The 72,089-nt window shown below is 40.2% G+C and overlaps 1 protein-coding gene across 1 annotated transcript; it reads right to left on the reverse strand.

The window, feature by feature from the left end:
- Positions 1-41,042: 41,042 nt before the first annotated feature.
- On the reverse strand, positions 41,043-41,941 carry LOC131684989 (fibrinogen-like protein A). Its single transcript, XM_058968303.1, has 2 exons — positions 41,198-41,941; positions 41,043-41,128 (listed from the first exon to the last, which is right to left on the reverse strand). The coding sequence occupies exons 1-2, from the start codon at positions 41,929-41,931 to the stop codon at positions 41,122-41,124; spliced, it is 741 nt and encodes a 246-aa protein (XP_058824286.1). The 5' UTR covers positions 41,932-41,941; the 3' UTR covers positions 41,043-41,121.
- Positions 41,942-72,089: the final 30,148 nt, after the last annotated feature.

The following is a 72,089-nucleotide window of genomic DNA, read 5'->3' on the forward strand; positions in this document are numbered from 1 at the left end:
GGTTTATCATGTTTCTATATTGTAGAGTAATAAAAAACTCGAACGTTCTGACAGAGAGATGTTTCTAATAATGACATTGCTAAGCATTCGTTCAGAAAATAAATCTTGTTGCGTCCTTCTCAAATGCCAAAAGTTATAGTTTTAATTCAATTTTTAATGCAGACTGCAGACTTTATCAATTATTTTTTGAAGTGCGGTTGCGGTAATACCGCGCGGTAAAAGCTCATTTCCCGCACCGCATCCGCGGGAAAAAGTGTCTCACCGCACCGCAGTTTTTGCGGTGCGGGTGCGGTAAATACCGCGCGGTTGCGGTAATTACCGCAACCGCGACGAACCCTAATGGCAGGTTCTGAGAACAATATAGCACAAACCACATGTGAAAGTTTCTTCAGTTTTTTGACAGTTCTTACACAGACACAACGGGCGGGAGCTAGTTGCGAAAACCAAAACGTCGCCATCGCGAGGGATGCTCCGCTTGTAGGTTCAGGCTTCTTGCTCTTCTTAATTTTCGCGACTAGGCCCTGCCGTAAATCTAAAGACAACAAGCGTTCATCGTTGCCAGATACCTTTTGTATGCTTTTCACAATTGCTGAAAATAATTTTACCTCAACCACGAATTTATAATGCTAGCTGCATTTAAGAATTAAATAAATGTTTTATTTATGTCTCTCATAACAATACACGTAGTTATATCGTTATTCAGGACTTTTATTAAATTTGCATGAAAGGTTGATGTGTATGAAACGTAGCAAGAATAGATTCAGCACCACTGTTTTCTATCCCGTTTGTAAATATAATGAACGCTCATGACTGGCAAAACGACCAATCAGAAGCTGGGTCAATATTGAGGTTAGGACTGGATAAAATAGTGCGAAATTGCATGAAAATGTATACCCTCACTTTCCTGACAGTTCAGAGAGCTTGTTTAGATGGAAATTTTTGATTCAACCCAGTACGAAGCTTAGTTTGAATTGCATTTAAATTCTAAGACCATGTAAACAAGCTCGCTGAACTGTCATTTTTTCGTGCATTTTCACTCATATGACGTCATCTTGCAATATCCCATTAGCTACGCGATTGTCTTCTCTTCTGTTAAATCGCGATAACAGCTTCAGTATATTGACGGCTGCACATAATTTTATTGCATGCTTTGGCTACTATTTGAATAAAATGTGTCTCATGTAAATAGTTTCACAGTAAAGCACACTTCGTTTAACGAATTCTATTGTATTGGAAATACTGTATGCATTAACTTCAGGTCGTCTATGAAGTGCATTATTTAAAAATTACAAAAAATGCCCATCGCAGAGTCGACCACCGAACTAAACCAGATAGTTGCGATATTTTTTACAAACGTTCCACAAACCAACACCAACCGGAAAACCCCACACACTGCAACTGGCACTGTAACCGATTTCGTTCAAGAGAGCGAAAGTGAGATTGGCTTAGGTGAAATGTTTAGGAAATGTTGCACAATTCGGTAGCTAACTACTTCCGCTGATGAGATTCAAGTGACATTTGAAGTTCATTTTTTACCGTTTATTACGAAACAACGAGTGAAGATCGTGCTTTCATTTCGGCATCCCATTTGTTGAATTTGTATAGGACGGATAAAAGGATGATATAATTCCAAACAATCCCATTTCTTCCACCGTTTGCTAATTAAATTAGGAATTTAAAACTGACATATCAAGATAATCTTGTTTGTCAACCCACGAAGAGTGATGGTGATGGGAGCAATTAAATTTTGATTAAGCCGCACTGCTCCACGCCAACATGTGGGATTCTGCCTATCTCTTCAACACAGCTTCTGCGGAACGGCATCGTGTGCAGTGAACGTCACACGCACTTAATTTCCAGCTGCACTCCAAGCTTGGTGTCACAGTGACTGCTTTTTTATCTCCACTTCAGGTGGATGACAGGCGCGCAGTTATGCACCGTCGTATGTCAGTTCAATTTCGAAAGAAAGTGAAAAGATCTGGTTTCGCTTTTTTCGCTTCTGCAATCAGTACCGGGTAAAAGAAGCAGGTGCTGTTTGAAAAGTGCTTTCCTTCTATAATACTATACATACCTACCTATAAACCGTACGGGAAGAACGTGTTGCACGCGAATTGGATCGAGCTTTGCATCAAGTTCAATACCTCCCTCTCTCGCTCTCGTTGCAAAGCGTCTTTGGGAACGGGCGCGGGAAATGTGGATCAATAGACATATTAATTGACAGTATCAATAAAACCACCGACGCGAAAAGTGGAGAAAGTGTCTCGAACTGTTATATGTTGTTGGTTCGTTCATGCAGCACCGCAGAGAGCGAGCGGACCGCTTTGGGTCGTGCGCGTGATCCAGCCGTCTAGCTTGTAAGACATGTTACTTACAGAGGTTCCGATCATCATGGGATTGGTTAGTCGAATTGTCTTGAGGTGCGGATCGAATACGAAAGAGGATAGATACATTTGTCGTAGGTTCGACCACGGTCAAGGTAATGTTGCGATACCCAACAGTTCATTGATTGCTTGCTCACTGTAGTTTGGGTTGAGAGAACGAATATGCAACCATGCTCGGTGAACACCGGTTAGTCGGATCAATTTTCAGGTCCACATGCCTAAGAAACGATATCGTTGACATAACGTGGAAAGGGTTTGTTTCTCATCGATACAGCTGAAGCGTCTAGCATTTGGAAAGTACATTTGCTCATTTAACATTATAACTAAAATGAGCCTAAAAGGAAAGGAACTCTTTTTGAAGACATTGACCGTTTTTGAGCGTCGTGAAAATTCCGCGAAACAGTGCGCTACGAATCATCCTGTAGACCTAAACAGAAGGTTTTCTCCAAACACAATAATGATTACGGTCGGAAGTTTACGCTTGTTTATTTAAGTATTCTCCGGTGGTCATCGCGCGTCTGTTTGTTTGGTTGATTGAATTTTCTCTTTTCAGTTCGTTAGTAACACCAAGATTGGTTGCACCGATCGGCACAGCCGCAGCGCGAATGCATCAGAACATGGTTGCACATTTGGCTTAGTTTTCTCGAGATTTCCTTTCGCTTCGGTGCATGTGAGATTACGCTTCCATCAGGCGGGTGTGTGTGTGTGTTTGTTGGAATTGGCCCAAATGGTGCATGCGATCATCAACCACGGAAGCGACAGCTTCATTTCTCCAAATCCAAATAGCTCCGATAAGACATGTGCATCGCATTCAAACGAGGGAAGCTAATGTGAGGAAAAGTATAACAATATACAATCAGTACAACCAGATGGAGTCGCGTCACGAGCGCCACCTGTGCTGCGGCACTTCAGCGTAAAACCCACGGGTGGCTGCGGCAATGACAGTGGAGGGGACGTGTTTACTGCCCCTGGCGGATACGGATTGACGGTGGCGTCACACGCGTGTGCTTTTTAGCTGACAAATTTTTCGCTTTCTTTTGGAAATTTTCGGAATCTGATAATTATTGTTGTTTGGTTTTTTTTTGTTGTCTGGACGTGACAGAAAGTGAAAGTTGGCTCAGATAAATAGACTAATTATTACAACAAAAGCAGACCTAGGCGCTATATTGATTGGAAAAATGCCATTCCACAAATTTGTAACTAATAAGCTTCGTGGCTTGCCAGCGTTGAAGTTCTTTGATCATACTTTTACGTATTGGAAGATGGGAATAACACCCCGTTTTCGGTTATCGGAATGCGAATATTTATGTTGATGATGATATGATAAGATGATATAGGAATCGGCGTTCAGTGTGTGGATTACTCCGGTAGCTGAGATGCTTTTAACTGAAAAACCTTCCAACGATGCGTTACAGTTATTAAAATGACGCAATTTTCAGCACTTATAAGGCACTGCCTGATGATTTGTGTAAGAATGACATGTCAAATTTATCACCGCTGGTCAACTTTAGCAATAACATACTGATATCGAAAAATTGTGTGATCAGTGGGAGTCTTCTATCTTGTGACTGAAAGCTGGCGACCCACAACCAGGGCCTAAAATTCTCATACCCATTCAATGAACGATGAAATTCACTGAATTCACCTTCGTCTTTTCGCTGCCTCCTTCGTTACTAAATTCACACAAAGCGAAACAATAAAGACAACGCCCCTTCTTCTTTCGATTCTATGGATGCGAGTAGCAGAAGTAGTGACTTTCGTTTTCCTATGACAATACGAAAATTCAATCTCGTTTTAATTTCAAATCAGTAATTTTGATTTTTATTTTAATTTTCATTAAATTAAATTATTGCAATGTGCATCATAAAATGCAACTAGAACGCCGCAAACACAGGAAATACGCACACCACTGCCCCTTCAGTCGTCCAATATCATCGCTAGCTTGTTATTCTCCCAAATCGAACAACGACAAATAAATATCGTTACTAGTTTCTTTTCGTTTGGCCAGCGCTATGTGCAATATCGAAGAGACTAATGTCGTTCTCAATTTCGAAGCGAAAACGAATGTGTAGAGGAAATAATGAAATTGAATTTACCCGCATGCTTTGTCGTGGGCCGTTGTCTCATTTTCGGTTTCATAATGTTGTAGTGGTTTAGAAAGTAGCATCGCTCGCTCGTCATTTTCGTCGGATTTTGGTAAACGAAAAAAACATTTTTCGACTCTGCCCACAACATCTAGTCCAAGTTAAAACTTGAATGATAACACGGTGCTACAGTGGTTTTTTTACTTTTCAAGTGACCTAGTATACACATAGGTTGTAGATCTCACCATATGCAACACAAAACGATGTGTGAAAAATGCTGTATGCGCTTAAAATCTTGGTTTATGGCAAAAAAAACCATTTTGCGGGACTTTCGGCACTAAAAGAAATTTCTACTCGGTCATTTTTTTTATTTCGATTATAGGTCATTCGCCTCTTCAGGTTAGAAAAATCTCTTATGAAAAATTTCGAACCCTATGTGCGGGGTCGGGACTCGAACTCAGGTGCGCTGTGTACAAGGCAATCGATTTATCAACTGCGCTACGCCCACCCCCTACTCGGTCATTTTTCAACCGATTTAAATTTTAAAATGACCTTTTCAACCGTATGCTATGTTCTTTTGTCAAAAATAGTTTACGGTTTTGGGACAACAGTACGAAAACAACCAAATTTTGCAATTTTTTCATGAAAATTGCTCACCATTTGTCTAAAGAAGCGTCTATGTTTTAATTGAATTTCAATTTCGCATCTAATGATCATCAAAATCGGTCGAAAAATGGCAGAGTTCTCAATTTTTTTTTCCAAATTAGAAGCATGCTTGTATGAACTCTTAAGGGGTTAGTGAGGAATTGTCCCGCACTATAACATTCTATAATTATATCTTCCGTTATTTTTGTTCCAATTTCAAGTTCAAACGTCACACATATACTTTTGAATGTAGACGTAATCGAGCAAAAAATAATTATTTTTTGAAAATTTTATGTGAGACCGTCCCCTTAAAAGTTCATGCGTCAAATTTTTAATTTGCCATATTTCATCCGATTTTGATCATAAGTAGGATGCGGAATTAAATGTTCTCTCTAATGTTCTATTTAAACAAAGACTCTTCCTAATTAAAATGCAGAGCAATTTTCATATTTTTAATGGAAAAATCGCAAAATAATGGTTACTTTCATATTGTTGTCCCAAAACCCGCATATTACTATTAACAAAAGAACATCCAAACTTTAAAAATAAGGTTCCATTTTTGCCACGGTTCCGGTTTTGGTAACTGAAAAAAATAAAATTGTTGCCAAAAACGGAATCCTACTGTATATAGGAAATTCCATAGAACATGGTTACTTTTGCGTGCAGGGGCAGTATTGTGCTTCTACAGAAAAAGGAAAACCCGAAATCATATGGTTCGTATTAGAACAAGGAGATAAAGAGCGTGGTAATATGATAGAGAGTTAGTATTGCGCAATCTTTGCGTGACGTAATTTATGAATGGTGCACAATACCATTTTAAACTCATGGTTTATAGCCCATTTTAAATTATCGACAACACTACCGACAGCCGTCTGTCCGGAGCTCAAGTTATTTTCGATGAAACGAACTCACGATAAACGGTTACCTAGAATTTAAACGCCCTAAGAGTCTCGGACGGAATTCTCGTTTGGATTTGGAATTCTCGAGTCTCGGACGGAATTCTCGTTTGGATTGGATCAATTGTTATTCCCAAACAATGTTCCTCAAGTAGTCTGGGTGGAAATGAGAGTCATCAGTCTGCAATCTACGAAGTATACCGTGCTTACGCAACGCAACGCAACTTTCATAACTAATTAATTACAATGTAGTTTATATATGTTCTATTCTAACCCTTACACAGCCAGTATTGAAAAGCATCCTGGAAAACACTACAGTTATTCTATAGTGTTTTTATTGTCAATATTAATATTTGAAGCATATTTTCATATGTCGCAAATATTAAAACGGCCAGGCCTACTGTGCAGAGTTGGGTTTAAAGATGTTTCAAAATTAAACGGCAATCAAATTATTCAATTAATGAATAATTTGATTAACGAATCATTTCGAACCTTAAAGGAGGAAGAAACGAGGACAACCGTACCAACCGTTTCCGTTTAAAGGAAATATGATGAATCGTTGGGAGTGACATTGCTAAGAAGGTTAATGTCACTCCTTTGGTCCTTTGGGATGGGACAAAGGTATTTACACCTTGCCCTGGCTAAAAAGCCTAGGATAAAGCGCCTTTGCTCGCTCATTACACTTTTATCTTAAAATTCTCGACAAACATGATTAGGTTTAAGATTAGAAATCAACTGTCAAAACTCACTTTGGGGGACAATTCCGGACGAACCGCCAATCGCCCAACACAGAGAGCAAACGAAAGAAAAAAGTTTTCTCTTTGGTTGACTGTTATGCACCGTGCTTGGGTACTGGCGGTTCCCTCAGAACTTCCCCTGAAAGTGAATTCCGACATCCGGCCCCTAAGCCCCAATCAGATATTTGTCGAGAATTGAATTAAATTATTTTTATATTATTGATAAAACAAGAAAAAACTAATAAAACGAAGAGAACACTAGACAAATGAAAATAAACCCTACTTAAGTCGCATTACTGAGAGGCTCTAGCAAAGCCTCCTAGAGCTTCATGCGGTCCAAACGCAGACAATGACGCGACTACCGGAGGACCAAAAGTACCATTCAACGATTTAATTAAAATTTAAACGATCTCACCGGTATGTCCGTCCAGTCGTGCCGAAATACTCTGTTGCTGAACACATCAATCTGCAGACTTCGGGCCACTTCCTAACCATCCGTGGCAGCTCACTCAGCTTATATTGTATCAGTGGCGTTGCTTGAATTAATCCGCTCTTCACTTCTGGAGGTACTTCAATGGCAGGGCATGTATAACTTTCAGCTGAATCCGGTTTCTGCTGCCGCCAACACCACTTCCGGTGAATTCAGTGCATCCAGTCTATCAACTCGATTGCTTTCTTTCTTCACCACACACTCCAACCGATCCATATTCCAGAAATCACGACAAATGCTTCCACACTGAGATTTGTATAACATTAAATATCCCACCTCTTAACGTATTTATTCCTGTTCGCAGAGCCACAATGTAGTTTATATATGTTCAATGTAAAACCTCAGCCATTTCCTTACGAAGGATGGTTTGAATTTTTTATCTTGGAAAATCCTAGTAACCTCGATCCCAGTAAACTTAGACGTGGTTCAACATTACATCGATGGACTTCAAAAGTGGCAAGATTCGGCAAAGTGGAATGTTCGTTGGAAGAGAATATGGGGCTTTCTCCGAAATTGGATGTCGACTCCGGCCAGTTTTATCACATCAGGAATGGTATACTGCTCACAATCAAGAAATTTTAAACAAATGTAAACAACTCATTGCTTACTCCTGTAAGTCCGGTAGACTGAAAAGTAGTTAACTATACTTGACATTGAAATTTATTGTTTGCATTTTTGGACTTAATGTCTATATTGTGATCAAGATGGCCATCATACGCTGATCAGAAGAATTCCACACATTAAACCCAACTTATCATGCACGGTAAAATAATGTACCTGACCACTATTCCTTGGCAAATGCATTTCCAATTTCAGTTTCCTCAGTTCAATAAACACAGCATTTCTTGCTGATTGGACATTCTTTAGCCTTAGAACTATTAAAAGAGAACTCCGAAACCTGCCCCACTTCAGCATTCGCCCTTGGCTAAGACACTCTTCATCCTCAAACAACGTTATACAACTATGAATGTCAAATCACCATATGTTAATTCTGTCACACGGTGTTCCTAAAACCGTTATTAACAAAAAATTACCATAAATTGTCATACGGCATTCGAAAGATACAGTATCCAAGCATCTTCTCAGTGATGTGATCAGTGATCACACTCTGATCAGTGATCAGTGATTTCAAAATGATCCATCGAGGCATTCGAGAGAAATTGCAATTTGAAGTTTTCACACACGTTTCATAAGGTTACCAGCAAACACCCACGGGTTTGGTCATATCTCTACAAACAATTTTTTTTGTCTATTTATTAAGTACATGGCATTCGAAAGATATAGTAATCAAGTATATCCCCTGCAAGTTTAAAAATATTTCATTGACGGAATCGAAATTTATAACGGTTTGGATGTGGTATGCGGTCATAGATGGGTTTTCTACCAGAGTTCAAACGTGAATCCATGTTTGTCCATTGACTATTTAGATCGTTTATACGTGTCGCGGTTTTTAAATGAAAATCTTACCATTTAATTACATAAGTATAATGTACAAAAGATGTTATTTATATGGTGCACTGAAAAAATATGAAAATAGGGTTGTCTACCAAACGTTAAATATAATGTGAAAACTAAAAAAATGAATAAAAGTTGGAATGTTTACTTCAAAAGGCCATATCTCAATGGTTTGTTGACCGATTCTAATTATTTTTTCATAATTGAACAGGTAAACGTTTCATTGTTAATATACATTAAGAAGAATATAAAACAGAGTCATCTACATCAATAAATAGGCGATATAGTTGATCTCAACTACATGTATTATCATTATTTAGTAAATATTTTTGTTTTAAAAATAGCTTCCTATCCATTTTTATCTACTAGTTTATTACAATTGCTGTATAAACATCTGAATGTCAAATTCTCATGATAAGTTCAATTTGACAATAAAACTGACAATAGTTAGAGATATGAGCAGATGAACTTGTACTAACATCCCCTTTGACCAGTTTTAACATCTGTCAACCCAACCAGCGATTGTACAAAATTTCCAACAAAAACCGTGTCATAACATAAATTGATCTGAATCAGTAAATACCTTCATATTTTTTAAATTTTGGTTTTATTTTTCCATCATTTGTAGTTTGCGTTCGTTGCATTCAACTAATGTATAGGTCATCGTTTTGAATACAAAGATATTCACTAAATAGTGATAATACATATAATTGAGGATTATTATGTTGTCTATTGTTTGAAGTAGGCAACTCTATTTTATATTATTCTTAATGAAAATTAACGATGTAACGTCTACTTGTTCAATAATGAAAAAATAATTAGAATCGGTCAACAAACCATTGAAATATGGCCTTTTGAAGTAAACATTCCGACTTTTATCCATTTTTTTTTAATTTACACATTATATTTAACGTTTGGTAGACAACCCTATTTTCATATTTTATTGACCAGCGCTTCATTCAAAAGTGCCCAGGGGCTCCGAGTAGACCCTGCATGAATACAATGTACAATTTATGAACGCTGGTGGCGTGCAATCTGGACCTGACCCTTGCAACTGGTCATCGCTAGACAGGGCGCTAATTACATAGGCGTCATTCACTTAAAACCCGGGGAAGCAGATACTACACATTGGCAATGTGTCAAAGCACTGTTGTGATGGATAGACAGGAGGGCTGATAAATACATCTCGGAAGTGAACCGCAAAAATATCCACCGATTCGTCGGCGGACTGTGAATATTTGTGTCAAAGCTAGACATTCTGAAATATCCCCGGAACGTTTTCTATTCTTTATAAACTTCCAGAATGTTCTGTGACGTAAGCTCGTAAAAACCGCAAGATATGCATTAAAGGAGCACCCTAATTTACATTTAAGAACATGTAAAAATAAGTGTAGTACTCAATTCTCTAGCTTATTCAGTATAACTGAACGTTTGAAAGACATAATATTTTGTTTTACATATCAAAATATGTAATCCCTATCTATTTTCAGATAGAAAAGTACATTGTTGTGTTAAATTAGTTATGGAATTTGTGTTTTGACTCCCTCTCATTAGAATCCGACACTAACTTAGTGACAGGACTAAGCTAACGTCGTTGTGTTGTTCACGTAAAATATAATTTTCTAAGTGTGCACAAAAAACATCGGTTTGAGATGTTTATAATAATAATTTGCCATGATATTTGAATTTGCCTATTACAGCCAGTGCACAGTGATCCAGAATGTGAATTTAGTAGGAATTTTGACTTTTTGCTAAAATTAAATGACTTAGCCTTTCAATATATTTGGCAAAGTTGTTGCAAGGCCCTTCTTTATATTTACAACTGAAGCTTCGATGGTTCTAATTTTAGCCATATTTAAAATTGAACATTTTAACGATTTGAGATAGAGCTTGACTGTTAATGTTTATGTTTATCTTCACCAACAGGCCCCTTGGCCCCAATGGTGGTTGCTTAAACTAATTACAATTCAAAATTGCCAACATTTTCGCTTTTATCACATTCCGCGTCCTGTTGAAGTCAAAGGCCGTCGCCACACTGTTAAAAATTTGTTGGAGTCCGATAACAGCGCTCTGGCAACCATAGTTGGTGCTCCTGAACGGAACTCGCAGAAGAGAGTAATTGCGTATAGCTCGAACGCGGGCTTAAAGATCCAGACGTCCGAGGATTGTAGGGCAATCCACTCTGGCAGAGAGTAAGTCCGAGACGAACAGGACTTGAGAGCAGTCCCTCCGAATGCTGAGTGTATCGAGGTGTATTAGCTGGCAACGGTTTTCATAGCTCGGCAGCTGAAATCTGTTTCGTCATGGGAGATGCCGAAGGGCGAAGCGTATGAACAGCCTCGATTCTGTCAATCCCATTCTGATAGTACGGATTCCAAACACCAGAACAATATTCTAACGTTGAGCGGACTAATGCGCAGTAAAGCGATTTAAGATAATATACGTCCCTGAAGTTTTTCGCTATTCGGAAGATGAACCCAAGCTTTCGTAATGCCTTATCCACGATGTATGAAGTATGTGGTTTAAACGTTAGTGCCGAATCCATGATGACTCCGAGATCTTTGATGTGAGAGTGTCTTGGAATGCTCGAGCCGAAGAAATGGTAGTTAAACTGAGTCGGATGACGTTTCCGCATGAACGTAACGATGGAGCATTTGCTCGGGTTTAAAACCATTCTGTTTAGATCACACCACGTACTAAAGCTGTCCAGTTCCCTCTGAAGAAGCTCGGCATCGGTTTTATCCCGTATTTGTCGAAAAAATTTCATGTCGTCGGCAAAAGAAAGGCGGGGTCCTTGTAATGTGATATTGAAATCATTAAAGTACAGGAGGAATATTACTGGATCGAGATGGCTTCCTTGTGGTATGCCGGATGTAGCGAAGAATGGTGCAGATAGACTGCCTTCAATGAAGTTGTAGAGCATCACATTTTAGACAAATTTGCTGAAGACACACAAGCTCTAGCTTTTATATTTTTCATTGCACGAGAAATCCAAATGTAAGTTTTAGGGTGCTCCTTAAAAAATCGGTTTTATTTCTAAAACTTTTGTCGGGGGATCAAGAAAGGGTATGTAATGTGGGGGAAAGGGCAACACTTCACTGCATACCACTAGCTACGCCCCTGTCAAAATACAGAAAACATATATAGACCGGGAATAGGTTGATGATTTACATTTCTATATAAGAAAGGCAAAAATTTGCCAAAGTCCAAAAAAGTCAATTTTAGTGAATAAAATTTTTTTCGAGATTGCATAAAATCTCGACGTTTCAGCCATCTCTGAGAAACAGAGATGACATTTTTTTCCACATGCACACATACACACACATACATAAACACAAACATTTTCCGATCTCGACGAACTGAGTCGAATGGTATATGACACACATCTGTGAAATGCTATAGTAATGAGACGGATTTCGTCAACAAGCTTACCGAACTACCAGCAATTCTACCTAATTCAAATTTCGGCTGTAGTATTTACAGCGGAATTTGAAGAAAATTGGAAAAGACAACTTATGACGCTCAATACAGGAAGAAAATGGCTACTGATATTCATCAGTGCAGTGTGCTGCAGATAATGACAGGAATTCCAAAGAAAGTCCGCAAGTTCATGCTATCGCCATCTTGTCATTTTGCATTTTTTGGTAAGAGGGTACAAGAAAACACCTTAACTTTTACTAAATTTCGTTCAAATGAATTCTGAGATACTCCTCCCAAGTAACAATTCTGGTTTTATAGCACACTACAAGTGCATTCTAGGTTTTAAGAGGGGCTCCAAGAGTACTGAAACCTCAATTGTTACTAGGGCTGGTTTATGTGCCAGCCAACTGACATCCCTATCTCTACATACAGAGTTTGACAATAGGCAACATGATTTTCCTTCCAATCGATTGAGGTTGCTTTGACAGTTTTACGTTATCGAAATGACCACAAATTTTAGAAAATTTATTGCATAATAAAATTAAAGGTGGGATCCGAATTGCCTGTAATTGATTTTAGCTGCCCTGATTTCATTAGTCCAAAAACGTTTGCCTTAGGGGTTCAGTTAATTAACCTACACTAGTTATTAAGGTTAGCTACAATAGAATGATTTATGGCGTTTTTGCTTGTTCCCGAAACTGAGTCAGGTTCTAACCCCAGCCACTGTCAGTTCACACATTTTGACAGCAGTTGGAGTTAGAACCTGACTCAGTTTCGCTTCAAGCAAAAACGACAAAAATGTCTCCCTCGTCCTTCAACACGAGACTTTTCAGAAGATACAAGGAAGAAGTTAATAAGTCGTCGTACGGAATGCATGACTGCACGGCCTAATAATTATCAGCTAGTGGAATTTAAATGAAGTTTTTACTTTTATTTCCGATCATTTTCAGCATTCCACTGAGTCGCTCTGCAAGAGGGAAAGCTATTCCAATAAAAATAACAATGTTATAAGTAACCACATCAGTGCATGTCACCGTTCGAATAAAAAACGTTGTGTAACTCTCGTCATGCATTTAGCGATCATTAACAGCACATACGCGTATATTACTGCACAGATCCGGGGGCATGTCTAATCACTGTTTTCTAATATCGACCAACCCGGTAGGGGTTAACGTATCGCAGCGCATGTCGCCGCACTGCACGGTGCAGATGAAATCGGCCATGAAATCGAAATTTTGTACAGGTTGATACGCGCTTACGTGCAGATGAAAAGCGAAACTGTAATTAATTTTTCGGGCGGTCTAATCAACTTCCACACCGAACGTAAACCCGGCAAGTCATCAATCAATGAGCGGCACGGCACGACTGTCGATCGTCATGACGGGACGAGGATGGATGATATTTACCAGACCACCAGCAGTAACAGCAACAAAAAATAACCATAGTAGTGGCAGCGACCGCGAAAAACAAAATACGACGAAGAGAGTTTCGTAATTTTCGATAAACAGAGGAGAAATTTTTAAGTTGCAATTGGTTGCGCGCGCAGATGGTGATCTCCCCGCAGTCAAAAGGCCTCAACGGAGAAGGTACCGATTATAACATTGTCGGTTTGCTGTCGATTACGTGAAAAAAAGTTTCGAGGGACTGGAGTAGATTTATCTGGGCGGAGATCACGTCTTAATTTGAGCGTTTGTTGATGTAACTGGTTAGATGAGTTATTTTCATCAAAATTGCGTCAAATTGGCTTTCTTTGTTGTAAATGTCATGTTGATAGTTGTGAAAAGACTAGTTACGGAGTGATTGTATAGACTGTCTCACATGAGCGCTGAAAGTAAAAATCGAAAGGGCCGATGCTGCTTCGTAATGCCCCTTCAATTCATAAGTAAGTGAACTGATATCGCTGCTTCGACCCAACACCGCGCTTGTTGACTTGAGATTTTGTTCTACACGACCGATTCTCCGGGAGGTGGAACATTTTCTGAAGGTAAACATGAACCTTAGACTTAAGGATGTCACCTATCTTCAGTATTATCGCCTGCGCAGTGTAGTATTGATATCATTCATCACATTTTAGGTTATTCTGTTATTCCCTTTACAGAATAACCTAAAACACATGATTCAAATTGACAATGGTGAAATGAGGATTTCAATGTACATAGAAAACGACTACATAGATGTTAGGCTACATGATTTATCACCGCGTACTCCCCGTGAATCAATTACATAATACATATCGCAATTCGGAGAAGTGGAATCCGTTACACCTGATGCTTGGAGATGTTTCTTCCCGGGTACTCTTAAAGGCGTTCTTGTGGTGAGGATGCGGGTGGAAACACCTGTTCCCCCACTTGACTATACAATTCAAATAACAGAACTAGCATAAAACAGCCCACGTGATGCACCCACGAAGAGCAGACTTCTACGTGCAAGTACTGCAACCAGACGGTGCGAAAGATGCTAAAGTGAATGCATCACAACCAATTGCGCACACATATTCGGAAAACCAATCCAAAACACAGTCTTAAATACCATTACCAGACCCACAAACGGTTGCTAATTTTGTGGCAGCGGTTCAGGCTATAATAATAACTGTAAAAGCAGCATCCAATGCTTCAGAATCAACTGTGTAAAGATGCGTGTTGCGTCTCGCAACTGACCAGACCGTCATTTCTAATTCTATTATACTGTTTCGTAATAGAACATTTATTTAAAACAAACGTTATAAAATTCCTGGAAATTAATCTACATTAGCTTACATGTTATTAATCACATTCTAAGCTTACATTTAGTGCAAATCCGTCCCGGCCAATGCTGTCTACGATCTAACGGAAATTTGACAGCGTAGACCTGCTGAAAGATTAGAGCAAGATCAAGATTAGTGAACCAAGAGGTGCGCGCATTATGCGCAACAATGCGCCTGCGATGGCCACTGGCTCTTCTGTATCAGTAAGAAAGATTCACGCTAGTAAAGCTATAATCTGTTTTATCCTAAGGTCTATTGGCATCAAAGGTATCACTCAAATTACCCTAGTTCAAATATTATTGGAAGTCACATCACCGAAATTTTCATTGATATCTAACTACTGACTACTATAAAACTCCGCCGGGTCTTGGCCGGGCGAAGTACTAATTGCCGACTGCCTATTTTTAATTCATCACAATAGTCTGTTGTCACTTAGCTGTGTAGAATTCTAGGCTGTACGCTCAGAGAACACCAGCGCTTAAAACTAAATATTATACTTAATATTTAATGAATTCTCTCGAGAGTAAGAGCCCCCGCTGGATAAAACAGTAGTTCATATACGATTCATACTCGGAAGTCTTTTTTTCGCTCGCACAGAGTCATGCTATCACAGCTGACAAAACTGTGTAGCTTTCATGTGGCACCACTTAGTGAAATTTACCAGAGTTTACTCAGGCAGAAAACTATGGGCGCTGCATGTCCCCTTACTTACTGAGTTTGGTAGTGCCTCGGAGAGACGCATCATCAAAACGACTGAGTGGGTAATATGAAAAAATAAGTGTAAAAAGTCTGTTATGTCCAATTACAAATATGTTCGTACTGTTGTCAAAAACAAAATGTTTACAATTCTCTATCAACGTTGTTCTATTTTTTAACATTCTTCTAACACTCTAGCTTTACGATGGTCCTAGTGTGTACCCCTACTGTCCTTCCTCGTGGCCCGTCCATGCTTTCACCGGTGTTTCCACCAATGTCTTCACCAGTGAGCTGCCATTCTGCTTCCTATGTTTCAGAAACAGGGACGAGAATCTCTTATTGATGGAACCTCTTTCTTAAACACACTGTTCAGTCACTAGTTAATGCTCAACTAGCACAACATAATAAAATACGTAGTTTTTGAAGAAATCCAATCCACGCGTACCACATCATCAAACACCTAAAAGTAGTTTAGATGCATGTAATATCTATTTCTCTCTGTAGTTAATATATTTTTATTTACAGTATTGGCGATTCTACGTTGAAACCGCTCGCAGATAGCGCTGGAAGGAAAGTGTTGCTGATTTTATTCTGTTCTGTCATAGTGCATATATTTTCTGTAAACATTGGTAAAAAATGACTTTTAAACACCAAATTACCGATCAATTTGTTGATAATTGTTTATGAAAATGGAGGAAAATCATCATTTTATCAGATGATGAGTAAACATCTTGCGAAAAGAGTGTAAAACATAGTGGTTTCTAATATTATTCGCAGAGCTATATGCGCGCTGTTTCGAAATGTAATTTGTTGAGCACCGTAGCCGCCGCAACAGCATTTCCCGTTCGTCCTAAGTTAAGCTAAACCTTCATGAGATGGTGTAAATTCATGAAACTCTCCACATCACGCGAGGAAAGAATATATCCGGGTAATAGGAAAGTGTCAGCTTTGTATCATGCACAGCCGATCCTTCTCTCCGATAGTCTTCACTGAATCTCCTACGTAGTTCAAAATATGAAGGAGTTCGACATTGGTACTGATTGGGTCTCCGTTTCGAGTTGGAACTTTATTTATGGAACGATTTTTTATAACCACAATAATACCCCGATTACATTTCGAAGAAATATATGAGTGAAATAGTTGCAAATGGCTGTACTTTCAGAATAATTGCAAATAAAACTAAATTTCTTACTCGTTTCATTCATATTTTGGCAGTGGTTAGCTTTTTCCGAGAAGATAATGAAGATTTTGTTGTAAGCTACGACTCACTTACGGGTGAAAAAAAGCAAATTGTATCACTTTGCCAGTTCATGAGCTGAATCATAGGTGTCGCATGACTAATTTTGGTTTTGCCGCAAATCGCCAATAGAACATCTTTATGTTTTCCACTGTATAGATCAATTTACTCTGTCTTAACATTATCCATGCATGCTTAAAATAATCTATATTTGTGTTCTAACTTCATCCTTCTTTGCTTAACCTATTTTTCCTTTTATTACTATATCTTGAATCAGATTCATACTAACTCACAAACACAATAAATTGCATATTCTCTCCCATTCTAAACGTAAAATCTCGCAATCTCTCCCACGTATGTTTACAAACGCTCGTGGCCATCGCAATAGCACAAACCTGGTCACAATTACGAACAGGTAATTGCAATCATCCACACATACTTACACTTCAAACAACCCGGTAATTAAGTGAATGTTTTAGCATTTATAACATTACAAACGCGGTCTCAAGTATTAACCCACCGCTCGCACGATCATGAATCTGTCCCGTCCGGATGTCTCTATTCTCGATCCTAGCAGCCTAGTCTCAAGCCTTCAGTTGGACCAATAAAAATGACGCTCATATACACTAGATAATACGTTCCATGGCGACATGACCGGGAACTCTAGTGATATGAAAGAACTCACTCTTTTCTAGCATCGGAGCCGTACACTGAAAATTATGTATAAGATTCACGGTCCGCGCGTGATCATCTAAAAACACGCGTGAATATGTGAATGGACACACGGTTATAAAATCGAATTTAGACACGCGAAGTCACATAAACGCGATAAACACGTTAACATACAAACGCTTGAGCCCTTCACGATATCTGTAATATCTACGCAACCAACACCCGCGATCTCGCCAACATGATAATATCCCGGCGATAAGTAAAACGTCTCAGCACTTTTTCTTTTTAAATGCAGTCAAGCGTGAGCCTACAAACTCACGCGCTCGCACGATTATGAATACTTCCGGAAGTCTATCCTCGGTACCACCAATCTAGGCCCATGCCTTCAATTGGACCAATTAAAAAAGAAAGCTCACATATCCACTGGACAACAGCTTCCATGGCTACATGACCGGAAGCTCTAGTTATATGGGGTGACTCAAAACATGTCAGAATGTGTTCCGTACACCGAAAACTAAATATCAGAATGACGGCCCGCGTGACAATCTTAGAACACACGCGAATATGTGAATTACCACACGGTTACAAAATCTAATTTATACACGCGAGGTCACATACACGAGAGCACACGCGACAAACACGTTAACATACGAACGCTTAAGCCTTTCGCGATCATACATGTACACAAATGTTTGCCCGCGATCGCGCGCACTTGATAACTGCCCGGTAATAAGGTGAATGTTTTAGTACTTACGAAGTTGATAACGCTGTCTTAAACCACAAACGTTCGCGCGATCATGAATCGGTCACGTCCGGAAATCTTTACCCTCCATCCTAGCAACATAGATCCATACAGTCAGTTGGACAGGTCAAAAATAACGTTCATATCCACTAGGCAACACGTTTCATGGCGACATGATCGGGAACTCCAGTGATATGGAAGAACTCACTTTCATTTAGCACCAGAACCATTCACCGAAAATTAAGTATCAGATTCACGGTCCGCGCGCGATCATCCAAAAATACGCTACTACGCGAAAGGCTCACGGTTATACCATAAAATGTATGCACGCGAAATTACATACACGTTAGCGCACGCGACATACAAACCCACACGCGATCGAACACGTTAGCGTACTAATGCTCGAGTCCGTCGCGATTATACACGCGATCGCGAAGTCCATACGCCCGCACATATCTGAACCGTACAATGAATATCACATTCAGAATCACGCCCCGACATTACCTGCCTCGTCTGCAATTGTAGTGTGTGATTATGATGGGGAGCCCTTCCGAGAACCTAGCTCTACAGCACGAGTAGGACATCTCTCGAAATAAAAAAATTTCCAATGGATTTGAGAAGATTGGAGTAAGAACTGCTGAGGTTGTCGTTGTCTGTGCGCTATATCTCCAAAATGGTCAGATTCCTGAGTTTTTTTTTTTTTTCAACCAGAGCTGTCAGATGATTTGGATGAAAATCTGTAGCGTCCCAATAAAAAATCTGTAATCTGTATTCAACAAATAATTGAGATTTTAGGAACGTTTAAGAGTTTGAGGTATCGTCCACTATATAAAATAAAAAAGAAATTCCATATAAGAACTTTAAAATAAGCTGCACATTTAACGGCTGAATCCATTTTTGAATATAAATAAATATAAAGAGTGTTTTGGTTCGTTTAACAATAATTTGTTGATGAAATGGCCACTTTCGGCTGTGGGTAGGGCTCGAAACAATGTTTTAAATTGTAAATTCATTTTAATCTGTATTATGTAATGAAATCTGTATTATGTATCAGATTTGCATCTACGTTTAAAAATCTGTATAATGCAGATGAGTCTGTATAAATGGCAGCTCTGATTATAAGCAGCGTTACCAAAAGTAAATCTTTATTTTTGTCCACAAAAATTTTTTCATCTGCATTTACTTTTCAAAAATCTGCGTCGATATCTGTATCGACACAGATTTTTTTGAAAAGCAGCAGAAAGTTGAACTTTATCGATGTGCACAAAGGAAAAATATTTTTTTTCTCATTTAATGACTTTTGTTGATATGTGTAATATTATATACATTAAGTCAACCAATGTAGATGACGCTTTTTCGTACAAAACATTAAGAATTAACAAAGTCACAATTAACGTTTCTTGGAGTAGAATTCAGTCAGGCGTTTGCTGGGTGCCAACCTGAGAGTATTACAAACCTTCATCTTTCAGAGTGAGTGACCGCTCTAAAAAAAAGAAGAGACTTTAATACAGTGGGCTAAGCTGAGAGAGACAGAGGAGAAGTATTACTGAAACTGGAAATAATATTTCTAACATGAGTTTTTCTAACATCATTCCTTTAAAATCTCTATATCTGTCCTTAGACACAAAAATCTGCATATCTGTACATACAGATTCTTGGTCTGAAAATGGCTGAAAAATCTGCATAAATGCTGATTATTCTGTACTTTTGGTAACCCTGTTTGTAAGTACTGTCGATGGTCTTAGAGTTACTCAGGAAAAAGCGGTGTTGTAGCGGTTGCGAACTGCAATGTTCCATGAGGACAGGTTTCACTTATGTCGTTTTCGATTGAGAACCTAGAAACCAATTCAGGTTAGTTGCTTCAAACAAACGTTTTTAATGAAACTGGGTTGGGTTCTCGCAAAACAGAGGAGGCGTGAGCGAACCCGAAATATAATACAGATTAGAACCCAACCCGGCTTTCAGCGGTTTCAAACAAGCAGTTTGACAGCGAATTCCACGAAGATCCGTCCGAAAATCTCTAAAACCTCTAAACTAACCTTAGATTCCGATAAAACTTTACAGGTTTAACCGGCATGGAAGACTAAACATTTTCCACAGTCAGTAAGATTATTTTGACTCAAGCGCAATTTTTCAAAAGGGCGTAGACGTTTCTACGCGCAATAATTTCAAAATTTTGTTGTTCGGTTACACCATTTTATACAGTAAAACAATCTGAGAACGAGTTACAGGAAATGAATACTTCTGCACGAAAAATATACACTAAAAAAATTTTGCGTCATTTTTCACAAAAACAAAAATTCATGATAAAATTTCAATTTGCAAAAAAACCATTTTTTCGTTTTTTTTTTATATTTTGTCAAAAAAAACCTAAAGAGAAAAGAAATATTTTGGATGTGATTTCATGATGGAGAAATTATCACCAAAAAAGTTTTTCTAACAATAACTATATACATGTTTTTAAATTTCATACTAATTGACATACAAAACTGTAATTTTATTACAGAATATAATTCTAAATATCATTTTAAATCAAAATGCAATTAACAAATATCTTGCAAAATGCGATAGTTTTCGAGATATTTGGAATTTAGCTCCAACAAGAACAATTAATTGATGCAATTAAGTCCTTTTCAAAAGTTATTCGCGTTACCCCATCATAAATTGTCAAAAGTCTAATGTTTATCGTTTTACAAACATAAAAGAGGCTTTTTCAGTGTATTTGGATCATGGAAAAGCTTTAAATAAAAAAGTTTTCCTAACAACAACTTTTGACACAATTTCCTTAATTCATACTATTTGCAGTCAAAAGTAGAATTTTATTTATCCCTCCTCAGTTTAGGTCCGAAACTGTTAGTTTCTGCCTCAAGCGAAAACGACATTAGAGATTCTGTACAGCGCTATCATCATAATTGTAACCATCTCTGGAGGGGGATATATTAGTGTTGGTAACAATGATCTGATAATGTATTAGTTGCTTGGTACTATTTTCAGGTTATGTGTTTTGTGGTGTACTATTTTAGAAAGGGACTGGGTGAGTCTACTAATGAATGGTATAGATTTGTGTACAAGTGGTCACTGGTCACTGGTCAAGGATGTTTGTCGGCATCTTTTTTGGTTGTCGAAGCATGCGGTCGGTATTTGTACAAAACCTCTTCCCGAGATGAAGAAAAACAAAGTCATATATAAGATAGCATGCTCCAGATGCGTCCACTGCTCTGTGGGGATCACGACTAATCAACTGATGCTTCGCAGGTACGTTCACATTCATTGGCTAACAAACTAGATAATAGACTAGCATTTAATAAAATAGGCCCTGAAGAGGATCCAAGCTAGTGAGCGTTCGAAACGCTGGCAAAGATGAAAACCAATCGGAGCAATTCGCTTGTGGCTGCAGTGCCGAAACATAACCTAGATTCCACATTATTAAGTTTTGCCTTTCTGTGCATACTTAAGAAATTCTTTAGTCACATGTCAGATATGTAAGCTACTGAGTTCTCCCAACAATACGTTTACTTTGAATACAATGAACAAACTAATTTGCTACAAGTTTAATTATTAATATTTTTCCCAAATTTTTAAATAAGCCTGTTATCGTCTAGGTTTTTCTCACAAAGTGAATTTTGACAGTATGCTACTTGTCATTTTCAAAAAAACAAGCGAAATATAATCTGTCATCGAGATGAAGCGACACATTTTGCGAAATGATTTTCGGTGAAATAACATTCGACTAAATAATTCAGACCGCTACAAATATATGAAACTCGTTTCTTCGCTAGCCGGTGATTACACTACACGATTCTAACAGCAACCTTGTGTAACAATGGTGTAGTATAAAAAAGATAGACTTAGTACACCCAAGCATAAATGAATGTAACATTTACTCCTGTAGTGCACGGTCAAAAATGAAAATGCTAAAAGACTGAACGATATCAGTCGACATTTACACTGTAATGCAACAAAAAGGCCTCATAAAGCTTGATCTGCCCTGTCAACTTTTACTTTTGGTCACTCATAAACAACACCATTAATCCATTCTGACGGTTTGCTCCGGCACGTCATTTTCATCCGCAGTTCGAAACGATCGATCAAGCAGACTCAGCAAAAATTACAAACTGTCGCACCTTAAAGGGTTTATGGTCCTGTCCGAAAAAGCACGTCCCTAGTGCCTACCGATGACTATGCCAATCACTTCCTCCGTAAAAGTCTAATCGTTTGCATCGTAATCCCATTTGGCCTTGACTCGCCGGTGCCATTAATCCCCCACCTTCAACCCTTTCATGACAGTTATGCAGCTGATGGAGTGGCAGCTTTTCACACCACACAGTTTTGCAGTGTACTCCGTTGATGTTATGGACAAAACCTTTTCCAGTTATAACTTGTGTGCATAATTTGCTGTGCACAGAATATATACTAATTTTAGAAAAAATGAAAGGATGCTTGAAAGGGTTAAACTCCAGGGCACAGATTGGTGGCGTTGGCGGATCTAAACCTTTTCACCATGATCTCAGCTTAGCCGTTTTAGCATTGCACTACCAACAGCCAGACCGCTGCTAACTGCCGAAGCCGCGTACCACGCGGCCCCCGTCGTCGTTGCTGTGCCGCTGATGGTTGGTTTGGTTATGCTTGAGAAACGCGCAAGGAGAAAGTTGACCGAATATCTTTCTTTCTACTCCTTTTCCACATCTTAGGTTGGATCATAGCTCTTGTGGCTTGATGTGATGTTTCCGTGCGCTGCTTGAAGAGGAGGGGGGGGGGGGGACCTGTGGTCTCCGATGCCGGTCTCTGCAGTTGGTGGGGCTCGGGCCTGGGTTCCTAGCCGAAGGTGGCTGAGTGGCGTGAGTTACAAAGTCATTCACTGTTTGGTGATCCCGCGCTGGTCCGAACGGAGGTGATGGAAGTGGTTCAGGGGTGTGCTATTGTATAAATCGAATGTTTGAGATTGTTTTCGTTTTTTTTTATATTTCACTGTCTCCGTTTCTAATAATTATCTGTACCAGAGCACATTCCAAGTTTTCTGCGTTTCCGAACGGAACTGGGTATTGCTGGTGGGCTTCCCAAGCAACCTTCGGTGTGCGAGACTAGGCCAAGGTGAATGACCGCTGCGCGGATGCGGATGGGACCGGATTAGCGAAAGGAGCCGGAAGGTAAAAACAAAGAGTAATGCTCGCAGCTGAATGATTTTGTTTAAGCGTGGCATTGTTTTATTTCAGGATTTAAATAAACAGTAGTGTTCAGCCAAATGCGATTTCACAATTTGGTCCCGGATGCGTTAGCTTAGAACACTCTGTTTTTGAATATGACAGAACATCAACGTCATTTTATTTTTGATTGCTTTTTTAAATTCACGGAGTTATTTTTATAACAATTTTCACTAAGTAGATGCAAAACCAGCAACAACAAAATCAACTGACAATTTTACTAATATTGTTAGAGGCGATTTTCATAGCTACTCTAAAGTTATGATTGAATGGTAACCATTTGAATGCACCTAACCCTCAAACATATATCTATTAACTAAGGAAAGTTGCTTGAATTTCTTAAAAAAGGCTACCTATAATAAAATCTAATGCACATTAAAACTATTCCGCGATACCTGCCGTGTGATGGAGAAAAACATTTAGTATGTATATTTCGAAAGCCTCCCCTGCTATGCTACATAAATATCTTCAAACCGCAAGTGTTTCGCCACATGAACCTGCTGGCTACCCGGTTAGGCGGTTTGGTTTAGCGACTATTGAGTGATAATGATAGTGTTTTGCATTCGAAAGCACTGTTCCTTCCAGCTAGCGCAGTAGCAATTGATGAGGCTTCCCGATATCGCAGCCACAGCTCTAGTCACATGATGATGATGGACATGTAAAAGAGACGCCCTAACGCCCCCGGGGAGGTGTCATTGCGGTGTACCGATCGCGTCAGTTTGTAAATCATCCTGATGTAGTCTATATTTAGCGCGGTTTTGCTATTATTGGCTGCCACCAGCAGGTTTTGATGGTGAGCGCCACTTTCATGCTGGAGAGCCCTATAATTTCACTATCGTAAACTGAAGTATTATTGCAAAGGGGGAGTGACTCAACCGACAGCTTTTCTGCGTAATTGATGAAGATAAACAAGACAAGTTTTTAGATATGGATTATGCCAAGTGGTTTCTGGTACTTTCATCATTGCGCGATAGTGCGCGTCAAAAACATATTTTTGACGCTCACAATCTGAGTAGATGCTCCCTTGTTTATCACATTAGTAGTGCGATGGTGAAAAGTCTTTGATTATTTCTAGATATATTTAACTTATTTATATAACGTAACGTTTAATTCAAAATAGGACTAAATCAAATTCTGATTAGCTGTAGTAGCTGATCAGAAAGCTGTAGTAATACCAGTCTTGTACCGTCACCTTGCAAACAATGCAAATCTGATTGCAATAATGACTATCTCGGAGACTCATGTTTCACTACAAAGCTTCCTACGTTTTCCATTTCACTTGCAGCACCGTGGGTATCTACAGATCGCAAACGGGCAAAATTTGCATTCAATGGTGGTCGGTGAAAGGGAAAGCGCGAAAATTTTCGCGTTACTTCTAATTAGCCTGCAGTCAACACAATGCACTTTTGCTGCAAGCCACCAACCCTCACAACCTATCACAGATCGGTACTGTATCTGGCAGAGCAGAGGGAGCGTTGTCTGCCGGGAGCACATGTTGAGTTGTTTCATCCAAGCGGGTAGCACAAAAAATGAACACCATCCTCTAAGCGAACAATTTAAAAGAAGAAAATTTCTCGGAGCTGATTAGTTTTTGATTTGAGATGGGCAGGACGGATGAAGATTACTCAGAATTTATATTTCCAATAGGTTTTATTTCGTGCTAACCAAAAGCACGAAGTGACCGAAAGGAAGTGCAAACTTGAAATCAGTCTTGCGTTTTTGCATACCGGAATGAGATAAAAAACGGTTTTTCACGAGTTTCCCAACATTACATTTCTCTGCACCGTTTGAGAGGAAAGTGTTCGCAGTCGGTCATGCTTTCTGGAAAACATAAGATTTTGCAAATCATTTGACAGATTTAGATGTTATAGCTCCGAATTCAATTCTATTGGGAGAAATCGATAAGAAATGAGAGGTCCGATTAGAAAAAGTCATTCTGTTAAGATGACACCACGTACTGAAGCTCTCCAGATCCCTTTTAAGCAGCTCGGCATCGGTTTCATCTCGTATTTGCCGAAAAAAAATTATTTTTTTTATTCATTTCGTTTATTTGATAGGCACAAATGCGTTAGCTTGGCGGTGCCAAATTCTTTTGTTTTTACATTTTGGATATTTTAAAACTAGGAGGTTACAATGTTGAAATATTTTTTTTTATGAAAGAGAAAAATTTTACAGCTATCTTAAGACTAGAAATAAGATTCTATATGCAAAAAAACATTTTTTATGAAAAATTTTAAAACAGGGATTCATTAGTAATAGTTTTTAGGAAATATTTACAGTTATCTTAAAACAAAAAATATAGTTTGGTACACAAAAGGGGGAACGAACGTTTATGAAAAATTTCACCGGTGTTTTAAAACTAGGGATACAATTCAATTTACAAGATGGGGGACAATAGTTTTAACAAAGAGGTAAAATTACAAATATCTTAAAACTAGGAATATGGAAAACAAATTTGATTTTTTATCGGAGACTTATGCTTGGAAAAAAAATTATGTCGTCGGCGAAAGAAAGGCGAAGTCCTGGTAATGTGATATTGACGTCATTAAAGTAGAGGAGGAATATTACTGGACCGAGATGGCTTCCTTGTGGGATGCCGGATGTAGCGAAGAATGCTGAATTGGAGTTGCCTTCTATCGAGGTAGTAACTAAACCAGCGCAGAAGTTGTCCATGAATACCGAGTTTGTCCAGCTTCGCTATTACTCACGAACCCATCGAGTAAATATGTTGTGAACGAGAGCAGGTTGGTCGTTGTCGATGCATAGTGGGACGAACCCGAACTTAAGTCCATATATGAAGGTTATGCAATATTCGCACTAGTATTTTTCTCGTATCAGTTGATCCATCACAGACATTTTCGCGAGATTTTAGGTGATTTAAACGTAAAATGATTTTTTGACAGCTTTTTGAAGGGCATAACTCAGGTGTTTTATGCATTATTTGAACATAGAAACTACATACGATTATTTTCGTTTTTCAAAGAAACGGTTGATTTCATGCATTGCATTACTTCACTTCAATTATCCGTGTGATAAAGTTTCATCGTAAAATAGCCAAAACTAAGTCACTAGTTGGTTTGGTTAGTGTTTAGATAACTGTTTGTCATGAATTTTTTATTGAATTTGAACTTCTAATGCGATAACCTGATCCTGATTATACATCATTTTATCATGATTTAATCTGTTCCACAATATTCCGCCACATCATTCGGTCAGTTGCTGCTTGTCTCCAATCTCTCGGGTGCCCGATACTCGCCAGGTTCTGCTCCACTTGGTCCAGTCACCTGGAACGCTGCGCTCCTCTCCGTCTTGTATCTTCCGGGTTGGAGGTGAAAACCAACTTGGTGGGGTTGTTGTCCGGCATCCTCACAACATGCCCCGCCCACCGTACCCTTCCAGCTTGAGCCACTTTCTGGATACTTATCTCACCATAGAGTCGCGCAAGTTCGTGGTTCATCCTTCTCCTCCACACGCCATCCTCCTGTACACCACCTAAAATCACTCTCATCACCCTTCTTTCGAAGACTTCGAGTGCTTGCAGATCCTCCTGGATCATCGTCCACGTTTCGTGACCGTAGAGAACCACCGGTCTAATCAGTGTATTGTACATGGCGCATTTTGTGCGGTGGTGAAGCTTCCTGGATCTCAAAGTTTTGTGGAGCCCATAGTAAGCACGACTTCCAGAGATAATACGCCTTCTGATCTCCCGGCTAATGTTATTGTCCGCAGTCACCAATCAGCCTAGAAATATGAACTCGTCAACCACCTCGAACTCGTCGCCATCGACTACTGCCCAAGCGTTCCCTGTCGCGATCGGTTCCGCCAGCCAGCATGTACTTCGTCTTAGACACATTTATCAGTCCTACTCGTGCTGCTTCGCACTTCAGTCGGGTATACAGATCTGCTACCGTCTCCTTGTTTCTACCGATTATGTCCATGTCGTCAGCGAAGCACACGAACTGTCCGGACCTCGTGAAAATCGTGCCCCGCATGTTGAACCCCGCTCTTCGCATTACACCTTCCAGCGCTATATTGAACAGCAGGCAGGACAATCCATCACCCTGTCTTAGTCCCCTGCGTGTTTCAAACGGATCCGAGATCCGTTGGCAGCGCTGCTTCAAGACGCTACGCGTACGTTGTTGCGACGTTGGTTTCCCTCAGTCGGTCTAGGTTATACCGCGGCGGGCGCCGGTATCTTACACTGTTCACTACGGATAGTTTTAGACGCAGTTTAACCATCACCAGATAGTGGTTCGAGTAGATGTTAGCGCCCTGATAGGTCCTTACGTCGATAATGTCCGAGAAGTGCCGTCCATCAATCAGAACATAATCAATTTGCGTCTCTGTTTGTTGCGGTGATCTCCAGGTGTATCGGTGCAGGAGGCGGTGCTGGAAGAATGTGCTCCTTATGACCATGTTCTTGGAGGTGGCGAAAACGATTAGTCATAGGCCGTTCTCGTTCGTCTGCTGGTGGGCGCTGAAACTTCCAATTACCGGTCTATATTCCATCTCCTGGCCAACCTGAGCATTAAGGTCGCCGATGACGATCTTGACATTATGTCTTGGGCAGCGGTCGTATTCACGCTCCAGCTGCGCACAGAATTCGGCCTTGTCGTCATCGCTACTTCAGAGGTGGGGACAATGCACGTTAATTATGCGGAAGTGGATGAACCGGCCCGTGATCCTAAACCTGCACATTCTGTCGCTGACCGGCCACCATCCGATCACACGCTTTTGCATCTCCCCCACCACCATAAAAGCTGCTCCCAACTCGTGTGTATTACCGCAACTCTGGTAGATGGTGTGGTTCCCGCGAAAGACCCGCACCGTAGACCCCTTCCAACACACCTCCTGCAGCGCCACAATATCGAACTTGCGGTCTTTCACTATATCGGCAAGTATGCGATAAAGTTAAGCGACCTGCAGTTCCATGTCCCACGTTTCCGGTCACTTGTCCGTTTCCGTTGCGTGCGTCTGTGCCAATTGTGTCCATCCAAAATTTCTTGTTGAACTTCCTGAGCATGCTATTTTTATGGGCGGCTAGCTAGGCCTGCGCCAACCTTGCAGAACCGCTGAAGGATCACGGGAAGTGAGAGATTTGGGCTAAGCGCTTATTTAAAGGCGGCACTGGCTCGCCTTGCAAGGGCTGCTTTAGGGCATGTGGTATTTAGGCCTAGAACGTGTACGACCCGTCCTACCACACCCGCAGTCGGCCCCCGCTACATGTTTCGGGTCGCGAATCACAACTAGTTGCTATCGCGACTAAGCATTATCCACCACCTATGCCCCGCCCGGTTGCTTGCAGCTCAGCTTCGCACATAGCGTTCCTCCACCACCACGGGGCCCGGAATTATTACTGATATTGAATTTGAATAATTGCTTTATAGCTAGAATAATGACACGAATATATGCACAACTTTCAAATAGCATTGGTAAAGGTATTAAGAATTTTTAAAAATCAGTAAATATTTTCAATCATCTGAAATATGTCATAAAATGATTCTGGAACTATTTCTTGTTAACTTATGCAATAACTGTCAAATTGAGTGAACACAGTTGAGTTCTAGTCACTTGGTGAGACCATTTTGATCCGAATTTACATAGCACTGATACAGCTTAGGAGTATGCGACATTATCCAAATAAAATAAAACCATTTTTAAATGAACCATATACTCGAAAAAAGGGTTTTGGATTTATTTTTATTTACGGTATGAAATAATCAATCTAAGTAACTTAAAACACCCCAGCGAAAAAAAAAATCGCTAACTATCTTATTATTTAGTGAATGTAATTAAACATTCCACTAAGACGCTCAAAATGTTTGTTTTGAAAAAGAAAGTGTAATTTTCATATCAAGTAACCCACTAATGAATTAAATGTTCCAAAATTAGTCGAACACATCTTATTTGAGCCATAAAAACAAAATAGTCGTTTCTGAAGCCCCATAGTGAGATATCAACCAATTCGTTTCAATATGGAAAATAAATTCCAAAATTACTATTGAAAAAAATAATTATAAAAGACAAAATACTTACTTTTGAGCCACTCTAATAAATAGTAAAGTTTATTTTTATTTTTATAACCAAAATAGGCATAAAAATTTCTTTCAAAAATTTTTGAACCTTCACAACAAATTATTTTTTTTTTGATCCACCCTAATGCATAATGCATTTTTTTACAACTGTTAATATCAAAAACGATTTAACACACGAAAATTAATATACACAAATTTTCGGAACGATTTCGAAAAAAAAAAAAAATTGAGACACCCTAGTGAATAGTAAATGTTTATTTTTAAAATGTTTTAATATCAAAAACGAATTCAGCGTACCAAAATTACATAAAATCGTCCTATTTGAACCGAAACGGCAAAGTTTGAATCTTAGTCCACCTTTTGTTCTAAGTCGTGCCACCGTGCGTCTAGATCGAGGCGATGATATCATATCAGCAGCCCATGGTAGCGAGTAAATAGTTGTCCGTTGATGAATTTAAGCCAGCAACATTCTAGTAGCAAACCTCGACGTTGTTTGAGGACGAATCAGGTTCAACAGAGAGCGAAGCCATGTTACCGTTTTGAGCGTGTAGAAAGATCCTTTCGTCAGTCCCGCGAACAGTATCGGAAAAGCTCACGGTCGCTTGGTCGATTGTGGTAAGGGATTTGAGGCATCCCGAATCAACAGCGTCACGCCCCAGAATACGGCAATCGTCGTCGGCGATGAATGATTGACATCAGATAACAAGATGTCGGAGGAAAAGACAAAATACTGGAAGCGAAGAATACGTCAACGCTTGAAGTGTTTGGATCAGATGTATACTTGCCATTTGTGGTGGGCTGGAAGATCCTTTCACCCATCCTACACATACAGGACCGGGCCGACTGATGATCGCTGGCTGCAGTTACTCGGCTGTGACGGGGGGATAGTGCTTCGAGGGCTTCCATAGTACTAACTGCGGTGCGTCCCAGTATGTGTTCAAACCCGATGGCGGCATGAGGAGAGCAGGAACGGGACGGCAGCAGCTTACGGCGAGAGTCGAACGATTAGCTAGAAGCGTGAATCGGTGCAACCGTTGAATCGTTACAATTTGTATAATACTTGTCGTGAAAGGCAGCCTTATCCACCCACATATACCGGACTGGAACTACTGCTGATCGCTAGCGACAAGCGCTCAACTCTAGTGGGTGATGGAGGGCGTCCCATTATACATTGCGTCCCAGTATACGATCGGCATCGACATTTCTACACAATGGCGGTGTAGCTTGGTATAATGGCATTGCCAATCGTTGCGGAGTACTCTGCAGGATCATTGATGGGCCGGATTGCAATAGAGAAGCATATGCTTAACCTGGAGGCGGAAGAAAATCAGTCGGAGGGCATCAAATGTTCTGGGTACAGCTATCCTCAAAGTCCCTGAACAGTGTGCCTTGTTAAGAGCTACATCACTGTACTTTAGATGAATTCCAACTTTGAAGGATATGAAGTTCAAAGTACTGATATCTATGCCTGTTTTAATAAGCGGAATAACTTTTATGTCCTCGTTACAATTTAGTCATTCTTTAGACATTTTTTCGACAGTTTCTAAGGTGGTCGAGAGGTACCGGAGTTTGGCCGGACTGGAGTAGCTCCTCCTTCTCCAGCGAGGCGCGAAATTTGCTGGTCATTTTTGGATAACTCGGCCTTTAGTTCAGCACATCATCCGTTTTCCCAGCGATAACACATCCAAGCGAAGAAACGGTGTCGCGAAAGCTTGACGCATGCATTACACATCTAAAATAAATTTAAGTTCTCCGCAAGTTCTATTTTTTTAAAACGGCTTGATAAGTTGTTTCCCACATTGCATTTGCATATGCACATTTTTGCAGAAGCATTCAATAAAGTCGTCGTCCGATTTGACAGTTTTCGCACAGTGATCACATCAGCGATGCCACATGTTTTTATGAAATGTCTGTAGAAGAATAATTATAATGTCTGTAAATGTCTGTAGATGGTTGTGTAAATCCTAGTTACACTAGAATATTACTTTAAAAGTAGATTGAAATTAGAATACTATTATGAAGAAATCACTTGAAGTCGAATACAGTTATTCTAGTACAATTTTGCTAAACACAATTACTCTTTTAAAAGTCTGTAGATTTCTAACTACGCCTGTAGGAGGCTATCAAAAGTCTGTAAAATACAGACATGTCTGTAAATCTGGTATCGCTGGATCACATGCACTTGCCATAATGCGTGCCGATCTGAGAATGCAGACCATGAGATATAGATGGCGCTGCGTTCGGTGGAAATTTTCAGTGGATAACTGTGGCTTTCTTTAAAGACACGATAGGTCTGTTCCAGTACCAGGAGAAACTGGAAGTACTCCGGAGAAAATCGTTCCTGTACTCTCTTCTTCTCTTTTTTCTTCTTCTGGTAGCAAACCGGAGTAAAAAGGAGCAAAGATTTGTTTACTCCGGATTGACTTCCGTGTACTGGAACAAACCTGATATTTACGTACATTCGCGCCATCGAAGGTACGGTGTCGCCATCTACAAAAGTTGTGCCTGTGGGTGATGCAAATGTAAACAAATGATGTTAATTTTTCGTCAGTTTTCAAATGGACCATTTTCAAATTTTCAAGAATATTGAGTTAAGTAAATAAACGAAAGGGGTTATCTAGAGAAAATTTTCAATAGGACGTAAGTAACATTGAGAGCCTCTCTTTGTTTACTTTCTCTTTCGTTTATTACGACGTCACTATAACACTTTGCACTAATTTTCCAGTACATATCGAAAGCCGACGGTTTTTATTAGAATATTATGCAAAAAGTAAAGTAGTAAATGTTGAAATGGCCGAGTAATGAACAGAAGAGAAAGACCCCAAAGAGAATCTCTCATTGTTACTTACGTCCTATTGTAAATTTTCTCTAGAAATAGACTTCCGTTAAACTTTTCTACTAAGCCACCAAACATTTGTCAAAGCTTTTTCGCAGAAAATATGGAATAAGAATTTCACGTTTTGGCATAGCTTTTCCTCTTGGTTAATTGCAAATTGTGATTTTTAATATACAAATATATTGAAACGTGATTTTAATGGTATGAGCCAACAGAGCATCAGCCCAATAAAGGATAACGGATATAGTTTGGAAGTTTTTTTTGCTAGAGAACGTGAAGAAAAGTTCTTATAAACTGGTCGAATTTCACTGAAAGTATAACTATTAAGACACTCGTGGTTTTGAGCAGAAGTATGAAAATTCGGAATCGACCGAATTTTGTCCGGTGTGTATTGCTCCGGATGACAAGCGGAAACATCTGCCCAGCCAAAAACTATCTAGATAGCGTTCATCTGGTCAAAACCCACCCGTGTTTCTTACAAGCAAACTATATCCAAGTATATAGTCCTAAAATCTTATTCGTCATTACTGTGATATCTATCCTCTTCGTGGTTAAAGACATCCGTCTGCGTGGTTAAAAACTGCCGATAACCTGCACATTACTATATTTTTCATTTTTTTTATATACATTGATAGCTCCTGGCGGTTTAAATATGGCCAACAAAAAATACACATTTCTCCATAGCTAATTGTATTGGGAGAAATTTTTACCATAACTTGGCTACATATTGCTTTTCAATCTGTAGATAAAATTTTGGGCAAAAAGGTAAATTTTCAATACTTTTTATCATTTGAAAACTTATTTGTTTTTTGCTTCACAAAAATGCGTCACGTTGAGGACGCAAAATAAACATGTTCTACGACATTTTTTACTCGTTTCTTTACCAAATTAGCTTGTTCAATGATTTTTGTTTTGATTTGTACTAACAATTTCATATATTTATGAAAAAAAAAACGTTGAAAACGGTACGTTTAAAATTATTCATTTTCTATCATCCATTTGTTTACATGAACTTCACGCACACAAGCTGTCAAACTCAGTTTCGTAGTCGCGAATACCGTACAGCTGTAAACTTCTTCAAACACTGGGGCCCGTGTTTCGAGCTAGATTTGAACACTGCGTCCTTGGAATTATCCGGCAGATTCGTGTTGTCACATCGGATTGAGTGAAATCGAACAAACAAAAACTTTTACTTTCCAAAAAAGAGGATTGGCTGATCGAATGACGCAGCTGGAGGTTTGCGTAAACTTGTGCAATTAAACCTCCGATCGCAGATGATCCTTCGAGGCGACTTTCGTGATTAGCAGCCGGAACTAATTGGAGTTAATGTTACAATTGGATAAGAAGTTTCACAAAAACCACGCAATCAACCGTCAGTGACAACAGGTTAAATAAACTCGCAAAAATATTGACCAGTTTCGCAAACAGAGGTGATGGCAAAGCTCCAATGCCTTCATAGCCACCTATAAGGGAAGTCGATGAAATATGGTAAGTCAATAGCTTCTGCCTCGCATTAATGTGGGAAAAGCAACCAGATAAATATGCAAACAAGCAATTTTGTCAATAAGACGCGTCTAGAGGCTAGTCGATCGGAGTTCCTCTGTCGCGAAACAAACGGTGTCTCAGAACTAGGTCATCACTTTCATTTCGAACTGAATCGCACCGCTGTGGTTGGTTTATGATGACAGCACTCGGCGATAACTATCTGTGGGATACTATGTAATGAGCGATCATTAAACCCTCGCATAATTGTTCCATAGTTTTTTTTCTATTCAGTATTGAAGACAGTAAATCCGCCTATCAGTGTGATTCAACTCTTTATATCGTAGAATGAATTACAAATTTTCAACTTTTAGAAAAAGCTGGATTGGCGTTTCAAGCTTCTCTCAGCAGGTGGAACTATCTAGTTATCTAGTAGATACTCAGCATATTCAGGGCAAGGTTATCCGATGTGTATCATCAGGTTACAGTACTTGCATGTAGGAATTTACCCTTCATTTTTAATTTTAGTTTCGTTCCTATTGAATTTTAGTTCCGTGAGTGTAAAATAAGTCAAATAGGATGGAATTGGTCTTTCGACCCGCGTTTTGTAATGTATTTTACTTCTCCGAATTGCGAAATATATTTTTCAATTAGCTTATCGGGGTGCGCAGTGCTAGGTCGTGTAGTATTACCTCTATTTTGTCTTTTTCCATATATAAAATAGGGTGGCATCTATGTTTTGATGCTGGAATTTTGTCCATCGTCGGTCATAAAATTCATCAAGGTATAAAATATCTGTTCAAATCATGGGCGAAGTTGAACCATATTAACAGGCGCCCCAAAGTGACTGTACATTTATATGGGAATCTTAATTTCAACGCAGTCTCTTTCAACCAGGTGGTTTAGATTATGCTTCAAAACGAAACGTTCTGCTTGGAGTCACATTTGGAAGCACTGCATTGCGCAGGTGATGATACTGAATATAGTTATCTGGATTTGCAAACTCAAGAAGTTTTGCAATTATTTTAATAGCTTTTGAATATACTGATCAGACGTCCCATATTCACGGAACAGTCCCGGATTTACCGAACTTGTCCCGCATGGCTGAACGTCCAGTGTTTTGCAATGGAATCAAAATTGCCCAAGCGTGTAAATCCTTTTTTGTCTGTCGACATATTCCTGTAAGAAAATTAATGGGTTCACCACGATAAATAAATAATGCAACTTGGTTTTAATTCGATTTTTTTTAAAGTTGTGGCTCTTCACTTTTTGACTTGGGTTTTATTTAATTATTCACGATTGGCATAATAGATCTGCTCATTTTTTCAATTAAAACTGATTAAAATTTTATATAATGAAAAAAAAGTTCGTTGCAAAAATTATTAACAATTTTTATCAAACAAAATGAAATAACGGTGACTTCTCAATTCGTGTACGAAGTCGTTTCGGCCTAATATTGTTGTATAGTTCATAATAAATTGTAGGCAAAAATTAAAAAAATGAAAACTTGAAAAAGTTATTCCCGATTATTTTATTCTAATTGAACTCGAATTATACGAATTTTGATGACTGAAATTTTACAGTATATTAAAATGCTTTGTGCAATTTGGAGTGTTTTCTTAGCAATGACTAGCTATTTGGAATTGTTTTAAAGACACTACTGTAGAACACGAAAAAATAGTTTTTTTGGATATTTTAGTTTTTGGCACACTTTTTAATCTAAAAACGTTTCCGCGCAAAATTTTACAAAAATACATTCCTACGTACGAAAGTAACTTTTAATATACTGTGAAAATATTAGAATCACTTGTTCGCATTACATTTCCAGCCAGCATAAAAAAGTGGTTTCGAAAAACACGATTACACGGAAAAAAAGTGTTCCAAAAACCATAAATAAAGTACCATGATTTCTGGGATATTCACGTTTTTTCGATACAGAAACAGGACCATCGGCATAATCGTGTTTTTTTTTATTATATTCACTTTCCCTTTAGTAACACCTGCATGACGTTTTTACTAGTGGAGATGTTAGTTTTTGTTTTGTGACCTTCAATCACAAAACTTCTACAACACAAAATTATATTCTCAGTCGCTTGCTTGAAGTGAATCCTAACTAAATGAAGTGAATCCTAACTAAACTACCCAATCCAGTGGTATTTATGGGCAGGGATGCCGTTCCAGACAAAAAGGCAAACTTTCCAGATTTTTTAATTATAGAAGTCGTTACACGCAAACTTTGGAAATCTTATTCTAAAATTCATGTAAAATTTCAATGGCTTTCAGGATGCAGCTAAGTGACAGATTTTGCCAGACATTTTCTGATGAACTGCCAGATTTTCTTTGCACAATAGTGCCAACATTGCTTATGGGAGTGTCATTTAGTCGGGGCCTTCTGTTAAATAAGTACCGCATCAACATTTTCTTCCTAACATCCTAAGTTACGGTAAAGATCTGGCTTGGACTGGGACAATTATTAGTCCCAAAAATTGTTCCTCAAGTAGACTGTGTGGGAATGGGAGTCACCAGTCTGCAATCGACAACTGCAACACAACGCTACGCATTGCGAAGGGCTCGGGCGTTTGTATGTTAACGTGTTCGATCGCGTGGACGTTTCTAGGTCGCTTGGCCATTTCCGAGCAAACATGAAGTCCATAATACCCCCATTCTCATGGGGTTGGACATGGGTGTTTGAAATGGGTTCAACCCACGAAAACACCGTCGTCATGGTCCGGTAGATCTCGTAGAAAAACCATACGTTGGTATATTTGTGGGTTATTGAGACCATTTAATGGTGTTTCAATAGTCGTGAAAGTGGGCATGGACCATGTTCATGGTCTTTTCAAGGGGCTGTGTGGTGTTTGAACCCATGAGTATTTGCTCGGGTTCGCATATTCGCATTTGGTCTTGAATGATCGCGCGGATCGTGAATCTCGTACTTAATTTTCAGTGACGGTTCAGATGCTAGATGCGAGTGAGAGTTAGCAGTCACGTCGCCATGGAATGTCATTTTTTCTTTTTTCATTAGATTGAGCCAACTTCCGGACGTAACTGATTCATGATCGCACCAACACGGGCATTGGGAGATTCGCGCTTGTGATCGCGTTTATTTTTTACAATGGAGAAGACCTTTACGTCCTAGCCCAGTACACGTGCTATTGGTAGGGTCCAATCTACCGCACAGGGTGCACTGGGGGCGTGTCGGGCTCGAATGGTGATGCTGCCATTAATACCGACTAAACTCCATTGGGCTCCGCCATCGTTCCTCCCAGGAACTACCTCTCGGTATTACTTCTGGGGGGATGGCTGTACTAAATGTACTCATTCACTCTCACTCACCCGTTCATACGTCCTGTATGAGGCTTACTTGGGTGCTCTCTCTATCACACCTTGATTCACTCTCAAACACTCCCACATGAGGCTGACTTTTGTGCTCACCTTTTTCGTTCCTTGCGAGGCTAACTTGTGTGCTCACCTTACTCATTCCTTGCTAGGCTTACTTTTGTGCTCGCCCCACCCATACCATGTGAGGCTGACTTGGGTGCTCACCCTATCACCTGATTCACTCTCCATCGTGCCACTCTATTGTACCACTGTCACTCCCCCTGGCATCCCATGTGGGACATTTTTCTTAGGCCCCACTTCTGACATACCATGCGAGGCTGACTTTTGTGCTAGCCTCTACCATACCATGTGAGACTGACTTTTGTGCTCACCCTTAACATGCCGTGTGAGACTGACTTGGATGCTCACCCTTTCACTCCTCTGCCACGCCATGAGGCATCGATGGCTAAGTCCCAACATACTACGCTACGACCCTCCCGTCTTGGCATGAGGCAGTCAACTTATGCGCCTATACACTCACTCTTCTGTCTTGCTTCGGGGTGGCTGGGTTTACCCCTTACGCGGTTGCCAGTCGCTGCGCCAAACCTGCCTCGGCATGAACAGACCATTCACTCCCTTTTTTGCGCTTGGCCTTTTTCGCTCCAGCTAACCAGTCACTAGTTAGCCATGCCCGTCGTCTGTTGCTTGGTTCGCCAGATTACCTGTAACCTACTGGCAATCTGGATGGTAGCAGCCGAGACTGCGTTCCACTTCTCCACCGATTGACACATCCGCTGAATAAGGGCATCAGTGGTTGTGTCCCAGCCACAGACGTCAAGCATTGCTCTTCTTTCGACGTCGAACCGATGACATACGAACAGTATGTGTTCGGCAGTTTCGTCTACACCTGGGCAGCCCGGGCAGACAGGGACCTCCGCGTGCCCGAACCTGTGGAGGTACTGTCGGAAACAGCCATGGCCTGACAGGAATTGTGTCAGGTGGAAGTGAACTTCCCCATGGGGTCTTCACACCCAGCTCGATATGCTAGGTATCAGCCGGTGGGTCCACCTACCTTTCGAGGAGTTGTCCCACTCACGCTGCCATCTGGCGACCGAGGTCACCCTGGTGCGCTCGCGGGCTCCCCTATTTCCACGTAGCTCAAAGCACTCCTCATCTTCCCGAATGACCAGCCCGACTGGCATCATGCTCGCTATCACGCAGGATGCATCGTGTGATACCGTGCGGTAGGCAGATATCACTCTGGGGCACATCACGCGGTAGGTGCTCTCCAGTTTCTGTAGGTAACTGGTTACCCTCAGTGCTCTTGACCATGACGGGCCGCTGTACCTGAGGATAGATACGGCAACGCCTGCCAGTAACCTACGTCTACTGGCGCACACCTTTGAGCTGTTGGACACCATTCTCGATAGAGCCTCAACAACAGTCGACGCTCTCTGGCATGTATAGTCGACATGGCTGCCGAAGGTCAGCTTGTCGTCTATAATGACTCCGAGAGACTTCAGACTTCGCTGTGAAGTGATCGCGACTTCTCCCACATGGATAACTGCATGTTGTGCCGACTTGCGGTTGTTGACGATAACTACCTTCGTCTTATGATGAGCGAGCTCCAGGCCTCTCGCGCTCATCCATTCCTCCACCGTGCTGATCGCGTGTTCTGCGGTTAGTTCTACCTCAGGAATTGACTCCCCGAAGACCTCCAAGGTTACAACGTCGGCAAAGCCGACGATCTTGACCCCAGGAGGGAACTTCAGTCTCAGAACCCCGTCATACATGAGGTTCCATAGCACCGGGCCTAGGATCGAGCCCTGCGGGACTCCGGCGGTAATCGGAACCCTTTTCTGACCGGCATTGGTCTCGTATAGTAGTACGCGGTTTTGGAAGTAACTTTCCAGGATCCGGTACAGACCCACCGGTAGGCTAAGCCGGTGTAACGAGAGCGCGATGGCATCCCAGCTTGCGCTGTTGAATGCGTTCTTCACGTCAAGTGTCACTAACGCACAGTATCGAATACCTCGCCTTTTCCGTTGGATCGCTATCTCGGCAGTATTTATCACTGAGTTGAGAGCGTCCACTGTGGACTTACCCTTCCGAAAGCCAAACTGGTTGCTTGACAGACCGTCCGTACCTTCCGCGTACGGGGTTAGCCTGTTGAGGATGATCCTCTCGAGCAGTTTGCCAGTCGTGTCGATCAGACAGATTGGTCTGTACGCCGATGGGTCGCCTGGCGGCTTCCCGGGCTTCGGCAACAGCACCAATTTCTGTCTTTTCCATCTATCGGGGAAACGGCACTCGTCAAGACATCTCTGCATAGCTAGCCTGAACATGTTCGGGTTCACTATGATCGCTGCCTTGAGAGCGTTGTTTGGAACTCCATCCGGCCCTGGAGCTTTGTTCATTGCTAGGGATTTAGCCACTGCGAGTAGTTCTTCATTCGTCACTGGAGCCACCATTTCGGCCGTGCCCGCACTGTCTCGTAGTGCGGGTGGCCAGGGACTTGTGGCTCGAGACGGGAAGAGTACTTCGATAATCGTTGCCAACCGGTCCGGAAACCGTTCTGGGGGTGAGGAGCCCTCTTTGGTCTTGGCCATCACAATCCTGTAGGCGTCACCCCAAGGATTCGCGTTGGCACTCTCACACAGGTTGTCGAAACACGCTCTTTTGCTGCTTTTAATGGCCTTTCTAAGGGCCAATTTCGCAGCTCGAAACACTTCACGGCGGTTCTCTCTTGCATCCTCGGTGCGAGCTCTTTGCATCCTACGTCTAGCTCTGAGGCAGGCTGACCGTAGAGCTGCAATCTCGGCACTCCACCAGTATACCGGGCATCTGCCGTTTCTTGGCAGTGTTTTTCTCGGCATAGTGGCGTCGCACGCGCGTGGTAGAACAACTACCAGCGCATCCCCGCTTAGACTGTCGGTGTTGGCCTCCAGTCCCAGGGCCGCGGTGAAAGCTTCGCTGTCGAAGTGATTGGACTTCCACCCGCGTACCTGACAGGGATCTCCCGCCTTCGGATGATGCACACCATAGTTGATCCTAAAGCGGATTGCCAAATGATCGCTATTGGTGTAGCCTTCGTCTACCCTCCATTCCATGCCTGGAGCCAGACTCGGGTCCAGGTGTGATCGCGTTTATATGTTTATAAGTGTTAAAATGTTCACCGGGGGGAGTTTTCGTGTTTGTTCGAAGTCGCGAGTCAAGATGGACGAAGATGACCGCGAAGGGTTCGAGCGATTGCGTAGCATGTTTGATTACGTGTGTATGTCCTGTGTGTTAGTGTGTATTGTAGTGGTCTAATAAAATTTTTGTGCGATAGTGCCCTAAACGGATATTAAAAATATAAGCATTCAAGCTGTTGTTTTCATTGAAATTTCAATTGGATCCGCTAGCACAAGTCACTTAACAATGATTTATTTCGATAAAATATATCGAAAACAGTTGTAATTGCTGTTTATTGCATTGAGTATTATTTATTTAATTTATTGTCTTGTTAACTTCGATTGTAATAATCTGCAAAACGGTGAAAAAGTCCCAAAAATTACCAGTTTTTATGAATTTTTAAATTTTGACTAAAAAACGTATGAGCTAAAAACACCCATTGTTTTGTATAAAAACATAAATTTCACATCAATATTCATCGATATGCATAATAACTGTTAATATTGAAGTTCAAACTTCTTCAATAATGGATCTTGGTACACCCAAAAATTTGTCATAGCAAAAATATTTTCAACTTTATATTCTCACTGTTGGTAATTTATAAACATAATTTAATGACACTTTGACATTACAAGCATGGTCAACCGTATACAAACCCCTCAATTATCGCTGTGAGACCAGTGTAGTAATTTAGTTATTCTTTATCGATAGCCGCAATTCGATTTTAAATGGAGTGATTAAGTAAATGAAAGTAGTTGCTTTTTACCAGTGAAGATCGGTGTAATTGAAAATTTCGAACGAGTGGCCATGCCAAGAATTTACATAGATTATAAAAAAAATGTTGTTGTAATTTAATACAGCTACAACTGCTAAATCATTTTCTGGAATTAATAAAATATTAAAATAAATCTTATTGATAGATCATTTTTACATTAAAACCATTGTACTACCGGCTTCTAATTAACATTCTAGACGTCTTCATGTGCCACCAGCAAGTATCAATGAACCAACACATTCCAGCAATCGTTGTTGTTGTGTAATTTCCATTCAAATTACTCTTATGACAATCACCATACCACCAAGCTCCCGTGTGTTTAACGGCGCAATTGTACTTGCTGGCATCATTATCGCGGTCAAAAGTGGAAAACTTGCGATTTTTATGGTATTCCAGCGCATCTCCTTTGGCTGGGCCACTGTAACGGCCCAATACAGAAATATGGTAAGACTCGGTTTCACTTCCTATAGCGAATTTGGTGTATTTAGCAACATATGTTCTTTTTGCTCGGGTCATTACAACATGCAGTTCGTGTGTTTTTGCATTAGTTAGCCTAGTGATCCGATCCAAACCCAACCAAAACTCTCGGTCCAGATGCCCAAACCCATTCTTGTAGTCGGACCAAGGTCTATAAAAATTAACCGAGCCATCGAACCGATTTTGGATCACAGTCCATCCTCCAGACTCGTGCTTGTGGTCGCATTGCGCGAAGAACGGTTCTCCAAATCCTTTGTCCGGATGAATCAAGAAAACGCCCGAAGAGTTCCTCGGCGTTTCCTTACACGTTTGGGGTATTTTCAGCTTACTAAAATCTTCTTGTGCACCCTGACCGGTTATCTGGAATGATTGGGATTGTGTGTACCAAACCATATACGCGAAAACCAGTGTTGCCAAATAACGTAAACCCATTTCTCCGGCTGGCTATTAAGAACTAACTGAAAACCTTCTCATACCATCAGGTAATTTATAGGAACTGTCAAAATGTTTAACTAAATAACGTAAAATGTGTGTGAAATTGCTCATTAGCGAACCAATTTCGCGCTGATTTTCTTAATACTGTACTAAATCAGATTATCGAAATCGTCACTATCACAGAACAAAGGCCATTCGGGGCAAAATAAGATAGATATGTAATTTTACTCTCTTCGAAAAGCACAAATGGGATGCAACGAAAAGTGGTTAGGTTTTAAACGCTTATAATCAACTATTTCACGATAAATTTTCGACATGTTTGGGCATTCCGCTCAGAAATACTTCCAAGAACAGAGTCCACTGGATGAACTCAAAGATTTTTTGATACTAGAGCATTAACAATTTAAACAAGCTATACCATAGTCAAAACACCATGTATTCGCACACAGAAATTACGTAATACGCAATAACCATTTTTAACCAAACCAGTGTAAAATTTGAGTTTGAAACTACTTCAAAATTGAAACTAATTTAAAAATTCTTAACAAGTTAAAAAATTTCAGCGGGGTTCGGACCTTCCGAACCCTCCTCCTGGATCCGCCAAGTGTTTCAGCATCGATACATAGCATCTCAAGTTCGCGGCTGTCGATCCATTGTATGTATGTGCAAATCGTACTGAATATGTAATAGACATTTCCTCCATTATATTAAACATAACTAGCCATGGAATCGTAGTTTGGACAAATAAGAAAGGCACAATTGCACCACTAGGTGGATTAAAACAGATTTTTTCTTAACAAAAAAAATACTTTTTTGTTGCTCAAACAGAGTTGTTTTTAATAAAAATAATATTAATTTGAGCCAAATTAAAATAACCTGTAAAGTAATTTTCGAAAAATCTGAAATAAAATCACAGATTGCGCTCATACTAAACGACGGTCCTAAAAATTATGAAAAATAGTTAACAACCGTTTACTACTGTCGATTTCATTTTCGCAGAAATATCCAACACTTTCGCTAGGTTGAGCCACCCATTGAATCATATAAAATAAACAATAAAATTTCCAATCAAATCCGAAAAAAACAACTCGCTCATGGTCAATAATTCAGAGCAACTTTGCAGAACTAGCCATTAGTCGCGCCACCAGGGCGGCATTCATGCAATGGCCTTCGGGTGATATTTTTATGGCTTTACGGTGTCTACCATCCAGCACCACCCACCCTCTACAGAAAGTGCACCGTTCACGGATGTTCGATGACCAACCATAAACCGTACCGCAGCTAAAATAACAGTGCAAAAAACAACGAAACCCCCCTACCCCTACCCTGTCCCAGAATGAAACTGAAACCAATGATATTAACGCCGAGCCCATCAAATCGAGTTTCGAGAGACGGATTTAGTTTGCACTTTTTTGCCCCAAAGAATTATTTTACTCTCTTACCTAACGGTTTCTGCTCTCGCTTTCAGCACAGCTCCCGGACCTGTATTTTTTATATGTAGTCACGATCTGTTTTCTTGCTGTGTTGATGCGTTCTATGCTGTGCTGTCCCTTTCGAAGTAAATTTCTTAGTCCTAACACAAAAGACAGAAAAAAGGTGCTATATTTTTTCGACATGTGCGTGGTCAGTAAGGTCATCGGAATAATTATTTCTAATTTCTAGCATATACGGATATGGTAGATTCGATCGTTTGAAACTTTTACATTTGTTTTAAACCATTTATTAACATATTTTATTCAGTCCACAGTATTCATCAAATTACTCACAACCAGCGGTACTAATGCTAGAAAAATATTTTCCAAATGAAATGGTACCACTAAAATGCTTTTTTTTTAATTTAACTTTATTATATAGCGGAAAGTGTTCGGTTGTCGGCACACTTTTGTTTTTAACTCATAACATTCCTCCCATTGTAAAATATAGGGCCAGAGGCATACCAATGCACCATGGGCCACAAATCGATTTTTTTGGTCGAAAATCCAGAACTTATAAACCGTTAGTACTAGACTTTCAGTGTCTTTGGAACAAATTCTCTACAATAAGTGTTCTTCATTTTAAGGAAAACAAAATTAGGGTGGCTCTCTCGATTTTTGAAATAAAAAAATTATCTCCTGAATGAAAAAAGATAGGTGAATATGACCTTCCAAAAAAACGTAGAGAAATCAATTTTGAGTAACTTTGCTGAAGACGTCGAAACTCTATCTTCAACGGTTTATATTTTACAGCGATTTCCCTTGTTCCGTTTAGGGTGGCTCTTAAAAATTCAGTTTTTTTAATATAACTTCTTTGAAGTTGATTTCTCGTAAATATCGACTTCAGACAAAAGTTAGCTCTTACAAATGCGCACATTTCTTCTTCAGAGGCCAACTAATTAACTTTTATATAAACAGAGTTATTGACGATTTTATGCTCAAAATTCGACATTTTCTAAGCTAAATGATTCCGAAAGTGGCAAAAAGTGGCAATCAGTGTTATTACCATCTGATAGTACTTTAAAAACACTACAAAATAAGGGATACATGGTTTGTCTCCTATCGACTGTTCATGTGAAATGTTTGCTTATAAACTACCTCTATTCCATGAGCCAAAAATCGATTTTTGTTGAAAATCCAGTTCTTATATCCCGTAGACATTCAGTGTCTTCAAAAGAATTTCTTCACAATAAGTGCGCTTCATTTCGGTGTAAAAAACAGGGTGGATTTCTTGCTTTTTGGAATGAAAATAATTTCTCCTGAATAATAACAATAGAAGTATAAAGACCTACTGAAAATTAGAAAATAATCATGTTTGAGTAACTTTGTTGACAATTCCTTAAATATCGTCAGAGGCATTTATTTTACGGCATTTTCCATTATTTGGTTTAGCTTGACCTTTAAAAAATAGTGTTTCAATAAAATACTTTTGAAGTAAATTTTCCAAAAAAATTGAAATTTCGTTCTGATAAGTTCCTATTTTTTCTTTGGAGACCAACTTATTAGTTTAAAAAACTAATATGGGATCATCCATAAATGACGAAGTATGATATGGGGGAGGGGGAGTATTGTATTTTGTGATGATGTGTGACGACAGAGGGGTAGGGGGTCATGTCGTGCTGCGTAGTTTTTTTAAAGGGGGCTAACTAACATCGTTTTTCATTTTTTTTTATATTTTTCGTAGATAAGGGAGGGGGGAGAATTACCGTCAAGCTACGTAATTACCAGGGGAAGGGGGTATTTAGAGGTTTGTGACGAAATGCTACGATGGGGGAGGGGGGTGTTAAAAATCACTAAAAAATGCTACGTCATTTATGGATCGTCCCTATAATGATTTTCTCAGTGGTAAATTTTTTTCTGTGCGTTTCAACAATTTCTACTCTGATAAATTAAAGTACCTTTTAATACATAGAAAACTGCCCATTTTGAATAAAAGTGGAATAACCCACTTAATGGGTAAAGAGCTTGTACGTCAACTTGGTTACGTTTTACCTATTTTTTCTTGTGGAAAACTTACAACGAAATACGTAAAAAATACCCATTAATGAAAATCGTCCCAGAATGAAAAATACTGAAAATTTATATTATACAACACCAGTTACATTATTTCCCTCGGTGAAAAGTTTAAGAATCCTGATAGAATCTCTATCCTAAAAGCCTAAAATCAACAGAATCCCTGAATCTTCCAGAGCAGTCGAAATTGTTGAATTATCGCATATTTGCACCATCCTTAGTAGTCTAAACTTTCGTTTTTAATATGTAGGTTATCTCGCTTGAAGTAATTCATAAAGGACCCATTATTAGCATCAATTAATCCATCGACATAACCTCATCGAGTTATTATAAAATGGATAATGGATGGATATCATTGATAAAGTTTTTTTTTGCCGCGTATGGAAAATAACTCCGAAGTAGGAGGCTACCAATCTATCCGTTTGATAATAGTAAAAATACTAATAATGAGAGCTGAACAGCTTGTCCCCCAACGTTCACGTGGATTTTTTTTTGTTAATTTCCAAAGACAAAAAATTGTATTTTGGGAAACTATTAGAGCAAATTACAGTGAGCTGAAACAGAGGAGGTAATATAATTAATAAAAGACAAATAAATCATTAATGCTAAACAAAGGGTGCTTCCTTTACGGTAAATCTGAGCTGAGCTTTCAATATATTGTAATACGTTGATAATAATTTCTTTTTTTCCATGCGAATAAAACGTATGCCATGCAAATACTCCAAACATTCTTTTTATAAACCGTTGTCCGAAAACCACATGTTTTATGTACAATTTCACTCCACGAAACAAGTTTAGAATATTATGTTTCGAGAGTACCATCAAATTTGATTTGCATCGGAGATCCGAATATGTGTATATAAGAACGGCGACTATGATTAATATATATTTTAAGTACGAATTTAGATGAATTCCGCATACATTCTCTATAACAGAGGGAGTTTATAAGCAAATATTTCACATAAACAGTCGCTAGGAGACAAACCATGTACCCCTTATTTTGTAGTGTTTTTGAAGTACTATCAGTTGGTCATAACATTGATTGCCAATTTTTGCCACCTTCGGAGTTATTTAGCTTAGACAATGTCGAATTTTGAGCATAAAATCGTCTGTTTATATAAAAGTTAATGAGTTGGTCTCTGAAGAAGAAATATGCGCATTTGTAAGAGCTAACTTTTGTCTGAAGTCGACATTTACGAGAAATCAACTTCAAAGAAGTTATATTTAAAAAAAACTGAATTTTTAAGAGCCACCCTAAACGGAACAAGGGAAATCGCTGTAAAATTTAAACCGTTGAAGATAGAGTTTCGACGTCTTCAGCAAAGTTACTCAAAATTAATTTCTCTACATTTCTTTGGGAAGGTCATATTCTCCTATCTTTTTTCATTTAGGAGATAATTTTTTTATTTCAAAAATCAAGAGGGCCACCCCAATTTTGTTTTCCCTAAAATGAAGAACACTTATTGTAGAGAATTTGTTCCAAAGACACTGAAAGTCTAGTACTAACGGTTTATAAGTTCTGGATTTTCGACCAAAAAAATCGATTTGTGGCCCATGGTGTATCGGTAGAATACAATATATTCTTCACATGCAGTTATTGAACGTGCTGAAGAAAATTCAAAATCTTTGAAAATAATCGTTGTGTGTAATGATCGACCTTTGGCTTGGTAAAAACCTTGTAGGGCAATATTAGCAATCTTATAATATATTTTACCTTTCTCCTATAGAAAGGCTATGCAATCACTCTGAAAACTGACTTTTTAACCGAGGTCCGGAGGGCTGAGTCTCTTATACCATTCGACTCAGTTCGTCGAGTTAGGCAAATGTCTGTGCGTGTGTGCGTGTGTATGAATATAGGTATGTGACCAAAAAATAAGCACATCGGTTACTCAGGAATGGCTGAACCGATTTTTTCAAACTTAGTCTCAAATGAAAGGTACAATCCCATAGGCTGCTATTGAAATTCATTTAATTCCGACTTCCGGTTCCGAAGTTACGGGTTGAAGAGTGGGATCACGCACGAAATTTCCATATAAATCGAAATCAGCGTGGTATCTGAAAGATGCAAAACCTCATAAAATGTGTTCGAAAATGTTTGGATTTATAGTTTCAGCTCAATGATGCCCAATCAAACCCACGTTGACCACATTGGACAACTTCGGCGGAACCGGAAGCTTCGGGAAAGTGGTTATGTTCCTGAGTTGAATTCTCATCTGATTCTCAGAAATGTCTGACTCGATTTTCACAAAATCAGTCTCAAATGAAAGCTAGAATATTCCTATTGAATGCTATTAAATTTCCTTTGAATCGGAGTTCTGGTTTCTGTGTTACGGGTTGAAGAATGCGGCCACATGCGAAATTTCCATATAAACCGGTAATCAATATATGTATAAATGATGCAAAAATAATTAAAATGAATTACAAATTGCTTAAAATTGTTGATCGACACTCTTATACCATTCGACTCACTTCGTTGAGTTCGAAAAACATGTGTGTTCGTATGTGTGTATGTCTGTGTGTGACCAATAATTGCGTATCGGTTACTCGGAGATGACCGAACCGATTTTCTCAAAGCAAGTCGAAAATGGAAGGTATAATATGCAGTTTGGTGTAGTATCGCCCCCACTTACCCTAACACCTCCATCTTTCATCAAACCCGCCGCCACCCCCCCCCCCCTTGGCCACCCTCGCACCCGCATTAGAGCATTGCAAAAAACACTCATTTTTAAAATCTTAAAGGCCTCCTATTGTGACAAATAGCTAAGTAAACTCAGATGCCAAATTTCATATCATTTGGACAATTTTGGACCTCCGCCCACTTTGCTTGAAGTTTTTGACATTGATTCTATGGGAAAATACAGTGTGTCCCACATTTATACGTTCACCATAATTTCTCTGAATAACTTTTTTTCTATTCAAACAAACCTTACTTTTTTGGATTTCTCATATAGAAAGGTTACCCAACAAACAACGAAAGCTGAACAAGCCATTAATCCGAGAGAATAAGCTGAATAAGAACTGTTTAAGTTATTATCCAGCTAACCAGCTAAGTTGTTTGTTGGCTAAGCAATCAATCTGAACATCGTCAACCTAATCCCGGTCTATCCCCCCATCACACACCATCTTTCCTTAAACCCACCGTTCCTCATCAATTAACCACCCCCCCTCCCGAAGAAAATTTCCTAGTTCCTCCTAAATAAACTTCCCTAGTAAGTCTATAAAATCAGTGAAAAATTTGGTTTGAACTGATTTTGAGTTTGAAAAAGACTTTAAAATTGAAACTAATTTAAAATTTGTTAACAAGTTGAAACTTTTTGACGTGGTCCGGACCCCCCGAACCCTCCTCCTGGATCCGCTGCTGGGTTCAGGTGTTTCAGATACGACACATAGCTTCTCAAGTTCGTGGCTGTCGACGTATTGTATGTATGTGCAAATCATAATGAATATGTAATGGACATTTCCACCATTATATTCGTACACGAAAAAAAACCAGTCATAAATTCATGAACACGATTCCGTGAACTGAACATTTTACGAAAACCATGACCAAGCTCCTGAAATTATGAATAATAAACCTCGAACTCATGAAACTATTTGTGTTTTCAAAAAAATAGTTCGCCTTGAATATATACATGGCGTTACATTAGAATGTTTGGTTAGGGTACTGTTGTTGTTCCCTTGACAGTTTAGTTTTTCTAGTTCATGATTTGGGAATATACAGCCGACAGTCAAATGATGTTCATGATTTCAAGAGCCTAATCGCGAATCTTGTGATTTCTCATCACGTTATTGTGCTATCTTATTCATGAGTTTACTATCGCATTTTTCTGTCAGACTAGCGAGATTAAAATGCATGATTGTTATCGTGATATTTTAGTTATTTGTAGAGTGATTCATGTTCATGATTCGGGATCTAAGTCGTAATTTTTGTACCTGCTGTTCATTAGAGTGGCTCGAGTATGACATTTTTCAGCACAGCACTTTTTGTGTTCCTTTTGTGGTCCCAAATTAGTGTGTAGTTTGGGAGCGGTCGGTTGCTTCTCGGGTTTGCGCATTGCGTTCAAAGTTTGTATGGGATTTTATATGGGGAAATCAATTATTTTGCATTTACGTTAATAAAGATCGCTATTTCATTCAATATGAAAAACCAGCTTTATAAAACTATAGTTCAAACTTTGGTTAACAACTTTGTCGAAGACGGTAACTAGCTACAAGTTTTCAAAAAATATTTATAACGATTTTAAAACTTATGGTAAAATCCAAATGCAGAAATTAATTATTTCTTCCAACACTGTCAGTACACCACGACACCGATACTTTAAACTTAAATAAATGAGAATATATTCATCGCAGAGACTTGGTACTTTTGAATGAAATATTCAGAATGAATTGCTGAATAACATAGACGTAGTCAGAAAATGAAAACGAGGAGGGAGGGGCCGGTGTACTCCCCAGTTCGCTTTTTAGATCGTTTAGTATAACATAAGGAGCACATCTTCAACGCAGGTTTATACCGCCGAATTAAAAATTAATCTTACATGTTTGAGTGCTACTATTTAAGGGCTCTACTGTTATCTCATTTAAAATGATACAACGGTTTATTTATTTTTACATATTATAAAACCCTATTTCTTAGCTGTTCAGAGTCAGAATTTAAAAAATGCATATCCTTAGATTCCTTGAAGCCTCGGTATTGTGTCTATTGACGTTTTCGTTTGAGAATCTCGGAACGAAACCAGGATAGTTACTTACAAGCGTTTGTTGATAAACTTGAGTTAGGTTCACGCAAAACAGAGGTGATGTTGGCGAACCAGAAATATTCTTCAGGTTAGAACCCAAGACGATTTCCAGACCTGAGTTAGTTTTTGCCTCAAGCAAAAACAACACAAAAATTTGTAAGTGTAAATCCTAAATATTGTAAATGTTATTTCCCACAACAAAGATTGTAGTATGATTCATATTTGGGTCTATCACAATATTAAGAAAGTTCAGTCGTTGACATTTACAAGGACATAATGATTCTTTGTCTTATACAAAACAATCAAAAAAGGGACTGGAGGGTACACAACCCCTCCCCCCCCCCCTCTTCTTTTCATTTTCTGACTACGTCTATGTTATTCAGCAATTCATTCTGAATATTTCATTCAAAGGTACCAAGTATCTGCGATGAATATATTCTCATTTATTTAAATTTTTAATGTCGATGTCAGTGGTGCACCGGCAGTGTTGGAAAAAGTAATCAATTTCTGCATTTGGATTTTACCATAAGTTTTAAAATCGTTATAACTATTTTTTGATAACTCGTAGCTAGTTACGGTCTTCGACAAAGTTGTTAATCAAGGTTTGAACTATAGTTTTATATGACTGGTTTTTCACATTCAGTGAAAAGGCAATCTTTATTAACGTAAATGCAGAATAATTGATTTCCCCATATAAAATTCCATGCAACTTTTGAACGCAATGCGCAAACCCGGGCCGCTACCAAATTTTGCACACTCATTTGGGACCACAAAAGGAACTCAAAAAAAGCTGTGCCCGCTAGTTTAAATTATTTTGAAGTTTTCCCATACAACCGCGAGCCACTCTACTGTTCATATTATCGTAATATTTTTGTCATAAATAGAAATAATGTCATAATGTCATAAAACCTTTGGACTCATGGTACGATTGCACCACTAGGTGGATTAAAACAGGTTTTTTTACAGAATTTAAAATTTATTCACTCATTTTAATAAGAATCTTATTTTATATTAATTTGGTGGTATATTCTGCTTTCGAAATTCATCTTATAGTTCTTGACAACTTTTTTGGAATTATTTGATTTAAATTTTCATCTTGTTTAAAGAATATCTTTGCGAGTACTTTTCACGAGCAAATATTGTTAATCATCGTTCGTAGTAGCTTCAGCTATAAAAAGTTTTCATATGGATAACTTTTCGAATTTAAATGCATAAACTTATATGAGCTTTGCGTGATGTTCATTTGGCACCGTGTAGTGAAAATAACCCTCTATTTTCACAGATTTTTTTTGTGAAAATTTATTTATGTTATTTTTATGTTTTAAATAGTTAGAAAGAGGTTAAATATTCCGGAGATGAATGCATTTTACAATTACAGCACACATACGTCATGCGAATGATTATTCCATATAGCTTGATTCTTATAACATTTTCAGTTCTTGACATTCCGTCAGATTTTTGTATTTTTCGTGATTTAAAATTTGTTTTATTTCACTTTTGAAGAATTACACCATCAAATGATGATTAACGGAACACTCGTGAAAAAAGCAATATTATTGAAAATCATTCATAGATTCTTGGAAAATGAGGGCTCTTTTTTATTTCTATCATTATTCTGAGCGAAAGTTTCAACCATCTCCACATTGTTTCAAACTATCAAGAATAAAGGATAACAACTGTTTGAAAATTAACCGAGCGCCGTTAGCTGCTATGATTTTCATTCAACAATTTAATAATATCAAACAATCGACCCACACCAAATCCCCCGCATCTGCTCACTTCTAGCTACACCCGGTGGTTTCTGTCGGGTAGGGTGCTGAAAGAGCGTCTGGAAAAATAAAGCCACAGCTTGAGTTCCGTTTTGCTGGAATCGAGCCGCTGCGCTGGCTGCGTGATGCTGATGGTGGCGAGCGCACCATAATACGGGTTATAATAAAAGAGAAAGTTTTTGCGCAAGGTTTCTTTCTTCGGTGGCCCCATCCATCCATCCATGTGCTGGCGGCTGTACGAGAGGCTTTGGTATGGAACGGTGCGCTTCGGTCAACTCGACAAGTTCGGCTACGGAGGTGAGCTAAGAGGTTATTAAACCGAGCGTAGAGTATTAGCTCACCGCTCGCAAATGCAATGGTGGTTGATGGTGGAGGCGGGAATGGGCCCGACCGTACTGACGGTACTAAAGTATTGTACCTACTATAGCACAGAGCCAAAGGTGAATCCGGTAGTTTTTTTTGTCGTTCATCCTTGGGCTGTAACTAGGTATAAGTATGGGTTACGGGATCATGGAGTTGATATTTTACTACTTCGTGAAGGTCAATCGCAATCGGCGCAAGATGATGCCATAGGATCATAGTGGCTTATATAAAAATGATGCCCAGCGCCCTGTAATGTGCCAGTTGGTTGTAATTTGAACATTCGCTAGCATTATGTTACATAAAATTAGTAAAACTTCAAATCCTTGAGAAACACGAAATTTTATTAGAGAGTCGTTGCTTATCTCAATTTTTTATTCTATTCGTTTATTTGATGAGGCACGTTTGCGTTAGCTTAAAGGTGCCATTTTTTATTTGTTTTACATTTTGAATTTCTTAAAACTAGGGGGTTACACATTTCAATACTATTTTGTTTTTATATAATGAAACTAGAGAAATTTTACAGCTAATTTATACATATACAAGAGGGGATAATATCGTAATCGTAATCGTAAGATTAGGGGGCGGGTCATTTTGTATGTTTTTTGCACTTTAAGATTTTAACCCATTCATGCCCATGTTGTTTGTGGACAACAACGCTTTTAAACAGCTATAACTTTTGTTTGAGACAAGATTCCTTCTCAAAAACAAATAAGGCTTATACATGTGACTATTGCCTTTCATTTGAGTAGTAACAGTTACAATGATCAGCTCTAGAACTGAAGTTATTGCAATTAGTCTGATTGGATTCCGATGTAGCAGTGCTGCCAGGAACAGTTCTTGTTGATGACGGAAAATGAATTTTTAACATATCTTCGTTATGTTGCAATATTTTTGAAAACTGATAAAACTTAACAATTTGGACTGTCTTTGGCTACGTTTTCCACGCAGATTTGGACTTGTAAATATTCTAGCACTGCAAGGGAAGCACCTATCTTTATGAAAAAAAGCTTGTCGTTTTCAAGAAAAAATAGTTTTGTAACCCGGCATGCACTAGAAAAAAGTTGGGCATGAAAGGGTTAAGAAGGGTGATTATTGGAGCAATTAATTATTAACTAAGCGGAACATTTTACAAGCATATTAAAACTATAAATAACTAGAGGGAGTGGTTCAATTTGATTAAGATTAGGGGGATTAGTTAGGGCTATTTTTAAGTAGTGGTACTGTTGGGACTTTCTTAACGAGATTATATATTGATCAACTAAAACTAGAAGACAGGGGGGGCACATAAGTTTTGGGAAGATTTTCAAGTGAAGGGGGGAGGGGGTGAAGTCCTACATCCGTGTATCAGAGACAGAGGAGAGCGGGACAAGGCGGACAGGGGGGAAGATATTAACTTTCAGTTTCCGGCATCGGGAATCAACGAAAAGGATTACAGATTTGGACGGATGCATCATGTATTGGGACGCCGTGCGGTCTTCCTCCAGCCGGCAGTGTTCCCTCCAGACGATTTCGTAGTACGGCTCAGATGCGGATCGGTAATACACCGCGTTGCTTGTGTGATGTTGTGCTGTAGGTCTTGTGTTTGTTGGGTCATTCTAAAGAGATGTTTTGTGTCATCTTGGAGTAACATCAAACCATAGTTGTGGTACGGTATGCGAAGGAAATCCAATAGTTGAGATCTAGCAGAACAGATCTCGGCGCAATATGTTTAATATCGTGATAACCGTTGCCACAGGTGCAGATACCGCTATTTGCGAGCCTCATACGTCGGAGATGAGCGTCCAGCCTGTAGTGATTGGACATGAGCCGAGACATCACACGAATGAAATCTCGATCTATATCCATCCCCTTGACCATGAATAATAGTGAAAAATTCGCTGAAGCAAATTAGTGTTTCATATGTCACCTTCTAAAGTACCCGCCTTTGCTAAAGAGTTCGCTTCTTCATTACCTGGAATGGAGCAATGCGAGGGAACCCAAACTAGGGTAATTTGGTACGATCTTACAGGCAAAGCACACAGGTGCTCCCAGATTTTCCCCAGAAAATATGGAGTGTGATCGATGGGCAAAGTGTCAATGATCCCAAGAGTGTACTGAATAGCAGGAAGTTCTGCGACGTGAACTGAAGCAGGATCATTGAGTTTGGATGAGGCGATGAGGTTTTGATAAACCGAAACCAGTGAAGCCGTTGAGACTTGATCCGTCGATGTAAAACATCTTGTTGCAGTCGATTTCTCGAAATTTACTATGAAAGATATTTGGGATCACTTGCGGACTATGTGATCCGAGATTCCACGAAACTCGTCCTTCATGGATGTGTCGATGAATAAAGTTGAATCAGAAGCATGGGTGAGATTGACACAGTTGAGATAATATGAAGAGGGATTGATATTTTGTGCCATGTAATCGAAGTACAAGAACATACATTTGGTTTGAGAATTGAGCTCGACAAGCCTCTCGAAATTTGCAATTACTAACGGGTTCAAGATATCGCTTCGTATGAGTAATCGGTATGAGAGATCTCAAAATCGATTTTTGAGCGTAAGGACACCCGCCAGCACTTCCAAACTCATCGTATGTGTCGAGTGCATGCAACCCAAAGCAATACGCAAACAACAATATTGGATTCGCTCTAGTTTGATGGAATTGATACTCCATCACCGACAATATCGTTGTTTGGTACAGCCTGATCAGGTCTCCTGGGTGGACACTCCACCATGTTCCGGTTATTGTACGGAGAAAGTTGATCCTTTGTTGGCCCTTCTGTTTCAGATACCTAATGTGACATCCCCATGTTCCTTTAGAGTCGAACCAAACCCCGAGATATTTGAAAGTTGAAACCTGAGCAATAGTTTGACCCATTAATTGAAGCTGTAGTTGCGCTGGCTCACACTTCTTTGAAAATACGACTAGCTCAGTTTTTTCCGTGGAAAACACGATACCCAACTGGAGGATCCAAGCAGACAAATTGTGCACAGTATCTTGCAGTAGTCCTTGCAGATCGACGGCTTTGGGACCTGCACTGTACCTGCCTTAGCGTGCAGGAATTGACAAGAAATTCGTCAATGGCATTCACGTAAATGTTATAGAGAAGGGGGCTGAGACATGAGCCCAGGGGAAGACCCCATGTCTGGAGATTTCGACAAATCGCCATGCGAAAAATGCATGTGTTTTAAAGAAAGTTTAGCAAAAAGTTATTTAGAGTCGGTGAAAGACCATACTAATGCAGCTTCTCAGAAAGAATTGTGATAGAAACTGAATCAAAAGCCCCCTTTATATCTAGGAAAACTGAGGCCATCTGCTCTTTGCCATTTGAATTTCAGTTGAGAGCAACGCAAGACAATCGTTCGTCCCATTGCCTTTGCGGAAGCCAATTTGTGTATCTGAGAGTAATTGTCGAGGCGAAAAAAGATCATTCTCTCGAACAACTTCCGGATACAGTACAGCATTGCAATCGGTCTATACGAGTTGTGGTCGGAGGCTGGTTTTTGAATGGCGATGACATTCATTTGTCTCCAATCGTATGTTAATCGTTACCCTCAAGAAACTTCAATAAATTAAACAGGCATCTCTTGGCAGAGTCTGTTTGGTTCTTTACCAAGTTGAATTTGATGCTATCTGACGCTGGGGCTTTATTGTTACAAAAAGGTATTGAGAACTCCACCATCGAAAAAGATGTATCGTTCGCGGTATCGTTGGGGAACGCAGCGTGGACGCGGGGTGGAATCCGGTCGAACCTTCTTGGCGAAACTGAATATCCAGTGGTTTGAATATTCCACGCTCTCGTTAGTACTGTTTCGGCTTCGCATTCGCCGGTCATTGGACCAAAGAGTGCTAATCCGTGAACTAACCGACACCAGTAACTACGTATCTTGGTTTTCATTGAACTCTTCATTAACGTCTGCATGGCGGTCACGGCGGCTGTCATGTGCTGAAGAGCGGAACGCGAAACGTTAAAAACAATTTCTTCATTCGCGGTTTCTAACGCCACATTCTGTCGATAGCTAGCGGGTAACCCGTCGTCGTCCCGAAAAGTCTTATACGTGACGGTCTTCTCTGTGTATACGTCTGAGCACTTCTGGTCCTACCATGGGTTGGGAGCTCGCTCGCGAGAGTTCGCATCTAGTACACGTGTAGTCTGAGCTTGACACGAGGTGTCGAGAATCAAGCCAGTCAAGATCCCGTACTCTTCCTCCGCAGGAAGCTTATGTATCAACTCGCTTCGGATATTGCGGATGCATAAGTCTTTCGAAACAATATGTCGTGTAAGGCCGTACGAAAAAATGAATGAATTCGGTAACCTTGAACCATTTCCAATAGAAATTACGATTGGCAGATAGTCGCTGCCGCAGGGCTTACCGTCCAAATGCAATTTCACTACAGTGACGGTGAGCAGAGAGATAAGTCTAAAGTGCTCGGGTGCGCAGGTGGAGCAGAGATCTGTGTCATGAAGAATTCAGTCGATCTGCTGGAAGCCATAGGGTCTTTCAGTCCCAAATTTTCAATAACACCTTCTTTCGTCGCATGACTTGATTGTTCCGATCCGTACCCAAAGTGTTAGACCTGCACAAACCTCCAATCAGGTCGGAGGCTTCTCGCTACAGGAAGCGAGGATTGCCCACAGATTAACAGCTGTGTGTCTAACAAAAAAAAGAACAGGCCGACGAGGTACCCGGGTACCCGCAAATTTAAAAGTCTATAACTATGGAAACTTTCAACCGATTTAGAACACTTTTGGATGTCTAGAATCTGCGAAATTGAACCCGACGGATGCATCTGGTTCATGCTAATTCGGATTTCCAAATATTTTTACTTGGCGAGACGACCGGATGAAGATTTATTGGATTTTCGGTTTTTGCGAGCTGATTAATTTGAACGGGTGATTTATACTGCCTGACGTTTCGGCCACTGGGTATGGCCTTTTTCAAGGGAGGAAATATTTTCTCTTCAAAAAAGCCATAACCAGTGGCCGAAACCTCGGGCAGTATAAATCACCCGTTCTAATTAATAAGACCGCAAAGGGGTGGGCGCAGCGTAATTGGTAAATCGATTACCTTATACGCAGTGCACCTGGGTTCGAGTCCCGACCCCGCATATATAATTAGAAAATTTTTAAAAGAGATTTTTCTAACCCGAAAGGGCGAATGACCTTAAGCTTAAAACCCCTATAATCGAAAGAAAAAAGGACAGCAAAAGCCGAAAATCCAATAATGTAAATTCTAATAAAATTTTATAGGTGCCAAATTCTTGGAATTGTCCCAGGTTTTTTTTATTTTGATTATAGAGGTTTTAACCTTAGGGTCAATCGTCTCTTTGTCGGGTTAGAGAAATCTCTTTAGAAAAATCTCTAACCCTATGTGCGGGGTTGGGAATTGAACCCAGGTGAGGTGCGTACAAGGCAATCGGTTTACCAACTACGCTATCTCCCCCCCCCCCCCCCCCCCCTCTCAGAAGGTTGTTTCTTATTGCGGGATCACGATGACGATTTGACTTCGGAACGGTCACTCGCGGCCTTGAGCGTACCTGTTCCGGAAAGAACGTTGCGGGCACAGTCTATCAAATGTTCCTATAACCATGATGTGTAGTAGACTGGTTCAATTTTTGACTTTTAGCTCCACCAAGCTCTACTGATTCATTTTATGGCCCTTAGTAATTGTGCAAATTTTGGTACCAATCGGGTGCGTCTACGGATCCTCCAAAAATTTCAAAGTTTATATGTAAATTAGTATGGAAAATCGGTTAAAATTGAAAATAAATTCTTAAAAAATCACCTCATCAATCAATTCATGAGAACACTATATATTTTTAAAGATATTCTTCTACTGAACACATTCGTGCCTAATCAAGACTTACAGAAATCTAGCAGAGCCGAAAATTTGCTCACTGGGTCAGCTTTCTTCTGGATAAATATGTCTCTCTTTGCTCGCAATAAAGATGGCAATAAATAAGCCAGTTTTATCAGGTAGGAAAAACAAGCACCGTCGAATGATGGAACTCAATCTGGCTGAAGTGAAAACCCTACAAATGCATCATATCAAACATTGCGTGCTGATTTTGTTCAAGAACATTAACCAAGCTGAGTCATTCGCCTCGCGAAACAACATGCAGCACACCGCCGAATGCGGCAATGTTAAATATAGCATTTCCGTATACATCGAGAACGGCGCTGTAGAAGTTCGGGTTTATGATTTGGCTACGCGTACCCCTGACGGCACGATTAAAAAATGCTTGCAAAAATACGGAGAAATAGACTCCGTTACACATGATACATGGAGGAATTTTTTCCCGGGCATCGCTAACGGTGTTCGTGTGGTGAGAATGCGTGTGACCAAGCCAATTCCCTCATACTTAAGCTTCACAGTGTTAGGAAGCGACGATGCTCTCATTCAACAGACATCACTAGTCACGTACCCAGGGCAAATTCCTACGTGCCTGTTCTGCACGAAGAAGCTGCACCTTGGAAAACCTTGCGTAGAAACTGTTATGGGAAACTTAACCAATCCAACTGAAATCAGCCCAGAACCATCTTACGCTAAACCACTAACAGCTGCAAAACCAACATCTCCGGATCAAGCACCAACAACCAGCAACAACAACAACGAAACGAATGAGGAAAAATACGAACATACAATAACGACCGATAAGAGTAAGACACAAACTGGAACATCTGACCGCGAGCAGCAGGAAAGTACTACGGATGAGGACATGGACATGAACGACAACGCGAAAGAAGACAAACGGATCGAACCTCAAATTGCAATGGACAACACTGGCAATATTTCGCCCCCTAGAAAAAGGATCTCAACACGCAGCAGAAAGCTGCGTCTGAACGAGACACAAAACTTGACTTAGTTGTTTTTTCTATTTATTGTAAAAAAAACGAACAATCGGCCTTGTCAAGCTACCGCATTTGGGCCTAAATAAATTTAATAATTATTAAAAAAAAAAGCACCGTCGAACTATATTTACCTGTATTTTTGATTTCTCTGTTCTTTCCTTTTCTCTACACGCTTGATTCCAATCGCTCATCGAAGAGTTACTGGAGAGCATTTGGATAAATCGAATCGATTATCTCATATTCAGATCAAAGTTGTTTTTGCGAATTCGAATCAAAACTGCAATAAGAATTGTTTTGATTATTTTCTTTTACATATCGCTATGAGAATAAGTGGGATCATTTAATTCCTTAATATAAATCAACAACATGTTATCACGAATTATTGCCCATATATCTGTCGTATCTCACATCAAAGAGAGTGAATAACGAAAAAAAAATAGTTTTTTTTTCATTAGATAGATCCAAATAAATGACAATTGGATGTAGATCGTAAAATGCACTATTTAATAAATTTTCTTGTTTTCACTCCCAGTTCACAAATTGAATCAGAATGTTAACTACTCACAAAGTAACTCCATAAATACCCTAAGCAGAGATTAAATAAAAAATTTTAAATATACGCATTTTTCCTATATGAGTTAACTCACATAAAAAATCCAAATAAAAATATTTTAAAATTGATTGCGAACGCAACGGTGATCAATATATTTGTTCGTTAAAATATATTACTAGGATGCTCAAAACTTTCATTTATGTTGTACTGATTATTTTATTTGAAAAATCGTAGAAATTTAGTTAGCAAATAAAATCGTTCCGATCTGCATTGCTGCATTACAGAAATATATCTATTTTCTCTGTCTGCCAGAGTGCAAACAAAAACATGAAATATAACACTTGTGAATTTAAAATGATCATTCTGTCAAAGTTTAATTTTTTGACCTTTGTTTACTTTTTATTTTAGCTTCGCTGAAAAAAAACGTGTACAATTTTAATTCGCAGAGTGTGATCTGACCTTTATTAATAATTGATATTTATTCCAAACTTGTGAAAATTCGCTTGAAACGAATATAAATATCCTCCCCCCGTGTCGACAGGTATCGTGTTCAATTAGAATGCATTCACAGTTCATTTTGAATTCAAATTGAAATATTTCAACCAATTTTTTAATCAAAGTTTAAAATAACTATCATGGCACCAGTTACAAACGATGGTTCATCCACCTCAAACTCATTTTCTTTTGTGCATTGTATATTATGTCACTACAAAATGCTGTACATCATCGGCCAACTATGAACTATCCACCAAGTTAAAGTTCCATGTTCAGAAACATATCGGTTACATGATGCCAAAATTGTTCTCACACGCTACGGAACGACACATATGACGAAGAAAAGCTATTTTACTGTAAGAAAATATCGGAATGAAAAACAATTCTCCATGTTGTCTAATTCACTTATTTTCTTTAACATGAATTTGTTGTTTTTTTTTAACATTGTTTAGCATTTAACAGAACGCAGCCATATAAATGACAGCATCGTTTGGTTCAAGCTTACCAAATAGTTTAGGCCGGTTTAAAAGTTAGTCCGGTTTAAAAATATTTAGCACGCGTTTGAGCTTAAGGAAAGTAATTATTAGTCGTGTAGTACAACAAAGTTTTATAAAAAAAATACATCATTTAACTCAAATTTATTACTTACGGAATATTGTCTATTAAGACAGGATTTTTCATTCCAAACTTTTAAAATTGCCTAAAGGGGTCGAAACAAGCATAAAAATATTTTTGAAAAAATTGTAAGAACCTAATAGAATACGCCATGGCCATTAATAGAATTCTGCGCTTGGTCAAGTCTCCCCATGTTCCCCTACTTGCCAGTTTTCTGAACTGGAACTTACTCGCGCCCATCGCCCCTACACTAATCGGTGTCGGGCCATTAGGCCGAAAGCCGTTAGGCCGAATGCTGCAAGGCCGAACGCCATAAGGCCGAATGGTTCATAAAGCCGAATGTCATTAGGCCGAACACCATTCGGCCGAATGGGCCATTAAGCCGAATGGGTCATTAGGCCGAATGGGTCATTTGGCCGAATGGGTCATTAGGCCGAATGGGTCATTAGGCTGAATGGGTCGTTAGGCCGAATGAGGCAGTAGGGCCGAATATACCATTGCGCTGAATATCATTTGATTAAAGGCATCGTTTCAGAGACTAATTGAGATGACGGGTTCACGAGTTTCGCATGGCATGTTGTACTAGAGGGTCCCACGAAATGTCAAACAGAAAACGCGTTGATAATCGAAGGTGCTTGGCTTTTCTTTGGAGAGTGCTGTATATTCCTTAACATCAGTTGTGATGGGTTTATTAATATCTATTTTTTTTTAAATTTGCTGATTGCGGATACCAATACGTATTCATTACCATTGCATGTATCATCCGGAACATTAAGATGCACAAGCCGTATGTCATAAGATCAAAAATTGAGTGTGTGTCATAACATCCGAAAAATTTAAGTTTCAACCCAAATTGTTTCCGATTTTTGCAACGTACCCCTAGTGTGTCATAAGGTCTCTCTGGCACAATGACGCATATTCGCTGTCAGTTTTAATGTTAGCATGCGCCTCAAAACATCTCGTCATAAAATTTCTTAACGAGTACAAGTGGAACCTCCCTTTGAGTACTTAATTTCCTCACGCTTCACCAATCTTTTGACGATTTTCCTAGTCCATTTAACGAGCTTTCCAATCTCGGTGGAGTTGCATGATTTAAAATTTTTTACGCATTTTTGCTCGTAAAAAATAACAGATGCATGTAGCAACGATCCTAGAAACGAACTTAGCAACGAACAATTGCCACCAGCTTTACGAGCCTGATGGAAAATTCGATCATCAAATTTGTTTGTCAATGTCGCAAAAACTGAAGGGACCATTCTTTCTTCTTTACTTCAAAAGATTTAGTATACGATGTACCATGGAATTTGGAGTACTTCTTTGTGAGTTGGTAGTCTCGATTAACGATCGTTAGCTAGTTAGTCTCCGTAGCGCTGTCTTCCTATATACCCTCCGTCTTTTTGATCTGTATATTCCAATGTAATGAATTACCAATAACAACAAACCAGGTCGCAACGTGGCATGGCCAGTCGAAACTTGTTGGAGCACCGCATGTGGGAACATGGAAGACGATTGACGAACTTCGTTTGGACAGAAATCTGGTAGTGTGTCGGCGAATGTGCCTTTTTAGAGGAAGAACCGCACAGAGGAATGAATACGCTCAGAAGAATGAACGACTCCGCAAAGTCGTTAAAAATTTTAATACCTATGCAATTAATGAATATATTATTGCTTTTGTAGCGATAATTCCCGAAATAAAATATACGATGTTAACTGCAATCAGATGGAGTCCAACGTGGTTCTATAAGTTTTAGCTAAACATTCCCTTGAAAATATAATGTCGAAGAGTTTTCCCTTGAAAATACAATTACCAAACAAAACCATTCTGATTATAATAATTTCTCAGAATCTACCATTCACCAAAGTATATTGCCAATGATTGATATTTCAAAATAAAATCCCATTTATAAAAATCATAGGTAATAAAAGAAAATTAAAATAAAAAAGTCAGCTTGACTTAATATAACCACTAGCCACAACTATTTTTCGGTTGTTATACTGCTCTAGTGCATGCCTAGCCGCATAACCGAGGCCAAGGATCCGAAGCGGCACAAAGCCGCTAAGGATCCGCCGGACGAGGTGGCCGCCGACCGCCGTCGGAAGCGGCGGCCTCTCGCAAGCAAACCTGTGATCCACTCGTTTGCCCGGATTACTCAAACATAGGGGCTTTTTTAGTTTAAGTCCGACGGAGCGGAGCGATGTCGGACAGCACTTGACATAAAGCGATGTGGCGTAGCCACATTATGCGTCGCTTTCATTTATTTGTTCCATTACAGCAACGAGAAAGGTGTTGTAAATATTCTAAACATTATTATTGTAAGTTTTAAACATCCACAAACTGTAAGTTTTAAAAAATCGTAAAAAGTCACCCTTCATTGAAAGTTTTCAGTTACAACCACAATGCATATTTATCATTCCCTTTGGTCCATTCGGCCTAATGACTCATTCATACTAATGACTCATTCGGCCTAATGACCCATTCGGCCTACTGACCCATTCGGCCTAATGACCCATTCGGCTTAATGACCCATTTGGCCTAATGACCCGTTCGGCCAAATGGCCTTCGGCCTAATGACCCTTTCGGCCTAATGGCAGTCGGCTTAACGGCATTCGGCCGAACGACGTTCGGCCTACCGGCTTTCGGCCTAATGACCCAGGACCCACTAATCCTGACTATAGGAGTCGCTGATAGTAGACATCGAATCATAACGATGATATTTATATTTATTTAATACATGAATTAAGATTACTAAAATAATGTTACAACGGATGGCGCTAACTCTTTATGTCCTAATAAGCCTTTAAACGCCAATAATACAACAACAACAACGAATACAAGTGACGAACCTTTTCCCGTTCCAGTATCCGTTTCCACACATCACGGCCATTAGCACAGCAATTTTGAGAGACTCAACGCAAAAACTCAATGCTAAATAGCCCATAACTTATCTGCGCCATAATTAATCGATCAACCAGTAGCGGCGGCCCCGAGAAACGATGTCTGCTATCGTCTCTCAAAAGCATACGTAAGTAAGTTCATTTCGTCTGAGCAAGTGAAAATGCATTCAACATAAACTGTTTTCTTGCGCTTCTGCAGCCCGGCCGCATATGCTTATGCTTTTTTTATTCAACGAATTTTCACTATACCGTGCGCATGGTGCAATTTTCAGGCGTGGATTTAGTGGCAATAAATCGCCTACCGTTCCTCGTTGCACCTACCCAACACAACAGGATTTTCTTTATAACAAGCAATTAAAAATTACTACAAATTGTTTGGCTTAATTTTTCTATCTGAATGAGCATCTACCAAAGTTGTTTTTGCCGGGCTTCCGTGCATCTCCGCGGCTGGCCTCGTGCGAATCCGGAACTACGCCGAGCCTGTCTGTAGCCCTGAATCGGTGCTCCGAAATAGTTCTCCCGCAAGATTCGATCTTTCCATTGTTTTATGGTACTTACTGGCAGCCTGTGATGATGCCGGCTGGAGTCAATTATGTGGAACTCGAGTAAGCACCAAGCACCACGCACCTCGTCCACCACCCGTATAAATGTGTAAGTTTGCAGTTGCGGAGTTATATCTCTGCCAGGCATATCGGTACGCTTTTTGTGTTGGAGTGAAAGTTTTTTTTTCGCTTCTGTCGGATGCAGCGAGCATACAGAAAACATGTGTAGCCTAGTAAGATTACACGGGTTGGGTACATGTTCCTGGGTGATATACGAGATGGGTGGCGTCGATGAATTTCAGCGATCCTTTTGCCGACTGTTAGGCAAGTGATAAAAAAAATCGCAGCGTGTCGTGCGCTGACGGAAAGAAACTACATTCCTCGAAGCGTACACTTTCAGGCCAATTCATGTCGTTCCAAAATTGTTGTTTTGAAAAAAAACACGCTGGTTCTGTTAGATATAGAAATATCATAATAACAAACAAACCAACTCCACGGGGCAATTAGCCGGCTTTATAGCACCCCAACTGCGGCAGTATCAACTAAAATTGTCATAAATTTCTCTGAAATACTGGAATTTGTCAGCATGTTCCTCCAGCTCCTCATGTTGAATCGAACAGAAAGTTATAAACTAGTTCACCCGCATGCCCCCTTCTGCACTGCCTGATGGGAGCCAGGAACATACGCTGCTGTTGTTGAGGAAGAGACAGCGAAAACCTGACCAAGTTCAACACACTCTCGATTTCTCCAGACCACTCGAATTCGAACTCGAACCATGCATTAGGAAGGGGGAAACTGCGGCCAAGGTCGGACGCGATATGCGTTGCGGAGGGAAAGTGTTCTATCTTCTGGCTCTCCACCCGGCCAGGCAGCGGTGGTCTTTGCTACGCACCGGGAATTTCGGGGCAAGCCGAAAACGATCGGGATTGGGAGAGAAGAAAAAGTAATTACAACATAATCTACATTTACATAATGACGATTTTCGTGAAGTTACGGAGGATGATAGACGGAAAAGGCAAATTGGGGCTAACTTTTATTTTCGTTTCAGGCTCTTGAACTTACCTTGGACGCAGCATAGATGGGGTTAGACTGAAAAGTGCTGAAGGTGTGGATGGAGAGAAGCTCAAAACTAATTAATTCGCTTTCGGAGTTTTGTCTACACTTTCCGCGTTGAAAACCGCCAAGTTTAGAGCATCAATAGAGCGTAAAATTTCTTCCAGGTTCTGGACTTGTGGTTTTCTGAAATCTTTAACAGACGATGAGAACTTCTCCCCTCTTTGGTCTTTGGAGCGGAGGAAATTATATCAACAGCAATAAACATCATCATCACTCAATGTAATGACCTGTAGTGAAGGTGTTCAAGTCTATACCAGATTCAAGATCTCCTAATGCGGTCCACTCCAAAGTTGGGAACAGGCTCGTTGCTTTCTTTGACCATGTATGGTTCCTATTCAGGGAGCCAAAGAGGCAGAGATAGACATACCACGGCGCTGAAAACAACTTTCACCTTCGGGCTAACCGCAACCGCAGCAAGAATTTATCGACGGGCGACTCCGATGGGGAGCCACAAGTGAAGAAGCAGGTACCAGGTCTAATGACATTAATGTTTTGCTTCTACGAGCCCGAACAATGACGGCTACCCGGCTCGGTTTTGAGCCAAAGTGACGCGAGAAGAATCTTCATCACAATAAACATGACAACCGAGCGGCGGGCTGAGGAAAGGATAATCCATCATGATATGAATTGGGGCCGACCGCTCGGCTACGATATCGGCTAGTCATCGCGCATTCTGCTGCCATTAACGAGCTTTTGAGGTGCGACTTTGGAAGGCCATCATTTTTCATTTGTCGGTACGGATTAACACTTGGTTTTTGTGTTTACTGAGTAGCCGCTGAAGTGCTTTTGAAAATATTGACCGAACATGGAAAACAAACAAAATATACTTGATATTTCAAGTGAACAATTTTTATGAGATTTTGATACTTCGAAAATATCTCTAATCACAATAGAAAGTGTTTTACAAACATCTACTGTGTCGAGTTGTTGACATCGAAAAAGAATTCAGAAAGTTCGTAGAACTATCGATAACTACGGTCGTCAAGCGATAAGATAACTTCGGCCTCATAGGGTCCTATCATATACCTCTCCGTGCGCAGAGAAGAGAAGGCCACTCAAAACCCAAACTTTATATTACTTTATAATTTGCATGCAAATAAGCACGATTCTAATGCGATTTTTCCATTATAACTGGCATAATGCATAACGGGTGTTCAATAAAAAATGAGAACGATTTCAATACATTTCTGTAATTAAAGTAAAGAGCGTAAATTTTTTTCTCTTCAAGAGAATTGCTCTCTGAACTCCCTAGAAATGGGTGGCATGTTTCTTTTCGCTCGGGCGCTGTCAATCGAAGATAGCGTCGAAACAGCAAGCACTCAGTGAGCGTGTTTTACGGTTTTACGGAACGTATGGTCATCGTGGAAAAAGTTTACGGTAGACCACTTTCGAAACGAAAACGTGCCCGTCAGTAGAGTTTGCCGGATCCTGGTATCGCTGAGCGTGGAGCGGAAGGCTAGTAGCGGCAGTCTGGCTAAGATAATGACGAACAAAAAGAAAGAAGCGTTGAAAAAGCTCTTCGACAACAAGGACGGAACGAGTTTGCGTGACGCCGGCCAAAAATATCATTGCTCCCATACCTTGATTCACCGAACCCTCAAAATGGAGGACATCATCTGTCGAAAGAAAACTCGTCCGTGTACTCGGGACTAGCAGATAGCGATCGTGAAATCGCAGTGCCGGTGGATGACAAAGAAATACCGCGAGACGCCATTCGTGCTGGACGACGAAAGATACTTTCCTCTCTCGAAGACCCACATTCCTGGAAATGACAGCTACTATTCCAGCGACAAGTCGGCCACTCCCCCCGAAGTAAAATATAAGTTTAAGCATAAAGTAGAAAAAAAACTGCTATACATCGCCATATCGGACAGAGAAATTTCAAAGCCATGATACAATCCGAGCGGTCTGGCCATCAATCAACAAGTCTACCAGGAGTGTCTTGGGAAAATCTTTCTGCTGTTCTTAAAGAAGCATCATGCGGATAGGAAGTGTGTCTTCTGGCCGGACAAGGCTTCTTCCCATTACGCCAAGAAGACGCGGGGGTATCTTGAGCAGAAAAAAATACCTTACGTGCCGAAAGAAAGGAACCCGATCAACGTCCCATTGAGGATTTTTTCGGCTCCTTCAGTGCCCTAGTGTACAAAAATATTTGGCGGTTGACCACCAGGATCCGGAATTGTATCCGGAAGATGGAGGTCAGTGTCGTCCAGCGCTCATGTGAGAGCATCGCGACTAAGCTACGTCGTACGGCTGACCAGGCCCCTTGTTATTTAACAACATGACTGGAAAAATTCTTATTTTTTATTGAAAACCCTTATAAAGCGATATCGACCCGGGACAAAAATGCAATACATGGCGAATATGCCGCAGAAACTAAAATACCCCACAGTTGGAAATGTATTGGGGGATTTAACATTAGCAGCGTATTAGTTTAAGAATGACTGCACCAACACACATACAAAGAACCCAAGTAGCAATTGCAACTTGTTGAAAGTTTGAAATGTTACACAACTGCTACACAATCTTTTTTATTGTTTGATATATTTGAAAAGAATTTCCACGGGTTTTTAAACTGATTGTTCAACTATGTAACTATAGAGCTGGCCAATAGTGTTAAGTATGCAAACATCAATAACAGTTGTGAAACTAATGAGAAACTTTGCTAACTTGCACAAACAGTTTAACAAGTTGCAAATGCCTCTTTGTTTGTCATTCCACCCTAAAACACAACTGTCCAACTACCGAGTGCTCGACAAATGTCACAGCTATTGTTTTCATTATTTTGCTGCAATTAGGAACATGTTGCACAACATACAAACAAAGTGCGCTTTTTCCATAACATAGTTGTAACCTAGAGAGTTTCAAATACTATACAGTAACAAAGCGTGCTACTTGGGAACACTTTCTCTCGTATACATGTACTTTCGCATATATGACTCTATGCTCAAAGAAACTCATTTAAATTTTTTCTGTGGGTGTATTTTTTTTCTTTTTATGTAGAAAGGTTTTAAAATTTTCAAAAGTGTGTTGGTATGAAATTCACAACTTGCGTTCGTGCCTAACCACAAAACACTCCTTCCTTTTTTTCGCCCTTCTTCCCCACAGATCTACCTAGGGGAAAGAATTATTACGTCACAATTGCAGCTCTGACCCCAGTGAGCCGTTTAGATGCTGATTCCATGCTGAGCCATAAACTCCTGTTTCCATGAGTCATTCAGTTCCCAGCCTTCTCACGATCTACTCGGAGTCCCCGGCGGTGAGCACCGCCTACTCTGATTGAGAGTTCCCCGATGGAGGAATTTCTCCCGACACCGATACCCGCTTCCTTGAGCCATTTAGCTAGCGCTTTACCGAGATCTACTCGGATGTTATTTGGCAGCGGAATTTCTCTCGGCACCGATGTCTGTTTCGTGAGCAAATTAGCTCCCATTTTTGTCACGATATAATCAGATAATCTACGGTGGAGAATCTGCCCTACTATGAATTCCCCGGCGGTAGACTTCTCCCAGTACCGATGTTCATTTCCGTGAGCCAATTAGCTCCCAGCTTCGTCCCGGCCTACTCGATCTAGTCCACGGCAGTGGACCTATCCTACTCAAGGGGTCAGCCAGTAGGTTCTGAGATCTGTCCAGCGACTCCAGGTGGAGCGTAGCTTCCGGTGCACTGGCGCTCCAACGACCTACTGCCAGGTATGCACAAGAACGGTGCTGCTCCGTGTCCGAAGGTTACCTAGCACGATCGGTGTCAGTGCTTATTGCTTTTAATTCGTTCAAAGCGGCCGCTCAGCTCGTGTTAGGCTCTCGTGCTGTGCTTCATGCATCCCTGCTTACTGCTAGCTATTCGACGCGGTCTACTTGATCTAATCCCCGGCGGTGAATCTAGCCTACTCACGAGCTGCCCGATAGGATGTCGAGATCGGTCCGGTGATTCCGGTGAAGTCTGATGACCGGCTAGCTGGCGCCCCGACGATCTGCGTACTACTCAACTGGTCCACGGCGGTAGACCTAATCTAGATCGGTGGAGAGTTCCCGGTTGGGGAATTTCTCCCGAAACCAAATTGGTGGTTTCACGGCGACTTCTAGCGGATTGCGCTAGTTTGCTGGTCTCTTCGCCACTTCCTCTGCAGCTCGGTGAGTATATTCGTAATTACTCTGTTGACAGCATCCTAGATATGCTCGTCGTGGCACATCTCTTTGACGATATTGTCAGCTGTCACTCCGAGCATACCCCTTTGAACCTAGGACATTCGAAGAGCACGTATTCCGGTGTTTCTGGCACGATCACACACTCCGGGAAAAGGGGTGAAGAAGCACGTCCAAACCGATGTAGGTACTTCCGGAAGCATCCGTGCCCGGACAAAAAGTGTGTTATGTAACCTCTCCATGCATGCACCCAAGTCGACACATTTGGGATGAGTCGGTAAGTCCAAGTTCCTTTCTCCGCTTTGTCTCATTCACGCTTTGTCCGCTCTGACTTCCTTGCATTTACGTGCATTTCTCCGCTGGTGGCAATCCACGTACTCAGCCAGAGTGATGTAGATGGGGAACATCCCGGCAATCACGCATATCTCCTCCGACAATATCGTTCGGTACGCACTCGTGACACGAACAGCCATCAGGCCAAACGTGCTAGTCAACTTCGTCCGGTTCAGTTTTGAGTTCAGCGCAGCAGCCCTAGCCGGCACGCCATACCTCAGTATTAAAGATGGAATACGTCTTGTACTGCATTTTGCTCCTCCAATGTTCGGCATGATCCTTGCAATGTGTTAGTTGTCCCCGTAGCCTTCTCACATGCATATTGCACAGTTGACATGGCTATTGTAATTTAACCGAACGTCGACAATGGCGCCCAGGAGCTTCAGCGCACGAGTGTCCGCCGACGTTAATCACGACACATTAGCTGACCAGTACTACCTCCGTCTTGTGGTGAGCCAGCTTCAACTAATTATTAACCATCTAGGTTTCACGATGCTCATCGGCTCTGCCGTCAATATCTTCACTTCCTCCAGCGTCTCGCCGCTTGTCGTAGGAACAATGTCATCTACAAAGCTGACGATCTCAGCTCACCTGGGCTGTTCCAGTGTTAACACTCCATTGTACATTATGTTCCAGAGCGTTGGTTATTCTGTCGTAAGCCTAATCGACGTCTACCTCATGTTCGTCTCTTTGACCAGTACTGAAGTAACTTTTCAGATCTTTGTACAAATAGTCCGGAGCCCGCATTGTGTGCAACGCAATAGCGATCGCCACCCAGCTGCCACTATTGAACGCGTTCTTCATGTCGATCGTAACCAACGCGCAGTAGCGATTACCCCTTCTCTTTTGTTTCAATGCTTTCTCCGCGTCCACGATGACTGTGCGGATGGCGTCCACCATCGAGACCCCTTTCGAGAATTTGGATCTCCTGGTGGATTACCTGGTTTTGGCAACAACACCAGCTTTTGGATTTTCCATCTGTCCGGAAAGTAGCCTTCATCCTGGAATTTCTGTAAAATTATCCTGAGCATGTTCGTAAATACCAGGATCGCGGTCATCAGTGCCACGTTAAGGATACCACCGGAACAGGGAGCTTTCTTCGCTTTCAGCCCTTTCGTCACTGTAAAGAGCTAGTCGTTGGAGCCCCGATTTTCACCAGCATTTCCATTGTCTGCATCAACGTACGGTTATCTATACCAGCAGCGAGGTCAATCGAGGGTTCATACGATCCTTTATGGGGATAGAGTCCAGAGCCGAATTGTCGTTAATCAGGAGTGTTACAGCTGAACCTACTACCACCGAGTCTGGTGACGAGTTTTGAATATACCTGGAGGCCTACCAAGGTTTTACCGGATCGGAGGTAGTCGCATCGTTGACCCACTGGCTGTTTCAAGACGCTGTCACCCTTCCTCACAAAGCCTGCAGAGCAGCATGACTGTCAGTTCAAAGTCGCCGTCCAATTCGTGATCAGTGTCTCCTCTGTTGACGTTCTGAATGGCCAGTATTTTTTCTTTTTTTTAATGGAGAATGCAACTTACGCACTAACCCAGTACACGTGCTATTAGTAGATGCCAATCATTCGTTTACGAGCGGTCTATCGAGAAGCAAGTGTTTTTTCCAGTCCGTCAATGTTAGATAAAGAATCGTACTAATCCGCGTTCAAGGTTATCTTGCACATTCTCTACCTCTCGAAATTTTGGACTTTTTTCTTCTTTTGTGCGTGTGTTAACCGTTAGGCCGCAATCCTCAGCCTTTTGTTCGCATAGTGATGATTGAACAATAGCCAGCTATACAAGCTGGACTGGTGCGTCGTGAGAAACAAATTTACAGATAAGTAAAATCTACCTATTTTGACACATTTACGGTTTATTCCCGTCTGCGCGGGTACTAACCCGCGCATCGACATCGACGGTGTCGATGGCTCCCTCCCCGGACGGCCAAATGGAAGTCGAATCAACTCCCAAGGCTCTCCCCCGACCCAAACAAACAATATCCAGAGCTCTCGACCGGTCCCTTTGTGGTCTTTTTTTTATTTTTATTCAAATCGTTTATTTGAAAAGGCACGTTGCGTTAGCTTAAAGGTGCCAATTTTTTTTTGTTTTTTACATTTTAAATTGCTTAAAACTAGGGGATTACATATTGATTTTTTTTAAATGAAACTAATGCGATTTTATAGCTATCTTATATATCTACACAAGGGGATAATATTATTTTCGTAAGATTAGGGGGGTCATTTAGTTTTTGTGGCAATATGGTTTGACATTTTT

The sequence above is a fragment of the Topomyia yanbarensis genome, chromosome 2 (assembly GCF_030247195.1).
Source record: "Topomyia yanbarensis strain Yona2022 chromosome 2, ASM3024719v1, whole genome shotgun sequence".
NCBI classification, from domain to species: Eukaryota; Metazoa; Arthropoda; class Insecta; order Diptera; family Culicidae; genus Topomyia; species Topomyia yanbarensis.

What these genes read in the sequence shown, in the direction of transcription:
- LOC131684989 (XM_058968303.1), bottom strand. Translation starts at nt 41,931, where the DNA reads ATGGGTTTACGTTATTTGGCAACACTGGTTTTCGCGTATATGGTTTGG.